The sequence below is a fragment of the Dendrobates tinctorius genome, unplaced genomic scaffold, assembly GCF_039654945.1.
Source record: "Dendrobates tinctorius isolate UK_male_01 unplaced genomic scaffold, ASM3965494v1 ptg000130l, whole genome shotgun sequence".
In the NCBI taxonomy this organism is placed as follows: domain Eukaryota; kingdom Metazoa; phylum Chordata; class Amphibia; order Anura; family Dendrobatidae; genus Dendrobates; species Dendrobates tinctorius.
In genome coordinates, this window is record NW_027361798.1 from 3388364 (window position 1) to 3460042 (window position 71679).

At 51.9% G+C, this 71679-nt stretch overlaps 4 protein-coding genes across 4 annotated transcripts; 1 reads left to right on the forward strand and 3 right to left on the reverse strand.

The window, feature by feature from the left end:
* Nucleotides 1-3824: 3824 nt before the first annotated feature.
* LOC141047924 (histone H1.5-like) lies at nt 3825-4563 on the reverse strand. Its single transcript, XM_073543256.1, has one exon. It carries the CDS (start codon nt 4507-4509, stop codon nt 3874-3876), a length of 636 nt encoding a protein of 211 aa, XP_073399357.1. The 5' UTR covers nt 4510-4563; the 3' UTR covers nt 3825-3873.
* Nucleotides 4564-20870: 16307 nt separating this feature from the next.
* Nucleotides 20871-21344, reverse strand: LOC141047953 (histone H2A.J-like). Its single transcript, XM_073543329.1, has one exon. It carries the CDS (start codon nt 21312-21314, stop codon nt 21069-21071), a length of 246 nt encoding a protein of 81 aa, XP_073399430.1. The 5' UTR covers nt 21315-21344; the 3' UTR covers nt 20871-21068.
* Nucleotides 21345-21594: 250 nt separating this feature from the next.
* On the forward strand, nt 21595-22069 carry LOC141047926 (histone H2B 1.1-like). The gene has a single exon (XM_073543258.1). The coding sequence runs from the start codon at nt 21646-21648 to the stop codon at nt 22024-22026; it is 381 nt and encodes a 126-aa protein (XP_073399359.1). The 5' UTR covers nt 21595-21645; the 3' UTR covers nt 22027-22069.
* Nucleotides 22070-23165: 1096 nt separating this feature from the next.
* On the reverse strand, nt 23166-23641 carry LOC141047925 (histone H3-like). Its single transcript, XM_073543257.1, has one exon. It carries the CDS (start codon nt 23625-23627, stop codon nt 23217-23219), a length of 411 nt encoding a protein of 136 aa, XP_073399358.1. The 5' UTR covers nt 23628-23641; the 3' UTR covers nt 23166-23216.
* Nucleotides 23642-71679: the final 48038 nt, after the last annotated feature.

A 71679-nucleotide genomic window follows, 5' to 3' on the forward strand; every position in this document is an offset into this window, starting at 1 on the left:
GGAAACACGCCCCCTGCTCGCCATTGGTGCTTACATTAAATAGAAGCCAATAAAAACCTGATTTGTTTGACCAATTATCGTGAAGCAAACCGCGGCCTCCCGCCCTGTAACCCCGCCTCCTCCATGATGCGGCTCTCAGCAGATCGCTCTCATCTCCCGCTGTACAGAATAGAGAAATCCGGTGACGTCATCTCCAGCGCAGGAGGAGACCTGGAGCAGCCGCCACCGCACTGCCATGACCCCGTGTACACAGCGCTGTACAGTGCAGCTCCCCATTATCACCAGATCACACCCATCCTGACACTGCGCCCGGATTATCAGCAGCTCATAAACTGCAGAGGAGGCACTGATCATACAGCTCTGCAGTGAGGAGGTGGCACTGATCATACAGCTCTGCAGGGAGGAGGTGGTGGCACTGATCATACAGCTCTGCAGGGAGGAGGTGGTGGCACTGATCATACAGCTCTGCAGGGAGGAGGTGGCACTGATCATACAGCTCTGCAGGGAGGAGGTGGCACTGATCATACAGCTCTGCAGGGAGGAGGTGGCACTGATCATACAGCTCTGCAGTGAGGAGGTGGTACTGATCATACAGCTCTGCAGGGAGGAGGTGGCACTGATCATACAGCTCTGCAGGGAGGAGGTGGTGGCACTGATCATACAGCTCTGCAGGGAGGAGGTGGTGGCACTGATCATACAGCTCTGCAGGGAGGAGGTGGCAGTGATCATACAGCTCTGCAGGGAGGAGGTGGTAGTGATCATACAGCTCTGCAGGGAGGAGGTGGCACTGATCATTCAGCTCTGCAGGGAGGAGGTGGAGGAACTGATCATACAGCTCTGCAGCAAGGAGATGATGGCACTGATCATACAACTCTGCAGGGAGGAGGTGGTGGCACTTATCATTCAGCTCTGCAGGGAGGAGGTGGTGGCACTGATCATACAGCTCTGCAGCGAGGAGGTGATGGCACTGATCATACAGCCCTGCAGCAAGGAGATGATGGCACTGATCATATAGCCCTGCAGCAAGGAGATGATGGCACTGATCATACAGCCCTGCAGCGAGGAGATGATGGCACTGATCATACAGCCCTGCAGCGAGGAGGTGATGGCACTGATCATACAGCCCTGCACCGAGGAGGTGGCAGTGATTATACAGCTCTGCAGGGAGGAGGTGGTGGCACTTATCATACAGCTCTGCAGGGAGGAGGTGGTAGTGATCATACAGCTCTGCAGGGAGGAGGTGGCACTGATCATTCAGCTCTGCAGGGAGGAGGTGGAGGAACTGATCATACAGCTCTGCAGCAAGGATATGATGGCACTGATCATACAACTCTGCAGGGAGGAGGTGGTGGCACTTATCATTCAGCTCTGCAGGGAGGAGGTGGTGGCACTGATCATACAGCTCTGCAGCGAGGAGGTGATGGCACTGATCATACAGCCCTGCAGCAAGGAGATGATGGCACTGATCATATAGCCCTGCAGCAAGGAGATGATGGCACTGATCATACAGCCCTGCAGCAAGGAGATGATGGCACTGATCATACAGCCCTGCAGCGAGGAGGTGATGGCACTGATCATACAGCCCTGCACCGAGGAGGTGGCAGTGATTATACAGCTCTGCAGGGAGGAGGTGGTGGCACTTATCATACAGCTCTGCAGGGAGGAGGTGGTAGTGATCATACAGCTCTGCAGGGAGGAGGTGGCACTGATCATTCAGCTCTGCAGGGAGGAGGTGGTGGCACTGATCATACAGCTCTGCAGGGAGGAGGAGGAGGCACTGATCATACAGCTCTGCAGGGAGGAGGTGGTGGCACTTATCATTCAGCTCTGCAGGGAGGAGGTGGTGGCACTGATCATACAGCTCTGCAGGGAGGAGGTGGTGGCACTTATCATTCAGCTCTGCAGGGAGGAGGAGGAGGCACTGATCATACAGCCCTGTAGGGAGGAGGTGGAGGCACTGATCATACAGCTCTGCAGGGAGGAGGTGGTGGCACTGATCATACAGCTCTGCAGGGAGGAGGAGGAGGCACTGATCATACAGCTCTGCAGGGAGGAGGTGGTGGCACTTATCATTCAGCTCTGCAGGGAGGAGGTGGTGGCACTGATCATACAGCTCTGCAGGGAGGAGGAGGAGGCACTGATCATACAGCCCTGCAGGGAGGAGGTGGAGGCACTGATCATACAGCCCTGCAGCGAGGAGGTGATGGCACTGATCATACAGCTCTGCAGCGAGGAGGTGGCAGTGATTATACAGCTCTGCAGGGAGGTGATGGCACTGATCATACAGCTCTGCAGGGAGGAGGTGGTGACACTGATCATACAGCTCTGCAGGGAGGAGGTGGTGGCACTGATCATACAGCTCTGCAGGGAGGAGGTGGTGGCACTGATCATACAGCTCTGCAGGGAGGAGGTGGTGGCACTGATCATACAGCTCTGCAGGGAGGAGGTGGTGGCACTGATCATACAGCTCTGCAGGGAGGAGGAGGAGGCACTGATCATACAGCTCTGCAGGGAGGAGGTGGTGGCACTTATCATTCAGCTCTGCAGGGAGGAGGTGGTGGCACTGATCATACAGCTCTGCAGGGAGGAGGAGGAGGCACTGATCATACAGCCCTGTAGGGAGGAGGTGGAGGCACTGATCATACAGCCCTGCAGGGAGGAGGTGGAGGCACTGATCATACAGCCCTGCAGCGAGGAGGTGATGGCACTGATCATACAGCCCTGCAGCGAGGAGGTGATGGCACTGATCATACAGCTCTGCAGCGAGGAGGTGGCAGTGATTATACAGCTCTGCAGGGAGGTGATGGCACTGATCATACAGCTCTGCAGCGAGGAGGTGATGGCACTGATCATACAGCCCTGCAGCGAGGAGATGATGGCACTGATCATACAGCCCTGCAGCGAGGAGGTGGAGGCACTGATCATACAGCCCTGCAGCGAGGAGGTGGAGGCACTGATCATACAGCCCTGCAGCGAGGAGGTGGCAGTGATTATACAGCTCTGCAGGGAGGAGGTGGTGGCACTTATCATTCAGCTCTGCAGGGAGGAGGTGGTGGCACTGATCATACAGCCCTGCAGGGAGGAGGTGGAGGCACTGATCATACAGCTCTGCAGGGAGGAGGTGGTGGCACTGATCATACAGCTCTGCAGCGAGGAGGTGATGGCACTGATCATACAGCTCTGCAGGGAGGAGGTGGAGGCACTGATCATACAGCTCTGCAGGGAGGAGGTGGTGGCACTGATCATACAGCTCTGCAGCGAGGAGGTGATGGCACTGATCATACAGCCCTGCAGCGAGGAGGAGATGACACTGATCATACAGCTCTGCAGCGAGGAGGTGGCAGTGATTATACAGCTCTGCAGGGAGGTGGCACTGATCATACAGCCCTGCAGGGAGGAGGTGGAGGCACTGATCATACAGCTCTGCAGCGAGGAGGTGGCAGTGATCATACAGCTCTGCAGGGAGGTGATGGCACTGATCATACAGCTCTGCAGGGAGGAGGTGGTGGCACTGATCATACAGCTCTGCAGGGAGGAGGTGATGGCACGGATCATACAGCTCTGCAGGGAGGAGGTGGTGGCTCTGATCATACAGCTCTGCAGGGAGGAGGTGGTGGCACTGATCATACAGCTCTGCAGGGAGGAGGTGGTGGCAGTGATCATACAGCTCTGCAGCGAGGAGGTGATGGCACTGATCATACAGCCCTGCAGCGAGGAGGTGGCAGTGATTATACAGCTCTGCAGGGAGGAGGTGGTGGCACTGATCATACAGCTCTGCAGGGAGGAGGTGGTGGCAGTGATCATACAGCTCTGCAGTGAGGAGGTGGTGGCTCTGATAAGAGCCTTTGTGGGATGAGGACAGGGCGGCTCCGCTTATTTCTTGGCCGCGGGCTTCTTGGATTTAGCCACCTTCTTAGCCGGAGTCCTGGCAGGTTTGGGTTTCGCCGCCTTCTTAGCGGGGCTCTTTGTCACCTTCTTGGGCTTCGGAGCGGCCTTCGGCTTCTTAGGGCTCTTGGCTGCTTTTTTGGCTGCAGCGGGCTTCTTGGCCTTTTTCGGGCTCTTCTTGGCCGCGGTCGGAGCCTTCTTGGGCTTCTTCGGGGATTTGGCCGCTTTCTTGGCTGCGGGTTTCTTGGCCGCAGCCGCCGGCTTTTTCTTGTCCTTCGTCTCCTGCTTCTTGTTCAGCTTGAATGACCCGGAGGCGCCGCTGCCCTTCACCTGGAGCAGGGCGCCCTTGGTGACCAGACTCCTGACGGCCAGCTTCAGGCGGCTGTTATTCTTCTCCACATCGTACCCTCCGGCAGCCAGAGCCTTCTTCAGGGCGGCTAGAGACACCCCGCTGCGCTCCTTGGAGGCGGACACGGCTTTGACGATCAGCTCGGACACGCTGGGGCCGGAGGGCTTCTTGCTCTTCTTGGCGCTCCCTGCAGCGGATTTCTTTGGCTGCTTCTTGGACTTGGCGGCCGGTTCGGCGGGAGGAGGAGGCGCGGCGGCTGGTGCGGTCTCTGCCATTGTGTAACGAAAAACTGACAGAATAATCTCCTGCAAGGAAAACACTGAGGACTGAGCGGGAGCAGCCTCATATATACAGTCACACTGCGCACTGATTGGCTGCCGAGCTGCGTCCTCCTAAGCTTCTATTGGCTGACACTGGACACAGGCCCCGCCCCCTGTCTGAGACGGGTGAAGCTCCGCTCTCCCCTTGTGCTTCCTTGCCCGGGATAAGCGCCCATTACCGGCCAGGACCGGGCAGCAGAGCCGCTGTCTCCGTGTCCTCCTCCTGCCTGACATCTCCCCCACATGTCTATAGAGGTCACTGGCGGAGGAGGCAGGAAGGAGCCGGGAGGAGCCCCGGGATCTGCCCGTAGTCCTGGAGCTGCTGAGAGGCCAGAAGGACACACAGGCGCCCATCAATCCCAGTGTGTCCAGATCTCTGTATCCAGCGCCATCGGGAGCATTGCAGAGTGATCAGCGCTATATGGCAGAAGACCGCACTATATGGAGGTCGGGTTTGCTGCAAGATCCGGAGTGTATTCCGCCTTGTTCGATGCTAACAGCACCATCTGGACGGAGACAGCACTGTATGGGGGTATATGCAGCAGTCTATCCAGGAATAGAGACTTATGGAGGGCTATTAGCGCTATATGGAGGTATACAGTACTTCTTGAAGGGTATATACCAAAACATGTGTATGGATCGGTAATTGGCTGTATACAGCACGGTGTTACAGAAGTATATGGAGATCTCCAGCATTTACAGCCAGATAGGGCGGTATACTGCATGATATTGATTTTACAGCACTATATGGAGGTATGCAGTCCCGTATGGTGATATATAGCAGTGTATGATGTGTAAACAGCAGTATATACAGCCCTATATGGAGGTGTCAGCACTATGTTGGATTCTTCACTATTCGGGGCTGTATAGCAGTATAGAGGGCGCTTACGGCACTTTATGGAGATATACATGACTATATGGAGGTAAACGGCATTATAGTGAGGGTATTCAACCTTATCTATAGATTAGACAGATTTTTCCGGAATCCTTGCTGCAGTATATGAGTATTCAGCACTAGATGGCAGTATACAGCATATGTGGCCTCTGTAGTGCTGTATACCGCCCAGTATGGAGTCAGCTGAGGATAAACGGGAATTCCACACTCCCTGGTGCTGCGGCCACTGGAGACAATCGGCGCTGGGATCTCCCAATATGTACGCCGCCTGGAGTCACTGAGAATACATCCAGTAACACCGACCATGAACCTGCACTAATAGAGGATTATACCCACTGTGCCAAGCACTAATACCAGAGGATTTTACCCACTGTGCCAACCACTAACCCCGGCACAACGCGCATAATGCTTCAGGTAACCAAGCAAGGCTGGGATTATCGGCTCTGTGGTGGGATCGGCGCCCACACAGAGGATCCGGCCCGGTGATTGTACAGAGACTAATGTTGAGCATTCCGATACCGCAAGTATCGGGTATCGGCCGATATTCGCGGTATCGTAATTCCGATACTGAGTACAGATACTTTTAGCATATCGAATACCGGAATCGGAAGTTCCCATAATGCTATCAGCCCGCTCGCTTTGATTCAGCCAATGGGAATCCTCAGAAGTGTGGGCACATCCTGTTAGGCATGTAGGCATGTTAACTATTGGCATGGCTGTGATTGGCTGCTGAAATGATGTCATGATGCACTATAAAAGCCGCTGCAGCCGCCATTTCTGGTCACTCTGCTGTGAATTCAGTTAGGGACAGGCTGCTGTTGAAGACTGTGAGGGACAGTTAGAGATAGCGATTTGCTATATTGTGCTTTACCCAGGCTACTTTTGCAATCAGTGTAGCTTTCTTTTGCCTTGCAGCGCTGTTCACAGCTGTATGCAAGGTCTGTGTGAGTGAAGCTCACGGTGTAGTGTGTTCTGCAGCCACCTCTGGTTGTAGGCCGCTCAGCGTGCGTCACTGCCTCATACTGTACATGTTTTTTTTTTTTATTGCTGCTCATTTTTCCTGATTTCTCCTATTAGTGTGGATCCATCCGTATCCATCTACATTGGTTGCAAACACTATAGGAGTAGACAGCGGAGCCTTTCTGCAGCCTGTCAGTGCTAGTGCCCAGTTCTCTGCACTGTTCACGGCTGTCTGTGAGGTCTCTGTGTGAGTGCAGCTCACGTTGTAGTGTGTTCTGCAGCCACCTCTGGTTGTAGTCCGCTCAGCGTGCGTCACTGCCTCATACATTGTCCTTTCATTGTTTTATTGCAGATCATTTTTCCTGATTTTTTTCTCCTATTAGTGTGCTTCCATCCGTATCCATCTACATTGGTTGGTTGCAAACACTATATAGGAGTAGATAGAGGAGCCTTTCTGCTGGCTTGTGCCCTGCAGCCGCAGCCAGATTAGTATTAGCCTATTTTTTGGAGCCTCATCTTTTGCATTGTAGGTTACCTTCCTGCATTGTAATAGCTCCAAAAAGTTAGAGATACTATCACTTTTTTAAATCTTTGGTCACATTCTTTTTGTTTTTTTAAAAAAAACAAAACACGTAAATAAAGTTCACCAAACACTCCATTTGACAGTTGTGAAGGCCACATTAGCTCATATTAAAGTGTAGTCCACACACTTCATAAAATTAGTGTTTCTTATACCTGTTAGCAGCTGTTCAGGAATAAGCACACTAAGCCCCCCCTTTGTACTTTTCTGCCTATCTTTATCAGTCTACCAAGATGAAGAAGGCAGGGAGTAAGGCACGTGGTCGTGGAGTTTCAGCAGGGAGAGGACGGGGGGATTCGGTGTCTGCTGCGGCCACCAGTGACCCGGCATCCCCCAGTTTTAGCAGGCAACAGTCCTTTATGCGCAGCTTTTTAGGACCTCGCCATACCCCACTGCTGCGGGACGAACAAACTGAAGCAGTTGTCGGATGGATGGCAGCTAATGCATTGAATTCAATGACTTCCACGTCCTCTCAGGGCCAGAGCACCGAAGAGCAACTATCTGTCTCTTCACCACCTGCCAAATTGCCCAGGCAGTCAGAGAGCCCTGGACAGGAGCCATCTCAATCTTTACTTCTGTTCTCAGAATCTGTTGGCTTGGAAAGAGGTGGCCAGCCAAGCAGCATTCTAGAGCGTGAAGAAGAGGGAGTATGCAGTGATGCGCAACTGCTTTGTCCCTCTGAATCTGAAGAGGCGGGTGGGCCAGTGCCTATGGTCAGCACACCTCAGTACGCATCAGATGATGATAAGACTCAGGTGACACTTTCTGGTGCGTACGGTGCTGGCGAGACAACCCAGGACCAGCCGGTGCTTGAAGAGGGGAGTGGAGATGATGAGGTCCTTGACCCATCATGGCGTGAGGAACAGGAAGGTGGTGGGAGCAGCTCTGAGGAAGAGATTCCCTGAACGGCCAAGACAGGAGGGAGAGGGAGGGGGCAGACTTGGTTGCCTGTAGCCTCCACTTCGGCACCCGTTAGGAGCATTCCTCTTCCAAAACCCAAAACGGGCGCTCCCAAGACTTGCAGTGCGTGGTCCTTTTTTGACACAGTTGTAGATGACATTTGCTTTGTCAAATGCAAGCTGTGTCATCAGAAAGTCAAAAGAGGGAAAAGTGTCAGCAACCTCAATACCACAAAAATGTGGAAACATGTGCGGACCAAGCACGAGCTGGAGTTACACAGACACACTGAAGACGTAGGCCAACCTACAGCACCACCTACCACCTCTTCAGCTCATGTTGGGGCCTCTTCCTCCAGCTCACACACAGCTGGTTCGGCTTCCTCACAGGATCGCCAAGGAAGAACCTCTGGCACTGTTGTCCGGACACCCTGTGACATTCCACCCACAGCACCACGTTCCCTGTCATCCTCACTCCCAGGCCACTCTACAGCCATCGGTCGCACAGGCATGGGAGAAAAGGCGGCCATACTCCGCAAACCATCCCCGAGCACAGGCTCTGAATGCTGGCATTGCCAAACTACTGGCCCTTGAAATGCTCTCATTCAGGCTGGTGGAGACTGACACCTTCCGGAACTTCATGGCATTGGCAGTCCCACAATACACTGTGCCCAGCCGCTTTGATTTCAGCAGGCGAGCCGTCACTGCCCTGCAAAAACATGTGGAGGGAAAAATAAAACATGCTCTACTAAACGCCGTCAGTAGCAAGGTCCACCTGACCACCGATGCGTGGACCAGTAACCATGGACAGGGACGATACCTTTCCCTCACTGCCCATTGGGTCAATGTTGTGGAGCCGGGTACAGATCTGGAGAGTGGCGCTGTACGTGTTCTGCCAACTCCACGGATTGCAGGAATCCAGTCTGTACACATAGACTCCTCATCCTACTCAAGTTCCTCTGAAACAGCGCAGCAGGAGCCTGTTACGACCGATATGAGCACAGCCGTGGCCAAACATCAACAGGCCGTACTGAAATTAATTTCTTTGGGGAATCGAAGCCACACAGCGCAGGAGCTCTGGAATGCCATCAAGCAGGAGAGCGATGTGTGGTTTGTGCCAGCGAATCTCCAGCCAGCAGGCTGGGTAGTGTGTGACAATGGCCGAAATCTGGTGGCAGCTCTGGGCCTAGGCAACCTCACTCACATCCCATGTCTGGCACATGTGCTCAGCTTGGTCGTGCAGAGTTTTCTGAGGGACTATCCGGATCTTGATGCACTGCTGCACAAGGTCCGCATAGAGTGCGCTCACTTGCGTCGTTCCAGCACGGCAAGATCGCGCCTTGCTGCTCTGCAGCGCCAATTACGCCTTCCGGAACATCACATCATATGTGACCTACCCACCAGGTGGAATTCAACGTTACATATGTTGGAGCGGTTGTGTGAGCAGCAGGCAGCAGTCATGGAGTACCAGCTGCATCAGGCGCAAACAAGTCGCACTGTGCGCCGGTCACACTTCACCACCACTGAGTGGACCTCTATGAAGGACATCTGCTTCGTTTTGCGTGCCTTCGATGATTCCACGCGGATGGCGAGTGCAGACGATGCACTAGTCAGCATGACTGTCCCCCTTATCTGCATGCTTCAAAAAACACTGCAAGCACAAAGGGAGGAGGTTCTGGAAGAGGTGGAGGATGAGGAGTCCCAAATGCCATCTGCTTCTGGACAGTCTGCGCTACGTGGTTCCTCACAAAGGCCTAGGCAGGGGACACTTTGTGAGGAGGATGAGGAGGAGTCGATGGAGGAGGAAGACATCTCTCCACAGGAGGGAGGTACACAAAGCTCTAATCAGTATGTACAGCGAGGGTGGGGTGATGCAGAGCAGGCAGAGATGACGACTCAAGCAGGGGACAGCGGTTCTTGGGCAGTTGGGAGTCTGCAGCACATGGTTGACTTCATGCTGCAGTACCTGAGAAACGACCGCCGCATCGCCCATATTCTCAACACAGCTGATTATTGGGTGTACACCCTCCTAGATCCTCGCTACTGGGACAACTTACAAAGCCTCACCGTTGAACTGGGAGCGTAAAATGTACCAAGACACACTGGTGCAGTCCATCATGTTCTCCATTCCAACCGACAGCACTGCTGCTAGTGCTTTACAAAGCAGCTCTGTGCATCGAGGCAGTGGAGGAAGCTCTGCACAGAGGGAGCAGAGGCAGCGCCTCAGCATAAGGCAAGACCACTATGGCCCAAATGAGTCAAAGTTTTGAGTGCCCGCCACAAATGTCTACACCATCACAGATGGCTCCAGTCAGTAGGAGGCAACGTTTCCGTCAGATGGTGACAGACTACTTGTCTTGCCCTCTCAGTGTACTCCCAGACGGCTCTTCCCCTGTCAATTTTTGGATCTCTAAGCTGGATACATGGCCAGAGCTTAGCCAGTATGCATTGGAGGTGCTGGCTTGCCCTGCTGCCAGTGTATTATCGAAACGCGTCTTTAGTGCAGCAGGTGGTGTACTAACAGACCGTCGCACGCGACTATCCTTCGATAACGTTGACCGGCTTACTTTTCTGAAAATGAACAAGGCCTGGATCTCACCGGAATTTGCCAGTCCTCTTCCAGAATAAATAATTAGTTGGCAACAGTATCCAGGTCTCCTGTTGTGTTCATGTTTCTACCACCTGAACTGTAATCCCTGGGCTCCATCACCGCCAGTTGTTGCTCAGAAGTGCCGTCTGCACAGAGAAAAACACTCGCTCCTGTGTTAGTGGGGTTCAGCAACGCCAGCTGTCCCCTGCTTTGTGTCCAGCAATATCTCCTGCTCCCTCCGCATTCAAACTACATCAGATTTTACACTTGCTCCAAGTAGGCCTCAGCCTACTCCATGATTGACCCTGGGCTCCAACACTGCCAGTTGTTGCTCAGAAGTGCCGTCTGCACAGAGAAAAACACATGCTCCAGTGTTAGTGGGGTTCAATAACGCCAGCTGCTCCCCTGCTGTGTGTCCGGCAATATCTCCTGCTCCCTCCACATTCAAACTACATCAGATTTTACACTTGCTCCAAGTAGGCCTCAGCCTACTCCATGATTGACCCTAGGCTCCAACACTGCCAGTTGCTGCTCAGAAGTGCCATCTGCACAGAGAAAAACACATGCTCCAGTGTTAGTGGGGTTCAGTAACGCCAGCTGCTCCCCTGCTGTGTGTCCGGCAATATCTCCTGCTCCCTCCACATTCAAACTACATCAGATTTTACACTTGCTCCAAGTAGGCCTCAGCCTACTCCATGATTGACCCTGGGCTCCAACACTGCCATCTGCACAGAGAAAAACACTAGTTCCTTTGTTAGTGGGGTTCAGTAACGCCAGCTGCTCCACCGGTGTGTCCGGCAAAGTCTCCTGCTGCCTCCACATTCAAACTACATCAGATAAAAAACTTGCTCCAAGTAGGCTTCAGTTTAAACCCTGATTGAACCTGTGCTCCAACACCGCCAGTTGTTGCTCAGAAGTGCCATCTGCACAGAGAAAAACACTAGCTCCTGTGTTAGTGGGGTTCAGTAACGCCAGCTGCTCCCTTGCTGTGTGTGTGTGTCCGGCAATATCTCCTGCTCTGTTGTGAGCTCGTTTTCTCGTTCACCTTTGATGTCCGATGAACTCCCTCTGCTGGTGAAAGGAGGTGGTGAAACTGATTTGGATGGGAGAAACCTGTCACCTGAGCAGGTGGATTGCGATTGGACATCCGGAATCTATGAGTGGATATAAGGCAGCCGACACCCTGTAGGGTTGCTGGTGATTTCTCTGCTCTGAGCTCGGGCCTCCAGTTCAGTTCCTGTCTTCTAAAGCTAAGTTTTGCTCTGTTATTGTTCCATGAGATTTTGTCTGATTTGCTTAGTTTTGTGTTCTGGCAGCCCCGGCTGGGGCTCTGCTGAATTTCCATTTTTGTCCCTGATCGGTTAAATCTCTTTTGCTCTGTCTTCAGAATATATCGGAGTGCTGATTTAGGGATTTTGAAGTCTAGTGACTTCAGGGCCGTTTTTCCTATCAGACGTGTTGGGGCATTTTTGGTAGGGTTTTTGCAGATTGCAGCCAGCATCTTTTCTCTCCTTTCCTATCTAGTTAGTTGGGCCCCATCGTTTGCTCTGTCTGTGTTTGTGTTTTCATCTGTTTTCACCGACAATACATGTTGGGGGCTGTCTATTGCTTTTGGGGTCTGCTCTGGGGCAGTTTAAATTTCCCCTTTCTTTCTTTAGGCTTATTTAGCTCTCCGGCTGTGACGAGGTGTCTAGGATCACCGTAGGAACCCCCACACGGCTACTGTTGTGTGAATAGGATCAGGGGTCTGCAATCCGTTAGCTACCAACCTCTCCGATTTTCTGGACTTGACTTCCATTTTTGTTTTTTCCTCCTCCGGTGACTCATTCATAACAGAATCACCAGCCATACCGCAGATTCTAGGCTACTCAATAGCAGGAAGGAATTGTAAAAAAAAAAAAAAAGTGTCAGAATCTTTTTTTCTTTTGTATATTTTTTCCTCTTTTTCTCTTGGGCCGTAGGAGGAATTTTTTCTTGATGGAGATTAAGCAATTGTCTGATTGTATGGAGCAGTTCGCTCCTGAAGTGCGGGGAATTTCCTCCAATCTAGCTCATTCACACGCTGCTGAACCAAAGATCCCTACTCCTGATGTGTTTTTTGGGGATCGGTCTAAATTTTTGAATTTTAAGAATAATTGTAAATTATTTCTTGCCTTGAAGCCTAACTCATCGGGGAGCTCTGCACAGCAGGTTAAAATTGTCATCTCTTTGCTGCTTGGCGATCCCCAGGATTGGGCGTTTTCTTTGACACCTGATGATTCTATTCTAACTAATGTGGACGCATTTTTTCAAGCCTTGGGGTTGTTGTATGATGAACCTAATGCTATTGATCAAGCTGAAAAAGCCCTGTTGGCATTGAGCCAGGGTCAGGATTCTGCAGAGTTGTACTGTCAAAAATTCCGAAAGTGGGCAGTCCTTACTACCTGGAATGATAGTGCATTGGCAGCTCTCTTTCAGAAGGGTTTGTCAGAAACCGTAAAAGATACTATGGTGGGATTTCCTGTTCCCTCTGGTCTTGACGATTCTATGTCATTAGCCATTCAGGTGGATCGGCGTTTATGTGAACGTAAAATTACACGAGAAATGTTGCCACTAGTGTTGAGCATTCCGATACCGCAAGTATCGGGTATCGGCCGATACTTGCTGTATCGGAATTCCGATACCGACTTCCGATATTTTTTCAATATCGGAATTCGGCATCGGAATCGGAAGTTCAAAGTTGATTGACAGACTGACGTCATCATGATGCGCGGTGTGTGCGCATCATGATGCGCCGTCATTTCGGGCCTTCTGGGGGTCTCTGCCGGCCTGCCGGGGGGCTGTGCCGGCCTGCCGGGGGGCTGTGTGGACTGCCCGGGGTCTCTGCCGGCCTGCCGGGGGGCTGTGCCGGCCTGCCGGTGGTCTGTGCACCCTGTGGGGGTCTGTACCGGCCTGCCGGGGGGCTGTGCCGGCCTGCCGGGGGGCTGTGCTGATGTCCGGGGGTCTGTGCAAGCATCGTCCGATGGGACTACAAGTCCCATCGGGCGATGCCTGCTACCATGACAGTGATTGACACATTAGCCAATGATGGGACAGTAGTAGTCCCATCATCCGGCTAATGTGTTAAATGTTAAAAAAAAAAAAAATACTACATACATACTACATGCATGCTACATACATACTACATGCTACATACATACTACATATATACTACATACATGCTACATACATACTACATGCTACATACATACTACATGCATACTACATACATACTACATGCATACTACATACATACTACATGCATGCTACATACATACTACATATGTGTGGGAATTTCCCACACAGCAATGGCATAAAGTGAGACTAGGGACTTTTTTTTTTTTTAAGTGGCGGAGGAATACAGTGCGGAAGGATACCTACCTTCCGTCATTGGATTCCTGCAGCCCGTAGAGAACGGCAGCATCATCTGATGCTGCCGTTCTCTACCCAAGATCGTCGTGGGACACACTCGTGGACTGCTTCGGATCGTGGGTGAGTATTTTTGTGGTTTGTTATGTTAATATTTATTCCGGAAAGACAATGGCTTCGGGGAACAATGTGACAAGTATTGGTAAGTATGTTACTCTATGTTATATGTACTGTATGTCTATGTATGTATTGTATGAATGTATTGTATGTATGTAGTATATATGTGGTATGTATGTAGCATGTAGTATGTATGTAGCATGTAGTATGTAGCATGCATGTAGTATATATGTAGTATGTATGTAGCATGTAGTATGTATGTAGTATGTATGTAGTATGTATGTAGTATGTATGTAGTATGCATGTAGTATATATGTAGTATGTATGTAGCATGTAGTATGTATGTAGCATGCATGTAGTATGTATATGGTATGTATGTAGCATGTAGTATGTATGTAGCATGCAGTATGTATGTAGTATATATGTAGTATGTATGTAGCATGCAGTATGTATGTAGTATATATGTAGTATGTATGTAGCATGTAGTATGTATGTAGTATGTATGTAGCATGCATGTAGCATGCAGTATGTATGTAGCATGCATGTAGTATATATGTAGTATGTATGTAGCATGTAGTATGTAGCATGCATGTAGTATATATGTAGTATGTAGCATGTAGTATGTATGTAGCATGCATGTAGTATATATGTGTTATGTATGTAGCATGTAGTATGTATGTAGCATGCATGTAGTATATATGTGGTATGTATGTAGCATGCAGTATGTATGTAGCATGCATGTAGTATATATGTAGTATGTATGTTGCATGTAGTATGAATGTAGCATGTATGTAGTATGCATGTTGTATGTATGTAGCATGTAATTTTTTTTTTTTTTTTTTTACATTTAACACATTAGCCGGATGATGGGACTACTACTGTCCCATCATTGGCTAATGTGTCAATCACTGTCATGGTAGCAGGCATCGCCCGATGGGACTTGTAGTCCCATCGGACGATGCCTGCACAGACCCCCGGAGCCTGCACAGCCCCCCGGCAGGCCGGCACAGCCCCCCGGCAGGCCGGCACAGCCCCCCGGAGCCTGCACAGCCCCCCGGCAGGCCGGCACAGCCCCCCGGCAGGCCGGCACAGCCCCCCGGAGCCTGCACAGACCACCGGCAGGCCGGCACAGACCACCGGAGCCTGCACAGACCCCCTGGCAGGCCGGCACAGCCCCCCGAAAGGCCCGTACAGACCCCAGAGAGGCTGTACAAGGGCAGGAAAGGGTTTTTCTTATTCCGATACCGGAAGTCCCATAGACTTGAATGGGACTTCCGGTATCGGAATCGGCGATACCGATACTTTTTTTAAAGATCGGCCGATACCATCCGATACGATACTTTGAAGTATCGGACGGTATCGCTCAACTCTAGTTGCCACCTGTTGAACAAATGTCTGAACCTATGCAATGTGATAGAGTTTTGCCTGGGGCGCAGCGTCAGGAGTTCAGAAGGCGTAATAAGCTGTGTTTTTTCTGTGGAGACGCCTCTCATAATATTTCTGTCTGCCCTAAACGAGAGAAACACTTTGCACACACATTTTGTTATGGTCGGCGGAACGCAACAGATATAAAATAATAAGAGGTGCGTTCGCCGCCCGGGGTCCACCGTGCGGTAGTTGATAAGACCGCTGCTGGGCAATGGCAGATGCACCAGAAGGTGAAGTAGTGCGCACGGGTTAATGTCACCCGAACGCTAGGAGCGGCTCTGTTCAGACACAGAGTCGCTTGCCAGAAATAAATACAAAGGTGCTGGCCCTGTTATCGTCACAGGAGTCAGCGTGTGGCGTCGCAGCCGCGAACACCAATAGCTGCTGTTAATGCAGCGCAGCGGCAACTATAGCCGCAAGCGTCGGCGCCGAGGACCGGGCACCGACGGACGCTAGTGTAGGCGAAGGAGCATTGTGGCGTAGCTTGCCTCTACCTGGTGCTGACCTAAGAACACTCTCTGTCACCAATCGTATTATCCGAGGGAAGGGGTTTCATAATGAGTCAGCCAACAGTCCATGCATCCGTCACCATTCACACACATAGCAAGATAAGTCTACACTAGCGCATCGCCGAGCCGCCCTGCAGGCTTTTTATAGCGATGCGCTTCCGGAACCTTCCATTAGCTTGGGAAGGACCAATCAGATCCGACGCAGGACCTGAGCATGTGACCCCTGCTCTCCAGTGAGAGGTCAAGTTGTGGGCATGCCCAGTAGCACGGCATGAGGACTTAGCCTCAGGAGCGGTTCCCTGCAAATCAGGTTGCGCTGCCATTGCTGCACCAGAGGTGGCAGCAACATCCAGGCTGCCAGAGCGAGTCTGAGCAGCAGGCCTGGCTCACAATGTTTGCTGAGCAATACCCGGAGCGGTTGAGGAAGAATGGGAGACCGCAGGATGTCTGGCTCTGGATTCCTGCTGTGCAGTGCCAGGAATCCGACGATTAACACATTTGCTGTGGGTGGTGTACAACTTAAATTTCTTCTGGCAATTACTCTGATCTGCTCCCTGTCCACATTTTCCGCTAAGGCTTTTGTGGATTCAGGAGCGGCTCTGAACCTGATGGACTTGGATTTTGCTAAACGTTGTGGGTTTCCTATGACACCTCTGCGGACGCCTATCCCTTTGAGGGGGATTGATGCTACTCCTTTGGCGAAGAATAAACCTCAGTTTTGGACCCAGGTGGTAATGCGGGTCGCCCCAGACCATCAAGAAAATTGCAGATTTTTGGTGTTGCATAATTTGCATGATACCATTGTTCTGGGATTTCCCTGGTTGCAAATCCGTAATCCAGTTTTGGATTGGAAATCTGTGTCTGTGGTGAGTTGGGGTTGTCGGTGTGCTCTTGGTGACGCTCCTGTTTTCTCCACCTCTCCCCAGTTGCATGATGTTCCTGACTATTTGGCTGATTATTATGATGTATTTAGTGAGAATGAGTCTGCGTCTTTGCCTCCTCATGGGAGTTATGACTGTGCAATTTAGCTGAGCCCTGGGTGTAAATTTCCCAAGGGTCGACTTTTCATTTTATCCGTACCCGAGCACGAGGCTATGCGATCTTATATTAAGGAGTCGTTGGGGAAGGGTCATATTAGACCATCCTCTTCACCCTTGGGTGCTGGATTATTTTCGTGGCCAAGAAAGATGGTTCATTAAGGCCTTGTATTGATTATCGTGCCCTCAACAAAATTACTATTAAATATCAGTATCCGTTACCCCTGATTTCTGATCTATTCTCCAAAGTTAAAGGTGCTTGCTGGTTTACCAAGCTTGACCTCAGGGGGGCGTATAATCTTATTCGCATTAAGCAGGGGGATGAATGGAAGACGGCGTTTAATACTCCGGAGGGACATTTTGAGTACCTGGTGATGCCTTTTGGGCTCACTAATGCCCCTTCTGTCTTCCAGTGCTTCATGAACGATATATTCCGAGACTTTGTGGATAAATTTTTGATCATCTATCTGGATGATATTTTGATCTTTTCCAGGGATTGGGATTCTCATGTGGAACATGTTCAGACTATGTTCCAGATTTTGAGGGAGAATTCCCTGTATGTTAAGGGATCGAAATGCCTTTTTGGTGTACAGAGGATTTCATTTTTGGGATTTATTTTGTCTCTGTCAACTATTGAAATGGACCCAGCCAAGGTACAGGCCATTTATGATTGGGTTCAGCCCACTTCTTTGAAGGCCCTCCAGAAGTTTTTGGGTTTTGCTAATTTTTATCTTAAATTCATAGCTAATTTTTCTGGTATTGCCAAACCATTGACTGATTTGACTAAGAAGGGTGCTGAATTGGTCTCCAGAGGCTGTTTCTGTTAGGCGTCGGATTTCCGGCGCTGCATAGCGGGAATCCCGAGCCTTGCCTCCGAGGATCTCCCATTCCTCCCCAGCCGCAGAGGAGCTTGCTCAGCAAACTCCTCGGTCCCGGCGCCCTGTCCAGACCAGCTCCGTGGGTTTGCTTGCTGCTGCCACCCCTGGTTCAGCTTTGGTAATGCATGCTGCTCAGCAGCAAGATCCTCCAGGGACTAAGTCCTCATGTCGGGCCACTGAGCATGCCTGTGGAGTGATCTCCCATTGGAGATCAAAGGTCATGTGCTCAGGTCCTGCTCGTGTTCGGATTGTCCCATCCGAGAAGCAAGGAGGATCACGGACGCCTGCGGCTATAAAAGGTTCGCATGGCCGCTCGGCCATGCGCTAAGATAGACTCAAATAGTTTGGTGTGTATGATGATGGATGCATGCATGGTGTCTGACTCATTACGAAACCCCTACCATTTGATATGTCTGTTGTTAGGGTTTAGAGTCTGAGTCAGCGCCTGCTAGTGGCTAGCCTGTAGGCCACAGTGCATACCGGCCGTCTGCACACTTGCACACGCCATTTATTTGATCCCTGTTGGTATCGCAGTCGCGGTGCCGGGCGCTAGCGGTCTAGAGGGACTTCAGTCCTGCTGTCTAAGGGCTGAGTCCTGTGACGTTACGCTAGCGCTTACTCTGCCGAGCTCTGTGAGCGAAAACAGGCTACGGCATCTATTATTTGCGGTGGTGCGGCTCTAAGTCATAAGAGTTCGCCTCGGTACACCTTGGGTGAGGTTAACCCCGTGTGTGCCGTTATTGCACCAGCAGTTAACACCTCTGCACGGTGGACCTTGGGCTGCGAACGCACCTAAACATCATCTTATTATTTGGTGTGTTCCGCCAGCCCTTAACAGTTTCTTCCTTTCAGGAGCTGAAGCGAAGGTTCACTTCTGCTCCGGTTTTACGGCAACCTGATGTCTCACTCCCGTTTCAGGTAGAGGTGGACGCTTCTGAGATTGGTGCAGGAGCTGTGTTGTCCCAAAAAGATCCGGTAACATCTAAAATGTGCTTTCTTTTCCCGAAAGTTCTCCCCATCTGAACGCAACTATGATGTGCGGAATCGGGAACGGTTAGCCATGAAATGGGCATTTGAGGAGTGGAGACATTGGTTGGAGGGAGCTAAACATCAAGTCGTGGTCCTCACTGACCACAAGAATTTGATTTACCTTGAGTCGGCCAAACGCTTGAATCCTAGACAGGCTAGGTGGGCCTTGTTTTTCACACGTTTTGATTTTGTGGTCTCTTTTCTTCCGGGCACTAAGAATGTCAAGGCAGACGCCCTCTCTAGGAGTTTCTTTGCTGATTCTCCTATTGTGACCAAGCCTGTTACCATCTTAGGTGAGGGGGTAGTTCTTTCTGCCATCTCGCCCGATTTGAGACGTGCTCTGGAAGAGTTTCAGGAGGACAAACCTGAGGGTTGTCCCATTGGAAAATTGTATGTTTCTGACCAGTGCAGGAAGAGAGTGATGTCTGAAGTTCAATGCTCCGCATTGGCTGGTCATCCAGGTATTTTTGGTCCACCTTATCTCGTGATGTCAGGAATTTTGTGCAGTCCTGTGGGACTTGCTCTCGGTCTAAACCTTGTTCTCGCTCTAGTGGGTTGTTGATGCCTTTGCCGATGCCCAGGAGGCCATGGACCCATATTTCAATGGATTTTATCTCGGATATGCCTGTCTGTCAGAGAATGACTGTTATTTGGGTGATTTGTGATAGATTCTCTAAGATGGTCCATCTTGTACCACTCCCTAAGTTGCCATCTTCCTCAGAGTTGGTGCCCTTTTTTTTGCAACAGGTGGTTCGCTTGCATGGGATTCCCGAGAACATTGTATCTGACAGGAGTTCAGTTTGTCTCTAGATTTTGGAGGACTTTTTGTTCCAAGCTGGGAATTCAGTTGTCCTTCTCCTCTGCGTTTCACCTTCAGACCAATGGGTAGACAGAGAGAACAAACCAGACTTTGGAGTCGTATTTGAGATGTTTTATTTCTGCTGATCAGGATGATTGGGTCTCATTTTTGCCCTTGGCCGAATTTGCTTTAAATAATAGAGCTAGTTCTGCCACTTTGATGTCACCTTTTTTTTTGTAACTTTGGGTTTCATCCTCGATTCTCTTCAGGGCAGGTGGAGCCTTCTGCCTGCCCAGGTGATGACACTGTGGTGGAGAGAATGCACCAGATCTGGGACCAAGTGGTGGATAAGTTGTCTCTCTCCCAGGAAAAGGCCCAGCGGTTTTCCAACCGGCATAGGACCATTAGTCCCCGGTTTAAGGTGGGTGATATGGTTTGGTTGTCATCAAAGAATATCTCTATGAAGGTGGCTTCTCCAGTTTAAACCTAGATAACCCGATATGAGCACAGCCGTGGCCAAACGTCAACAGGCCGTACTCAAACTAATTTCTTTATAATAATTTGTAATAATTTACTAATAGAGGATTATACCCACTGTGACGAACAATAATAGAGGATTATACCCATTGTGCCAAGCACTAATAGCAGAGGATTTTTACCCACTGTGCCAGGCACTAAGAGGATTATATTAACTGTGCGTCGCGGTCATTGGCGGTCTGTGAGAAGCGCGATCTTCCTGTCGGATTCACCACAGATCCATCAGGACGTGTCGCCCTTCCTGGGACTGTCAGGACAGAGCTCGTCAGTAGCCGCAGTGTTTTATGGTGAAGCGGCTTACCACTGATGCGGGGGACAGCTCGGCGCCTCCTCCTCTCCCGGGAGAAAGTTTCCCGTCACCTCCTGTATTCGCTGCACACTCTGCGGCCCATACAGACACTGCGACAAGAGCCGCTGCGGTATCATCAGGAGCAGACTGCAGTCTCTGGTGCCCGCAGCACAAGAGCCAAGATCGTGGGTACAGAGCTCTCTATACCGCCCCCGGCGCAGACACCAGTGGGGACCACCGGCCGAGATCAGCTCTGATGAGAAGATGTGGGGGATCTTAGAAGAGCCTGGATCCTACAGAATGATCTCTATATACCGCCCGGTGCAGACCCCAGTGTGACCCATCCTCCGAGATCAGCGGCGTCAGCTCTGGTGGTGAAAGGGTGGGTGGCTCTCAGAAGAGCCTTTGGTTGTGTAGATGGGATGGGCGGTAGCGCTCACTTGCTCTTGCCGGACTTACTGCTCTCGGTCTTCTTGGGCAGCAGCACGGCCTGGATGTTGGGCAGGACGCCCCCCTGGGCGATGGTCACCCCACCCAGCAGCCTGTTCAGCTCCTCGTCATTGCGCACCGCCAGCTGCAGGTGTCAAGGGATGATGCGGGTCTTCTTGTTGTCCCGGGCCGCATTACCGGCCAACTCCAGGATCTCAGCGGTCAGATACTCCAGCACAGCGGCCAGATAGACCGGAGCGCCGGCGCCAACCCTCGCGGCGTAGTTACCCTTGCGGAGAAGCCTGTGCACACGGCCGACCGGGAACTGCAGTCCTGCCCGGGATGAGCGGGTCTTGGCTTTAGCGCGGACCTTCCCTCCTTGTTTGCCGCGTCCAGACATGATGGTGACCGCTGATAACAAGCAGAAACCGAGAAGAATCTGGGTGATATGAGTCAATAGCTGCGCAGCTGTCGCTTTTATCATCATCTGCCCCGCCCTCCTCTCCTGTCATTGGATGGATCTTAAGTTACCAATGTAAATCAGACTTGTGGAGCCACCAATGAGCTGCAGTGGGCGGAGCGACTTACGGGTCCGTTGGTCACATGACTTTGTCTCCCAATAGACCGCAGTCTGACAGCAGAGCTCATTTGCATGGCCGGGCTATAAACGCCTCTGGGAGGAGCAGATCGTTATTCTTCTCTCTTGTGCTGAGACGTTTCTCTGTCCCATCATGCCTGATCCCGCCAAGTCTGCTCCAGCTCCCAAGAAGGGCTCCAAGAAAGCCGTGACCAAGACTCAGAAGAAGGACGGCAAGAAGCGGAGGAAGAGCAGGAAGGAGAGCTACGCCATCTACGTGTACAAGGTGCTGAAGCAGGTCCACCCCGACACCGGCATCTCCTCCAAGGCCATGGGCATCATGAACTCCTTCGTCACTGACATCTTCGAGCGCATCGCAGGGGAAGCCTCCCGCCTGGCTCACTACAACAAGCGCTCCACCATCACCTCCCGGGAGATCCAGACCGCTGTGCGCCTGCTGCTGCCCGGAGAGCTGGCCAAGCACGCCGTGTCCGAGGGCACCAAGGCCGTCACCAAGTACACCAGCGCCAAGTGAGATCTGCTCCGCCATCACCACAAAGGCTCTTCTAAGAGCCGCCCACCCACTCACTATAGAGCTGCTCCTCCGTGTAGGGCCGTGTCCTCCTCACAGCTGCTCCTGTGTCCTCTCCTTCCTGAGGTGTCCAGCACCGCCCGGGTCTCTGGTCACAGGATGAATAGATGCTGAGGAGGGCGATGGGCAGAGATTCGGGGCTGGTTTCTGATCTCATTTCTGAGGTTGTTGCTTTGTGTTCCGTGAATGACAATTGTGACTCCATAATAATCCGACGCCATTAGCCTAAAGCAGAGGGCGATGAGATCAGTGGGGAAGCGCCGAGCGCTGCGGTCACATCTGCCGGAGACAGGGAGAGATTCGCGGCTGCGATCAGTCAGGGACACAGAGTGTCGGCGCCTCCAACAGAGACCAGGAGGAGGTCGCTGCTCTCTATGGAGCTGCCCCGGGCTCAGTGGGTCCCTGTGATCTCGGGACTCGATGTCGCAGCCCGGGCGGCTCTCTTCCTCCGGACACACTGCGGTCCCGGCTGCGGCCTCCTCTCTCGGTGCTGCCCCTGTCTTCAGCCCCTGGAGCTCGCACCGCTGTTTGCACTTTCCGATCTATTCTGGGGTTGAGCCTTGTAACAGGGTGTATGGGCGCTATATCCGGACACAGACCCCTCTGTGCACAGTACAGAGCTCGGAGTGCTGCTGTGAGATGAAGGGAAGGTAACGGCGGCGGCCGATCAGGGGAGCGATCAGCAGCTCCGGGGAGCAGGACTCTGCTCTGCGGGTGCAGCTGCCCCAGACCGGACGGCTCACGTTACAGCGATCTCCGCTACTAAGCAGAGGGGCATAATCCGAAGGACAGGAATGGGATTGAGCGGGGAATTCAAAACCATCAACGGGTCTGTGATCAGCCAATGAGAAGTCCGCAGGCGCGACCAATCCCAGAGCCAGGTATTGAATCCTCTGGTTAACTCCTTAGTGACTGTGAGCTGCTCATTTCCCCCTTCTGTATATGAGGCTGCATGGAAGCAGGAACAGAACCGCTGGATCTACCGATAACGGAACCGGCCAGAATAACGGCCCTCAGACAACTGTGGACAAAGCAGCCCAGATATTACCGAACCAGGAGGAAGGAGCTCATCTGTGGGAGGATTTGGTGGCTCTGAGAAGAGCCTTTGTGTTGTGGTTGGTGCTCGGGAAGATCTAAGCTCTCTCCCCCCGGATCCTGCGGGCCAGCTGGATGTCTTTGGGCATGATGGTGACCCTCTTGGCGTGGATGGCGCAGAGGTTGGTGTCCTCGAACAGCCCCACCAGATAAGCCTCGCTGGCCTCCTGCAGGGCCATCACCGCCGAGCTCTGGAAGCGCAGATCGGTCTTGAAGTCCTGGGCGATCTCCCTCACCAGGCGCTGGAAGGGAAGCTTACGGATCAGCAGCTCGGTGGACTTCTGGTAGCGGCGGATCTCACGGAGAGCGACTGTTCCTGGGCGGTAACGATGCGGCTTCTTCACTCCGCCAGTAGCAGGAGCGCTCTTCCTGGCTGCCTTAGTGGCCAGCTGCTTGCGGGGAGCTTTCCCTCCGGTGGATTTACGGGCGGTCTGCTCGGTTCTGGCCATAGCTCTGAAAAGATGTACACAGATGTGATGTGAGGAGCGGCGGGAGCAGGGTATTTACCCCCTAGTGCGCGTCCTCATTGGTCTATAGGAAACACGCCCCCTGCACGCCATTGGTGCTTACATTAAATAGAAGCCAATAAAAACCTGATATGTTTGATCAATTATCGTGAAGCAAACCGCGGCCTCCCGCCCTGTAACCCCGCCTCCTCCATGATGCGGCTCTCAGCAGATCGCTCTCATCTCCCGCTGTACAGAATAGAGAAATCCGGTGACGTCATCTCCAGCGCAGGAGGAGACCTGGAGCAGCCGCCACCGCACTGCCATGACCCCGTGTACACAGCGCTGTACAGTGCAGCTCCCCATTATCACCAGATCACACCCATCCTGACACTGCGCCCGGATTATCAGCAGCTCATAAACTGCAGAGGAGGCACTGATCATACAGCTCTGCAGGAAGGAGGTGGCACTGATCATACAGCTCTGCAGTGAGGAGGTGGCACTGATCATACAGCTATGCAGGGAGGAGGTGGTGGCACTGATCATACAGCTCTGCAGGGAGGAGGTGGTGGCACTGATCATACAGCTATGCAGGGAGGAGGTGGTGGCACTGATCATACAGCTATGCAGGGAGGAGGTGGTGGCACTGATCATACAGCTATGCAGGGAGGAGGTGATGGCACTGATCATACAGCTCTGCAGGGAGGAGGTGACACTGATCATTCAGCTCGGCAGAGAGGAGTTGGTGGCGCTGATCACACAGCTCTGCAGGGAGTAGGTGGCACTGATCATACAGCTCGGCAGGGAGGAGGTGATGGCATTGGTCATACAGCTCTGCAGGGAGTAGGTGGTGGCACTGATCATACAGCTCGGCAGAGAGGAGTTGGTGGCGCTGATCACACAGCTCTGCAGGGAGAAGGTGACACTGATCATACAGCTCTGCAGGGAGTAGGTGGCACTGATCATACAGCTCGGCAGGGAGGAGGTGGTGGCACTGATCATACAGCTCGGCAGGGAGGAGGTGGTGGCACTGATCATACAGCTCTGCAGGGAGGAGGTGTCACTGATCATTCAGCTCGGCAGAGAGGAGTTGGTGGCGCTGATCACACAGCTCTGCAGGGAGGAGGTGTCACTGATCATACAGCTCTGCAGGGAGTAGGTGGCACTGATCATACAGCTCGGCAGGGAGGAGGTGATGGCATTGGTCATACAGCTCTGCAGGGAGTAGGTGGTGGCACTGATCATACAGCTCGGCAGAGAGGAGTTGGTGGCGCTGATCACACAGCTCTGCAGGGAGGAGGTGTCACTGATCATACAGCTATGCAGGGAGGAGGTGGCACTGATCATACAGCTATGCAGGGAGGAGGTGGTGGCACTGATCATACAGCTCTGCAGGGAGGAGGAGGAGGCACTGATCATACAGCTCTGCAGGGAGGAGGTGACACTGATCACACAGCTCTGCAGGGAGGAGGTGTCACTGATCATACAGCTATGCAGGGAGGAGGTGGCACTGATCATACAGCTCTGCAGGGAGGAGGTGACACTGATCATACAGCTCTGCAGGGAGGAGGTGACACTGATCATTCAGCTCGGCAGAGAGGAGTTGGTGGCGCTGATCACACAGCTCTGCAGGGAGGAGGTGTCACTGATCATACAGCTCTGCAGGGAGTAGGTGGCACTGATCATACAGCTCGGCAGGGAGGAGGTGATGGCATTGGTCATACAGCTCTGCAGGGAGTAGGTGGTGGCACTGATCATACAGCTCGGCAGAGAGGAGTTGGTGGCGCTGATCACACAGCTCTGCAGGGAGGAGGTGTCACTGATCATACAGCTCTGCAGGGAGTAGGTGGCACTGATCATACAGCTCGGCAGGGAGGAGGTGATGGCATTGGTCATACAGCTCTGCAGGGAGGAGGTGATGGCATTGGTCATACAGCTCTGCAGGGAGTAGGTGGCACTGATCATACAGCTCTGCAGGGAGGAGGTGGTGACACTGATCATAAAGCTCTGCAGGGAGAAGGTGGTGACACTAATAATACAGCTCTGAAGGGAGGAGGCAATGGCACTGATCATACAGCTCTGCAGGGAGGAGGTGGTGGCACTGATCATACAACTCTGCAGGGAAGAAGTGGTAGTGATCATACAGCTCTATAGGGAGGAGGAGGTGGCAGTGATCAAACAGCTCTGCAGTGAGGAGGTGGTGGCACTGATCATACAACTCTGCAGGGAGGAGGTGGCACTGATCAAACAGCTCTGAAGGGAGGAGGCAATGGCACTGATAATACAGCTCTGCAGGGATGAAGTAGCAGTGATCATACAGCACTGCAGGGAGGAGGTGGTGGCACTGATCATACAGCTTTGCAGGGAGGAGGTGGTGGCACTGATCATACAGCTCTGCAGGGAGGAGGTGGTTGCACTGATCATACATCTCTGCAGGGAGGAGGTGATGGCATTGATCATACAGCTCTGCAGGGAGGAGGTAGTGGCACTGATCATACATCTCTGCAGGGAGGAGGTGATGGCATTGATCATACAGCTCTGCAGGGAGGAGGTGGTGGCACTGATCATACAGCTCTGCCTAGGAAGAGGTGATGGCACTGATCATACAGCTCTGCAGGGAGGAGGTGGTGACACTGATCATACAGCTCTGCCTAGGAAGAGGTGATGGCACTGATCATACAGCTCTGCAGGGAGGAGGTGGAGGCACTGATCATACAGCTCTGCAGGGAGGAGTTGGTGGCACTGATCATACAGCTCTGCCTAGGAAGAGGTGATGGCACTGATCATACAGCTCTGCAGGGAGGAGGTGGTGACACTGATCATACAGCTCTGCAGGGAAGAGGTGGCACTGATCATTCAGCTCTGCAGGGAGTAGGTGGTGGCACTGATCATACAGCTCGGCAGGGAGGAGGTGATGGCACTGATCATACAGCTCGGCAGGGAGGAGGTGATGGCATTGGTCATACAGCTCTGCAGGGAGGAGGTGGTGGCACTGTCGGGATCCCTCAGATTACTCTTTCATCTGAAGGACCGATGTTCTTGGGTGTGAAGCATCATATGTCTCTAATTAAATCAGCTCCGTGGAGAAGAACTACACAGACACCAGCTGTATGGTACAACTCAGGATGCCTCCAAGACGCCTCTGGCTTATCAGTTAGGCTTCCGTCTTTTATAGTAAAGAATTTAAACATTTTACAGACATGCGCAGTACAAATGATTTTACAACTTGTTTTAGACAAAGAAAGTCATTTAGGCGAAAAAGCAGAGGTATTTGACCTTGGTTCACAAGGGAGATGTCTGAGACATCTCCTCGAAGAAAAGATAAGGTTTTAAACAAGAGAATGCAACATAGACAGAACTCAATTTAACTCCTTCAGTTCCTATCATTCCCCCCTTTGACATCTTCATTTTTCATCAATCTGGAACACTGGGTCCTGCAACGACAGCTGATAGTGCCCTATTCACCAGGTACTATCCCTGGCCGACGGGTTGCCCGAGGGAGACAGGCATCTTCTTTTACCTTCTCCGTCCCCTGGTTACTAAGGCCACGTCTGTCATCACAAGAGTACGCTCCTTCATGCCAGAAATGAGATGTCAACCTGAAACCTAAAGAAAACAGTTATCAATTTTGGCATATGTTCTGTCATTAATTTATCTATTTCATCTATACCTGTACTTTTTCTTACATACAGAAAAACACCAAAAAACAAGTTTAAAAAATACATATATTACGAAGATACAAACAACAATACGTAATAGACTTAGTATAATCCCAGCTATCCAGCCTCCAATACCCTTAAACCAATTAGCTGGATTAAGAAAGGAGAATGTATCTGACCACCAACTATCCTTAGTACGATCATTGTCTTTATCGTACTGATCTCTAAGTCTTTGAACATCCTCTATTTTTTATCTTAACTTTAAACTACTGTTGGGATCTATATAATGACAGCAAGCGGGTCCGATGACTTGACACATACCTCCTTGCGCTGCAGTTAAATAATCTAATACTATGGTATGCTGATTAGGGACTATGATGAGCTGATTTTGGACAGCAACGGTGGTGTTCAATATATCCAATATATCCCATATTTGGTCATCTAAGTAATCTGTAGCCCTGACTAATTTATCCCACATTTGAGTGATCATAGGATAAATAAAAATAGAGCTGACAATTTTATTAGCCACACTCATCTGCACTATATGTGGTCTCCCAGAGAGGCGAGGTGTATTGTCAGCAGCTCTTTTGTACAACGTGTGTTTGGGTATTGCCTTCATATCTAATTGTTGGTTTGGAACGATAAAGGTAGCCGGAGTCAAACGTCCCAGAGTACAAGTACCTCTTACCCCTACTGGCAACCATTTATATGCATTGTCTCCACATACCCAGTACATGTCACTAGGTAGGTCCCATAGGGCTGAATGTTGTAATACCAGTCTATGGACTAAATCTATGAACGCAGATACATTCTGAAGCATACACCAATTTGGAAGTTGTCCTAAAGGGCTACAATACCCTACATCGGGATTTCCACAGGTGGGAGTTCCTTTCTCATATCCAGATAACTCGTTACAAGGTATATTACCTGAAATATTAATACAAGTTTCGTTAGTGCCCTGGGGAAATAAATTGGAATACTCCCAGGACGTATTATGCAACCTTCTTTCTAGCAGTATTGGCTTAAAGGCGTCAGTAGAGTGGGAAGTTACATTAAAACTAACTTGTAGGCTATACATTGGAATTTGCCCCAGGTAGGTTAATCGAGTTCTATTCCTGGGTACCCAAGCCCCCCCCCTTTATATGCCAGATATTGAAGGTGTGTATTACTTCCTGAAAGGTTACCCTGCCACCAAGGGTATCCTACCCATCCCACAATAGGTATACCAACAGTTGTTTTCCATAACTTCACATTATTTGTGGCATTATTAGCGAGTGTATCAGAACAACTGGTCCAGGCAAATAATTCCTCGGGTGGCACAGGAATAACAAGGAACGGAATACTAGTGGCTGATACTGGTGAATGTGTGCAGATCCAGCAGTCTGCTGGAGACTGAGTGTCTTTTGACCAATCATTTAGTATTTTTTCATGATGTTGTATAAACTTATTATTCAAGGACATTGGAGAATTTAGATTGTCCCACGCAGCTACCATTATTACAGAAAATGCAACAAAACCAAACCAAAACATTATGCACTCTTATGCTTTGTTAATTCCTGTGGCTAGTTTGCAATGTGATGCGTGGATCCAGGTTGGTCGTCCCTCCAACTTAACAGAAGTAGGCGTTGTCAGGAGTACTTGGTAAGGTCCTTGATATCGGGGTTCAAGGGTCTTTCTGGAGTGTTTCTTGACATATACGTAATCACCAGGTTGTAGACAGTGAGTTCCTTCCACACTATCTGGATCTGGAATGGAAGAGAAAACTAGAGAATGCATTTGAGTTAAATGCTTTTGAAACTGGATTACATAACTTGTCAAATTATCCACATTAAGTGTTAAGACCTGTGGGTAGTACAACCCTGTGTTTGGTGGTCTTCCAAACAGTATCTCGAAGGGTGACAGTTTAGTTTTCCCCATGGGTGTGTACCTTACTGAGAATAATGCTAATGGGAGACACTCTGGCCATGGTCTATGGGTCTGCTCCATGGTTTTCTGTATTTTCAATTTCAGTGTCCCGTTCATTCTTTCTACCTTCCCTGAACTCTGTGGGTGGTAGGGTGTATGAAATGCTTGTTCTACACCTATCATTTGCATTACATTTTGCATTACCTCAGCAGTGAAATGTGTGCCTCTGTCTGATTCAATTGTCTCAGGGACACCGAATCGTGGTACTAGTTCCATCACCAGTTTCTTTGCAGTAGCTCGAGCTGTAGCCGTTTTCACCGGGTAGGCCTCTGGCCATCCAGAGAACATGTCAACACACACCAGAACATATTCATATGGTCCACTTCTGGGGAGTTGAATGTAGTCGATCTGTAGTCTCTGGAAGGGATATAACGGCCTAGGACTGTGTTTCAGTGGAGTTTTCACCACCTGTCCAGGATTGTGTGCTAGGCATATGGGACAGGTGGTACAGTGTAGCTGCGTCACCTTCCCAAACCCAGGAGCAATCCAAACCTTCGTGACTAGGCGCGTCATTCCATTGGCGGACATGTGAGTTGGAAGGTGAACTGCTTCTGCCATCCTTGGGTACAAAACCCTAGGCAGGCAGTACTTCTGATCTTTCTTCCACATTCCGTTCGTCTTCTTAGCTCCCATCTTTTCCCAAGTTTCCTTGTCCGTCTGAGCGGAGTCTTCTTGGAACCTTTGTAAGTCTGTAAACAATTCTGATGCATCCTTGTGCACTATGTTTACTTTTTCTGGAGTCCCCAAGGCAGCTTGCTTCGCCGCCTGGTCTGCTTTGTCGTTGCCTTTCGCTTCCATGTTGTCTTTTCTGGTGTGTGCTGGCACCCTCATAACGGCCACCCCCTGTGTCTGGGCCACATTCTCGAGGATTTCTCTGATCAGTGTGGCATGTTTTATGGGTGTTCCTGCTGCTGTCATGAAACCCCTTGTGCGCCACAAGACCCCAAAATCATGTACTATCCCAAAGGCATATCTTGAGTCAGTGTAGATATTTGCTGTTTTTCCTTTGGAAAGTTTTAATGCCTCATTCAGAGCTGTCAGCTCAGCCTCTTGTGCGGACATATGGGGTGGAAGTGCCTTTGCTACAATAGTCTCATGTGGTGACACTACCGCATATCCTGTGTGGAATTTTCCACTTTCATCGGCATATCTGCTGCCATCCACAAAAAATATAAAGTCTGGATTTGACAATGGTGTGTCTGTGACATTGGGCAAGCCAACAACTTCTTGCTGCATCAGTTCTATGCAATCATGTTCAACCTCGTGTGGGGGCTCAAAAGAAAGCGATAATGTGTTCTCATCTATATCCCCCCCTTCAGAATCTGCAATTGGCAACAATGTAGCCAGATTCAGATTCTGAGTTTTGGTAAACGTAACATTAGGAGGCATAAGCAAGGCACATTGCAATCTGAGTTGTCTGGCCATAGAAATATGTTTAGCAGAAACCTGATTCAGGATACCGTATATGTCATGTGTGGTACAGACAGTTAGTGGGTTATCCAGTACAATATCAGAAACTTTGTCAAGTAGCAATGCGATTGCAGAGACTGCTCTAACACAGGATGGTGTTCCCTGTGCTACTGAGTCTAGTTTGGCAGAATAGTATGCAAGGGGTCTATTCTTTTTGTCATGTTTCTGTGTCAAAATGCCAGTAGCATGCCCTCTGATTTCAGCGGCCATCAGTTGAAAGGGTATATCATAGTTAGGTATACCTAATGCTGGGGCTGACACTATGGCCTTCTTCAGATACTGAAATGAGTCTCGTGCAATGTCAGTCAGTTGGAAAGGTGTTGTGTTGATGCAATCATACAGTGGCTGCATGTGTTCACTAGCATGTATGACCCATTGGCGGCAAGACGAAACTAAACCCAAAAATGCTCTCAACTGCTTATGGGTTGTTGGTTCCTTCATTTGTTGTACAATTGTGATTCTGTCATTGGTTAAGTGTCGGGTACCGTGTGATAGACAATGTCCTAAGAATATGACTTTTGGTTGGCAAAACTGTAATTTTTCTCTGTTGACCTTACATCCATTGTCTGATAAAAACATCAGTAGTGAAAGTGTATGGATTCTACAGTTAGCCTCATCAGGTGCACAAAGCAACAGGTCATCCACATATTGTAAGAGCACAACATCAGGTGGATGTGGCCAGCCGGCCAACACAGACTGTAATGCCTGCGTGTACAGTGTGGGTGAATGCTGCATGCCCTGTGGCAGTCTGGTCCAGGCATATTGTTTGCCCTTAAATGTAAAAGCGAACAGATGCCAACAGCTTTTGTGGAGGGGCACTGAGAAAAATGCGTTTGACAAATCAATCACTGAAAAACATTTCGATTGACTAGGGATTTTCGCCAATAGCGTGTGTGGGTTAGGTACTACTGGTGTCAAAGGAACAAGAACCTTATTTATCTCTCTCAGATCATGTACCATGCGATATTTCGGGGCATCACCTGGTCCTCCTTTCTTTTTGACAGGAAACAATGGCGTATTAGCTTGTGATTTAATTGACACCAATGCTCCATTGTTTACAAGATCAGTGACTTGTGCCTCAATAGCAGCCTCTTGTTGGGCACTGATAGGGTACTGCCGCAGCTGTGGCAACCTTGTGTCTGCGGGCACCTCCACCGCAACTGGGGACACGGGAAGTAAGCCAATATCCGCATTCCCTTTTGCCCATAAGGTATCAGGTAATTTGTCTAGGGCTGGGTCCCATGGTTGTGATGTGGTGTCATCAGGATTTTGTGACTCGAGAGCTTGAATTATCATGCAAGCCTCAAGAGCATCCTCATCCTCATCTGGGATAGTAAGATGTACTGTACCATCTTCAGCAAATTTGATATCTGCATGTAGTTTCTTTAGTACATCCACTCCCAATAGGCAAATTGGTGCTCTTTTGACAAACAAAAATTTATTCAGGAACATTTTAGGTCCTATCTTAACTGGTAAAGGTTTGCTAAAAGGAATTAGGCTAGATTGTCCACTGAATCCTGAGACAAAAGTCGAATACTCTGAAAGGAGGTCTGGAGTTATTACTTTGTCATTGACCACCGAAGAGGTTGCTCCGGTATCTAATAGAAAGGGTACCTTTTTACCATTTACCTGAATTTTAACTACTGGTTCCCTAGAGTCGAGTTTCATTCTAATTGCATTTAGTCAGTCAGTAGGTTCTTCCCTTCTAGGCTGAGCTTCTCTATCCGCTTTCCTCTTACGGCAATCTCTTTGGAAATGACCTGGCTTCTTACAATAGTGACATGTAAAAGTTCTCCTCCTAGCCCCACTTATTGGATTTCCCTGATTATCAAACTGAGTCACCGCTACTCTTATTTTTGCTGGCGGTGCATTCTTCCTTTCCTGTACATCTAGCTCAATTCCCATAGCTTTTTGTCTTAATCCATGGGCATCAGGTACTGATCTCCAATCGGGGGTGCTTATTTTCAGGGGATCTCGTATTTCTTTGAGTAACCCTTCCATGAAGGCTTTTGCCAATAGTCTCGATACTCCCTCATTATTGGTGTCAAGACCCTCATCTTGGAAAGCTGTTTCCAATATCCGGAAGAAATCGGTTACTGATTGTCCCGGTTTCTGCGGTATGGCTGTCATGTTACCTCTCTGTCTCTGTTTTGTCTGCATAAAATTATCAAGGGCGGTTAAGAAAGGCTCTCTTGAAGCCTGAGTTCGAAGGTTACCCTCTTGGTCATCGTCAGGCGGTCTGTTTGGTCCGATAATGTGTGAGAACTCCCCTTGGGTAGTTAATGGTAATTTCAGTCTACATAGGTCTTCCCCATCCAACCAAGTCCCTCTGTGTACAGTCAGTACCTGTCTTATATATCGGGCAAACGCCATAGGAAAGGTAGTTGGATCTGGAGCATTGGACAATAATGCCATACATTCTGGGGCAGACCATGGAGTGTAATGAAGGGTCTGAATATGTCTGGTGCGGGTAACACCTTGGTCATCCACTTCTCTAAAAGGGGTATTTTGAGTCCTAACAGGGGCTAACCTGCTAGGGTGATGGTAACGGGGTGCTCCACAGGCTAGGCAAGTATTTCTCCAGTCTGGATTTTGTTGACCACAATTACTACAAATCCATCCTGGATTGCCATTATCAGGTGATGGTGATTGTACATTAGGGTACAGTCCAGTGGACGGTGGTGGGGGTGAACTGGGAATTGCGGCAGGAGCCATAGGTACTGGTGGTGGCACTGACAAAGGGGTTGGATAGGGTGGAGGCTCACGCATTTCCTCCACTGGGTCATCTGTCTTTCTGACCTTCTTTGAACGTATCCATTTCCCTGTCTTCTCATTATATGCCCACTTTTCCCTCTGAGCAACTTGTGAACATTTTAAACATGCTTCAACCTGTTCCCCCCATCCCGCATCTGCAATTTTTCCTGACTTTGTGTCTTTTATTTCTTTCCATTTATCCTCATTTAAAGCCTCTTTCCCTTTTACCTTGAATTTTTTTAATACCTTCTCTAGGTCTCTTGCTGCACGTCTTCCATATCTATCCTCAATTATATCACATAACCAATCTCCTTCTTCAGGTATCTTTCCCTGACTGTTCCCCATCTTATCTTTTATTCTTATCCTGTCTCTCTTGTTGTCTTCCTGTTAGTCCCCTGCCTTAGGTGGTGTATTGGGTAAGCTCAAGACTAGGCTCTACTATACCTCGTTACCTTCTTCCTAAGGTGCTAACAGGCTAAATGGAGTGTCTGTTCCTCGGTGTACTACGTGTTTCGTGTACTTATATGCTATGTAGCATCCGAACAGAAATACTCCCACAACACACAGGATTGTAAACAAAGTATCCATCTACTGGGGTTCTTCAGTCATATCCTGTCACAGGCTCATTTCACAGTCCTGTGCTCATTCAATCACACTCTTATCTGTCACAAGGTTTATCCGTAAAGGGTGTTGATTTAAGCTTAGGCGGTGACCTCCCCGGAAGGACGCAGTCACATGACCCAGTTAGGCAATATCACCACTCTTTGAACGAATACCTACTGTGCAGCTTATTTGTCTACTTTCCACAGTCCTTCAAATCAAGGCAGTCACTCAACAACCTCCTCTATTCCTAGTGCGGAATCGTCTATTGTGAAAAACTTGTCCGTCCGGGCTGCGCAGTATGAACTGTTCACCCAGCCTTATCTTCCGTAATGTCAGACCTCTCAGCGTGTCACTCAATGGGACATGTGTATTCAATGCTAACAATACCCACCACTGTTCTCCCTTCTTGAAGTGGTGAAACTTTTTTATGTTTGTGTCTGGGGTTGTCCCTGCAAATGTCCAATCACCATACCCATTATGATTTGCATCAGTTCTTCTTCTAAAAATAGCTGTGCACAGGCAGAATCTGCAACAGCCTCTCATTCGGACAGGGATACAGGAATTACATATGTGTGTCACACCCGATTTCCTCAGAGTTCTTATATGGACCTGATTTTACGGCCCCCTCCTCTACTAGATTCCCCTTTATACGGACCTCAGTTATAATGATAGATTATGAAGAGCAGAGAAGAGAAAAATTGATCTCTTACCTGGCCAGGTGTTTAGGTCTGCTGTTCACAATTTCATCAGTAACAGGAGTGGTCCGTAAGCCGGGTGGTCTTGGAGAGGTGCCTATATCAGGTCCCTGTTCCGGGCGCCAGGAAACTGTCGGGATCCCTCAGATTACTCTTTCATCTGAAGGACCGATGTTCTTGGGTGTGAAGCATCATATGTCTCTAATTAAATCAGCTCCATGGAGAAGAACTACACAGACACGAGCTGTATGGTACAACTCAGGATGCCTCCAAGACGCCTCTGGCTTATCAGTTAGGCTTCCGTCTTTTATAGTAAAGAATTTAAACATTTTACAGACATGCGCAGTACAAATGATTTTACAACTTGTTTTAGACAAAGAAAGTCATTTAGGCGAAAAAGCAGAGGTATTTGACCTTGGTTCACAAGGGAGATGTCTGAGACATCTCCTCGAAGAAAAGATAAGGTTTTAAACAAGAGAATGCAACATAGACAGAACTCAATTTAACTCCTTCAGTTCCTATCAGCACTGATCATACAACTCGGCATGGAGGAGGTGATGGCATTGGTCATACAGCTCTGCAGGGAGGAGGTGGTGGCACTGATCATACAGCTATGCAGGGAGGAGGTGGTGGCACTGATCATACAGCTCTGCAGGGAGGAGGTGGCACTGATCATACAGCTCTGCAGGGAGAATGTGGTGGCACTAATCATACAGCTCTGCAGGGAGAAGGTGGTGGCACTAATAATACAGCTCTGAAGGGAGGAGGCAATGGCACTGATCATACAGCTCTGCAGGGAGGAGGTGATTGCACTGATCATAAGGCTCTGCAGGGAGGAGGTGGTGGAACTAATCATACAGCTCTGCAGGGAGGACGTGGTGGCACTGATCATATATCTCTGCAGGGAGGAGGTGGTGCCACTGATCATACAGCTCTGGAGGGAGGAGGTGATGGCACTGATCATACAGCTCTGCAGGAAAGAGGTGGTGGCACTGATCATACAGCTCTGCAGGGAGGAGGTGGCACTGATCATACAGCTCTGCAGGGAGGAGTTGATGGCTCTGATCATACAGATCTGCAGGGGGAAGGTGGTGGCACTGATAATACAGCTCTGCAGGGTGGAGGTGGTGGCACTGATCATACAGCTCTGGAGGGAGGAGGTGATGGCACTGATCATACAGCTGTGCAGGAAAGAGGTGGTGGCACTGATCATACAGCTCTGCAGGGAGGAGGTGGCACTGATCATACAGCTCTGCAGGGAGGAGGTGATGGCTCTGATCTTACAGATCTGCAGGGAGAAGGTGGTGGCACTGATAATACAGCTCTGCAGGGTGGAGGTGGTGGCACTGATCATACAGCTCTGCAGGGAGGAGGTGGTGGCACTGATCATACAGCTCTGCAGGGAGGAGGTGGTGGCACTGATCATACAGCTCTGCAGGGAGGAGGTGGTGCCACTGATCATACAGCTCTGGAGGGAGGAGGTGATGGCACTGATCATACAGCTGTGCAGGAAAGAGGTGGTGGCACTGATCATACAGCTCTGCAGGGAGGAGGTGGCACTGATCATACAGCTCTGCAGGGAGGAGGTGATGGCTCTGATCATAAAGATCTGCAGGGAGAAGGTGGTGGCACTGATAATACAGCTCTGCAGTGTGGGGGTGGTGGCACTGATCATACAGCTCTGCAGGGAGGAGGTGGTGGCACTGATCATACAGCTCTGCAGGGAGGAGGTGGTGGCACTGATCATACAGCTCTGCAGGAAGGAGGTAGGGGCACTGATCATAAAGCTCTGCAGGGAGGAGGTGGTGGCACTGATCATACAGCTCTGCAAGGAGCAGGTAGCAGTGATCATACAGCTTTGCAGGGAGGAGGTGGGGGAACTGATCATACAACTCTGCAGGGAGGAGGTGGTGGCTCTGATCATACAGCTCTGCAGTGAGGAGTTGGTGGCACTGATCATACAGCTCTGCAGGGATGAGGTTATGACACTGATCATACAGCTCTGCATGAAGGAGGTGGTGGGACTGATCATGCAACTCTGCAGGGAGGAGGCAATGGCACTGATCATACAGCTCTGCAGGGAGGAAGTAGTGGCAGTGATCATATATCTCTGCAGGGAGGAAGTGGTGACACTGACCATACAGCTCTGCTGGGAGGAGGTGGTGGCACTGATCATACAGCTCTGCAGGGAGGAGGTGGTGGAACTAATCATACAGCTCTGCAGGGAGGTGATGGTAGTGATCATACAGCTCTGCAAGGAGGAGGTGGTGACACTGATCAAACAGCTCTGCAGGGAGGAGGTGGTGGCACTGATCATACAGCTCTGCAAGGAGGAGGTGGTGGCACTGATCAAACAGCTCTGCAGGGAGGAGGTGGTGGCACTGATCATACAGCTCTGCAGGGAGGAGGTGGTGCCACTGATCATACAACTCTGCAGGGAGGTGATGGTAGAGATCATACAGCTCTGCAGGGAGGAGTTGGTGCACTGATCATACAACTCTGCAAGGAGGAGGTGGTGACACTGATCAAACAGCTCTGCAGGGAGGAGGTGGTGGCACTGATCATACAGCTCTGCAAGGAGGAGGTGGTGACACTGATCAAACAGCTCTGCAGGGAGGAGGTGGTGGCACTGATCATACAGCTCTGCAGGGAGGAGGTGGTGGCACTGATCATACAGCTCTGCAGGGAGGAGGTGGCACTGATCATACAGCTCTGCAGGGAGGAGGTGATGGCTCTGATCATAAAGATCTGCAGGGAGAAGGTGGTGGCACTGATAATACAGCTCTGCAGTGTGGGGGTGGTGGCACTGATCATACAGCTCTGCAGGGAGGAGGTGGTGGCACTGATCATACAGCTCTGCAGGGAGGAGGTGGTGGCACTGATCATACAGCTCTGCAGGAAGGAGGTAGGGGCACTGATCATAAAGCTCTGCAGGGAGGAGGTGGTGGCACTGATCATACAGCTCTGCAAGGAGCAGGTAGCAGTGATCATACAGCTTTGCAGGGAGGAGGTGGGGGAACTGATCATACAGCTCTGCAGGGAGGAGGTGGTGGCACTGATCATACAACTCTGCAGGGAGAAGGTGGTGGCACTGATCATACAGCTGTGAAGGAAGGAGGCAATGGCACTGATCATACTGCTCTGCAGGGAGGAGGTGGTGGCACTGATCATACTGCTCTGCAGGGAGGAGGTGGTGGCACTGATCATACAGCTTTGCAGGGAGGAGGTGGTGGCAGTGGTCATACAACTCTGCAGGTAGGAGGTGTTGGCACTGATCATACAGCTCTGCAGGGAGTAGGTGGTGGCACTAATCATACAGCTCTGCATGAAGGAGGTGGTGGGACTCATCATACAGCTCTGCAGGGAGGAGGTGATGGCACTGATCATACAGCTCTGCAGGGAGGAGGTGGTGGCTCTGATCATACAGCTCTGCAGTGAGGAGTTGGTGGCACTGATCATACAGCTCTGCAGGGATGAGGTTATGACACTGATCATACAGCTCTGCATGAAGGAGGTGGTGGGACTGATCATGCAACTCTGCAGGGAGGAGGCAATGGCACTGATCATACAGCTCTGCAGGGAGGAAGTAGTGGCAGTGATCATATATCTCTGCAGGGAGGAAGTGGTGACACTGACCATACAGCTCTGCTGGGAGGAGGTGGTGGCACTGATCATACAGCTCTGCAGGGAGGTGATGGTAGTGATCATACAGCTCTGCAAGGAGGAGGTGGTGACACTGATCAAACAGCTCTGCAGGGAGGAGGTGGTGGCACTGATCATACAGCTCTGCAAGGAGGAGGTGGTGGCACTGATCAAACAGCTCTGCAGGGAGGAGGTGGTGGCACTGATCATACAGCTCTGCAGGGAGGAGGTGGTGCCACTGATCATACAACTCTGCAGGGAGGTGATGGTAGAGATCATACAGCTCTGCAGGGAGGAGTTGGTGCACTGATCATACAACTCTGCAAGGAGGAGGTGGTGACACTGATCAAACAGCTCTGCAGGGAGGAGGTGGTGGCACTGATCATACAGCTCTGCAAGGAGGAGGTGGTGACACTGATCAAACAGCTCTGCAGGGAGGAGGTGGTGGCACTGATCATACAGCTCTGCAGGGAGGAGGTGGTGCCACTGATCATACAACTCTGCAGGGAGGTGATGGTAGAGATCATACAGCTCTGCAGGGAGGAGTTGGTGGCACTGATCATACAACTCTGCAGGGAGGAGGTGTTGGCACTGATCATAGAGCTCTGCAGGGAGTAGGTGGTGGCAGTGATCATACAGCTCTGCAGGGAGGAGGCAATGGCACTGATCATATATCTCTGCAGGGAGGAGGTGGTGCCACTGATCATACAGCTCTGGAGGGAGGAGGTGATGGCACTGATCATACAGCTCTGCAGGGAGGAGGTGATGGCTCTGATTATACAGTTCTGCAGGGAGAAGGTGGTGGCTCTGATAATACAGCTCTGCAGGGAGGAGGTGGTGGCACTGACCATACAGCTCTGCAGGGAGGAGTTGGTGGCACTGATCTTACAGCTCTACCTGGGAAGAGGTGATGGCACTGATCAAACAGCTCTGCAGGGAGGAGGTGGTGGCACTGGTCATACAGCTCTGCCTGGGAAGAGGTGATGGCACTGATCAAACAGCTCTGCAGGGAGGAGGTGGTGACACTGATCATACAGCTCTGCAGGGAGGAGGTGGCACTGATCTTTCATCTCTGCAGGGAGGAGGTGATGGTAGTGATCATACAGCTCTGCAGGAAGGAGGTGGTGGCACTGATCATACAGCTCTGCAAGGAGGAGGTGGTGACACTGATCATACAGCTCTGCAGTGAGGAGGTGGTGGCACTGATCATACACCTCTGCAGGGAGGAGGTGGAGGCACTGATCATACAGCTCTGCAGGGAGGAGGTAATGGCATTGGTCACACAGCTCTGCAGGGAGGAGGTGGTGGCAGTGATCATACACCTCTGCAGGGAGAAGGTGGTGGCTCTGAACATACAGCTCTGCAGGGAGGAGGTGGCAGTGATCATACAGCTCTGCAGGCAGGAGTTGATGGCACTGATAATACAGCTCTGCAGGGAGGAGGTGGTGGCACTGATCATACAGCTCTGCAGGGAGGAGGTGGTGACACTGATCATACAGCTCTGCAGGGAGGAGTTGGTGACACTGATCATACAGCTCTGCAGGGAGGAGGTGGCACTGATCATTCAGCTCTGCAAGGAGTAGGTGGTGGCACTGATCATACAGCTCGGCAGGGAGGAGTTGGTGGCAGTGATCATACAGCTCTGCAGGGAGGAGGTGGTGGAACTGATCATACAGCTCTGCAGGGAGGAGGTAGAGGCACTGATCATACACCTCTGCAGGGAGGAGGTAATGGCATTGGTCACACAGCTCTGCAGGGAGGAGGTGGTGGCAGTGATCATACACCTCTGCAGGGAGGAGGTGGTGGCAGTGATCATACAGCTATGCAGGGAGGAGTGGGTGGCACCGATAATACAGCTCTGCAGGGAGGAGGTGATGGCAGTGATCATACAGCTCAGCAGGGAGGAGGTGGTGGCACTGATCATACAGCTCTACAGGGAGGAGGTGGTGGCAGTGATCATACAGCTCTGCAGGGAGGAGGTGATGGCACTGATCATACAGCTCTACAGGGAGGAGGTGGTGGCAGTGATCATACAGCTCTGCATGGAGGAGGTGGTGGGACTGATCATACAGCTCAGCAGGGAGGAGGTGGTGGCACTGATCATACAGCTCTGCACGGAGGAGGTGGTGGCACTGATCATACAACTCTAGAGGGAGGAGGTGGCAATGATCATTCAGCTCTGCAGGGAGTAGGTGGTGGCACTGATCATGCAGCTCTGCAGGGAGGAGGTGGTGGCAGTGATCATACAGCTCTGCAGGGAGGAGGTGATTGCACTGATCATGCAGCTCTGCAGGGAGGAGGTGGTGGCAGTGATCATGCAGCTCAGCAGGAAGGAGGTGGTGGCACTGATCATTCAACTCTACAGGGAGGAGGTGGCAATGATCATTCAGCTCTGCAGGGAGTAGGTGGTGGCACTGATCATACAGCTCTGCAGGGAGGAGGTGGTGGAACTAATCATACAGTTCTGCAGGGAGGAATTGGTGGCACTGATCATACAGCTCTGGAGGGAGGAGGTGAGGGCACTGATCATACAGCTCTGCAGGAAGGAGGTGGTGGCACTGATCATACAGCTCTGCAGGGAGGAGGTGGTGGCACTGATCATACAGCTCTGCAGGGAGCAGGTGGTGGCACTGACCATACAGCTCTGCCTGGGAAGAGGTGATGGCACTGATCATACAGCTCTGCAGGGAGGAGGTGGCACTGATCATACAGCTCTGCAGGGAGTAGGTGGTGGCACTGATCATACAGCTCGGCAGGGAGGAGGTGGTGGCAGTGATCATACAGCTCTGCAGGGAGGAGGTGGTGGCACTGATCATACAGCTCTGCCTGGGAAGAGGTGATGGCACTGATCATACACCTCTGCAGGGACGAGGTGGTGGGACTGATCTTACAGCTCTACCTGGGAAGAGGTGATGGCACTGATCATACAGCTCTGCAGGGAGGAGTTGGTGGCACTGATCATACAGCTCTGCCTGGGAAGAGGTGATGGCACTGATCATACAGCTCTGCAGGGAGGAGGTGGTGACACTGATCATACAGCTCTGCAGGGATTAGGTGGTGGCACTGATCATACAGCTCGGCAGGGAGTAGGTGGTGGCAGTGATCATACAGCTCTGTAGGGAGGAGGTGGTGGCACTGATCATACAGCTTTGCAGTGAGGAGGTGGAGGCACTGATCATACACCTCTGCAGGGAGGAGGCAATGGCACTGATAATACAACTCTGCAGGGATGAAGTAGCAGTGATCATACAGCACTGCAGGGAGGAGGTGGTGGCACTGATCATACAGCTTTGCAGTGAGGAGGTGGTGGCACTGATCATACAACTCTGCAGGGAGGAGGCAATGGCACTGATAATACAACTCTGCAGGGATGAAGTAGCAGTGATCATACAGCACTGCAGGGAGGAGGTGGTGGCACTGATCATACAGCTTTGCAGGGAGGAGGTGGTGGCACTGATCATACAGCTCTGCAGGGAGGAGGTGGTTGCACTGATCATACATCTCTGCAGGAAGGAGGTGATGGCATTGATCATACAGCTCTGCAGGGAGGAGGTGTTGGCACTGATCATATATCTCTGCAGGGAATAGGTGGAGGCTCTGACCATACAGCTCTGCAGTGAGGAGGTGGTGGCAGTGATCATACAGCTCTGCAGGGAGGAGGTGGTTGCACTGATCATACATCTCTGCAGGGAGGAGGTGATGGCATTGATCATACAGCTCTGCAGGGAGGAGGTGTTGGCACTGATCATATATCTCTGCAGGGAATAGGTGGAGGCTCTGACCATACAGCTCTGCAGGGAGGAGTTGGTGGCACTGATCTTACAGCTCTGCCTGGGAAGAGGTGATGGCACTGATCATACAGCTCTGCAGGGAGGAGTTGGTGGCACTGATCATACAGCTCTGCCTAGGAAGAGGTGATGGCACTGATCATACAGCTCTGCAGGGAGGAGGTGGTGACACTGATCATACAGCTCTGCAGGGAGGAGGTGGCACTGATCATTCAGCTCTGCAGGGAGTAGGTGGTGGCACTGATCATACAGCTCGGCAGGGAGGAGGTGATGGCATTGGTCATACAGCTCTGCAGGGAGGAGGTGGTGGCACTGATCATACAGCTCTGCAGGGAGGAGGTGGTGGCACTGATCATACAGCTCTGCAGGGAGGAGGTGGAACTGATCATACAGCTCTGCAGGGAGAATGTGGTGGCACTAATCATACAGCTCTGCAGGGAGAAGGTGGTGGCACTAATAATACAGCTCTGAAGGGAGGAGGCAATGGCACTGATCATACAGCTCTGCAGGGAGGAGGTGATTGCACTGATCATAAGACTCTGCAGGGAGGAGGTGGTGGAAGTAATCATACAGCTCTGCAGGTAGGACGTGGTGGCACTGATCATATATCTCTGAAGGGAGGAGGTGGTGCCACTGATCATACAGCTCTGGAGGGAGGAGGTGATGGCACTGATCATACAGCTCTGCAGGAAAGAGGTGGTGGCACTGATCATACAGCTCTGCAGGGAGGAGGTGGTGCCACTGATCATACAGCTCTGGAGGGAGGAGGTGATGGCACTGATCATACAGCTGTGCAGGAAAGAGGTGGTGGCACTGATCATACAGCTCTGCAGGGTGGAGGTGGCACTGATCATACAGCTCTGCAGGGAGGAGGTGATGGCTCTGATCATACAGATCTGCAGGGAGAAGGTGGTGGCACTGATAATACAGCTCTGCAGGGTGGAGGTGGTGGCACTGATCATACAGCTCTGCAGGGAGGAGGTGGTGGCACTGATCATACAGCTCTGCAGGGAGGAGGTGGTGGCACTGATCATACAGCTCTGCAGGGAGGAGGTGGTGCCACTGATCATACAGCTCTGGAGTGAGGAGGTGATGGCACTGATCATACAGCTCTGCAGGAAGGAGGTGGGGGCACTGATCATAAAGCTCTGCAGGGAGGAGGTGGTGGCACTGATCATACAGCTCTGCAAGGAGCAGGTAGCAGTGATCATACAGCTTTGCAGGGAGGAGGTGAGGGCACTGATCATACAGCTCTGCAGGGAGGAGGTGGTGGCACTGATCATACAACTCTGCAGGGAGAAGGTGGTGGCACTGATCATACAGCTGTGAAGGAAGGAGGCAATGGCACTGATCATACTGCTCTGCAGGGAGGAGGTGGTGGCAATGATCATACTGCTCTGCAGGGAGGAGGTGGTGGCACTGATCATACAGCTTTGCAGGGAGGAGGTGGTGGCAGTGGTCATACAACTCTGCAGGGAGGAGGTGTTGGCACTGATCATACAGCTCTGCAGGGAGTAGGTGGTGGCACTAATCATACAGCTCTGCATGAAGGAGGTGGTGGGACTCATCATACAGCTCTGCAGGGAGGAGGTGATGGCACTGTTCATACAGCTCTGCAGGGAGCAGGTGGTGGCACTGATCATACAGCTCTGCAGGGAGGAGGTGGTGGCTCTGATCATACAGCTCTGCAGTGAGGAGTTGGTGGCACTGATCATACAACTCTGGAGTGAGGAGGTGATGGCACTGATCATACAGCTCTGCAGGGAGTAGGTGGTGGCACTGATCATACAACTCTGCAGGGAAGAAGTGGTAGTGATCATACAGCTCTGTAGGGAGGAGGAGGTGGCAGTGATCAAACAGCTCTGCAGTGAGGAGGTGGTGGCACTGATCATACAACTCTGCAGGGAGGAGGTGGTAGTGATCATACAGCTCTGCAGGAAGGAGGTGGCACTGACCAAACAGCTCTGAAGGGAGGAGGCAATGGCACTGATAATACAACTCTGCAGGGATGAAGTAGCAGTGATCATACAGCACTGCAGGGAGGAGGTGGTGGCACTGATCATACAGCTTTGCAGGGAGGAGGTGGTGGCACTGATCATACAGCTCTGCAGGGAGGAGGTGGTTGCACTGATCATACATCTCTGCAGGGAGTAGGTGATGGCATTGATCATACAGCTCTGCAGGGAGGAGGTGGTTGCACTGATCATACATCTCTGCAGGGAGTAGGTGATGGCATTGATCATACAGCTCTGCTGGGAGGAGGTGGTGGCACTGATCATACAGCTCTGCAGGGAGGAGGTGGTGGGACTAATCCTGCAGCTCTGCAGGGAGGAGGAAATAGCACTGATCATACAGCTCTGCAGGGAGGAGGTGGTGGAACTAATCATACAGCTCTGCAGGGAGGTGATGGTAGTGATCATACAGCTCTGCAAGGAGGAGGTGGTGACACTGATCAAACAGCTCTGCAGGGAGGAGGTGGTGGCACTGATCATACAGCTCTGCAAGGAGGAGGTGGTGGCACTGATCATACAGCTCTGCAGGGAGGAGGTGGTGGCACTGATCATACAGCTCTGCAGGGAGGAGGTGGTGCCACTGATCATACAACTCTGCAGGGAGGTGATGGTAGTGATCATACAGCTCTGCAGGGAGGAGGTGGTGGCACTGATCATACAGTTCTGCAGGGAGGAGTTGGTGGCACTGATCATACAGCTCTGCCTGGGAAGAGGTGATGGCACTGATCAAACAGCTCTGCAGGGGGGAGGTGGTGACACTGATCATACAGCTCTGCAGGGAGGAGGTGGCACTGATCTTTCATCTCTGCAGGGAGGAGGTGATGGTAGTGATCATACAGCTCTGCAGGAAGGAGGTGGTGGCACTGATCATACAGCTCTGCAGGGAGGAGGTGGTGACACTGATCATACAGCTCTGCAGGGAGGAGGTGGCACTGATCATACAGCTCTGCAGGAAGGAGGTGGTGGCACTGATCAAACAGCTCTGCAGGGGGGAGGTGGTGACACTGATCATACAGCTCTGCAGGGAGGAGGTGGCACTGATCATACAGCTCTGCAGGGAGGAGGTGATGGTAGTGATCATACAGCTCTGCAGGAAGGAGGTGGTGGCACTGATCATACAGCTCTGCAGGGAGGAGGTGGTGACACTGATCATACAGCTCTGCAGGGAGGAGGTGGTGACACTGATCATACTGCTCTGCAGGGAGGAGGTGGCACTGATCAATCAGCTCTGCAGGGAGTAGGTGGTGGCACTGATCATACAGCTCTGCAGGGAGGAGGTGATGGTAGTGATCATACAGCTCTGCAGGAAGGAGGTGGTGGCACTGATCATACAGCTCTGCAGGGATGAGGTGGTGACACTGATCATACAGCTCTGCAGGGAGGAGGTGGTGGCACTGATCATACAGCTCTGCAGGGAGGAGGTGGTGGCACTGATCATACAGCTCTGCAGGGAGGAGGTGATGGCACTGAACATACAGCTCTGCAGGAAGGAGGTGGTGGCACTGATCATACAGCTCTGCAGGGAGGAGGTGGTGGCACTGATAATACAGCTCTGCAGGGAGGAGATGGTGGCAGTGATCATACAGCTCTGCAGGGAGGAGGTGGTGGCACTGATCATACAACTCTGCAGGGAGGAGGTGTTGGCACTGATCATACAGCTCTGCAGGGAGGAGGTGGAGGCACTGATCATACAGCTCTGCAGGGAGGAGGTGGTGGCAGTGATCATACAGCTCTGCAGGGAGGAGGCAATGGCACTGATCATACAGCTCTGCAGGGAGGAGGTGGTGGAACTAATCATACAGCTCTGCATGGAGAAAGTGGTGGCACTGATCATATATCTCTGCAGGGAGGAGGTGGTGCCACTGATCATACAGCTCTGGAGGGAGGAGGTGATGGCATTGATCATACAGCTCTGCAGGAAGGAGGTGGTGGCACTGATCATACAGCTCTGCAGGGAGGAGTTGGTGGCACTGATCATACAGCTCTGCCTGGGAAGAGGTGATGGCACTGATCAAACAGCTCTGCAGGGAGGAGGTGGTGACACTGATCATACAGCTCTGCAGGGAGGAGGTGGCACTGATCTTTCATCTCTGCAGGGAGTAGGTGGTGGCACTGATCATACAGCTCTGCAGGGAGGAGGTGATGGTAGTGATCATACAGCTCTGCAGGAAGGAGGTGGTGACACTGATCATACAGCTCTGCAGGGAGGAGGTGGCACGTGGCAGTGATCATACAGCTCTGCAGGGAGTAGGTGGTGGCACTGATCATACAACTCTGCAGGGAGGAGGTGGCACGTGGCAGTGATCATACAGCTCTGCAGGGAGGAGGTGGTGGCACTGATCATAAAACTCTGCAGGGAAGAAGTGGTAGTGATCATACAGCTCTGTAGGGAGGAGGAGGTGGCAGTGATCAAACAGCTCTGCAGTGAGGAGGTGGTGGCACTGATCATACAACTCTGCAGGGAGGAGGTGGTAGTGATCATACAGCTCTGCAGGAAGGAGGTGGCACTGATCAAACAGCTCTGAAGGGAGGAGGCAATGGCACTGATAATACAGCTCTGCAGGGATGAAGTAGCAGTGATCATACAGCACTGCAGGGAGGAGGTGGTGGCACTGATCATACAGCTTTGCAGGGAGGAGGTGGTGGCACTGATCATACAGCTCTGCAGGGAGGAGGTGGTTGCACTGATCATACATCTCTGCAGGGAGTAGGTGATGGCATTGATCATACAGCTCTGCAGGGAGGAGGTGTTGGCACTGATCATATATCTCTGCAGGGAATAGGTGGAGGCTCTGACCATACAGCTCTGCAGTGAGGAGGTGGTGGCACTGATCATACAGCTCGGCAGGGAGGAGGTGATGGCATTGGTCATACAGCTCTGCAGGGAGGAGGTGGTGGCACTGATCATACAGCTCTGCAGGGAGGAGGTGGTGGCACTGATCGTACAGCTCTGCAGGGAGGAGGTGGCACTGATCATACAGCTCTGCAGGGAGAATGTGGTGGCACTAATCATACAGCTCTGCAGGGAGAAGGTGATGGCACTAATAATACAGCTCTTAAGGGAGGAGACAATGGCACTGATCATACAGCTCTGCAGGGAGGAGGTGATTGCACTGATCACAAGGCTCTGCAGGGAGGAGGTGGTGGAAGTAATCATACAGCTCTGCAGGTAGGACGTGGTGGCACTGATCATATATCTCTGCAGGGAGGAGGTGGTGCCACTGATCATACAGCTCTGGAGGGAGGAGGTGATGGCACTGATCATACAGCTCTGCAGGAAAGAGGTGGTGGCACTGATCATACAGCTCTGCAGGGAGGAGGTGGCACTGATCATACAGCTCTGCAGGGAGGAGTTGATGGCTCTGATCATACAGATCTGCAGGGGGAAGGTGGTGGCACTGATAATACAGCTCTTCAGGGTGGAGGTGGTGGCACTGATCATACAGCTCTGGAGGGAGGAGGTGATGGCACTGATCATACAGCTGTGCAGGAAAGAGGTGGTGGCTCTGATCATACAGCTCTGCAGGGAGGAGGTGGTGCCACTGATCATACAGCTCTGGAGGGAGGAGGTGATGGCACTGATCATACAGCTGTGCAGGAAAGAGGTGGTGGCACTGATCATACAGCTCTGCAGGGTGGAGGTGGCACTGATCATACAGCTCTGCAGGGAGGAGGTGATGGCTCTGATCATACAGATCTGCAGGGAGAAGGTGGTGGCACTGATAATACAGCTCTGCAGGGTGGAGGTGGTGGCACTGATCATACAGCTCTGCAGGGAGGAGGTGGTGGCACTGATCATACAGCTCTGCAGGGAGGAGGTGGTGGCACTGATCATACAGCTCTGCAGGGAGGAGGTGGTGCCACTGATCATACAGCTCTGGAGTGAGGAGGTGATGGCACTGATCATACAGCTCTGCAGGAAGGAGGTGGGGGCACTGATCATACAGCTCTGGAGGGAGGAGGTGATGGCACTGATCATACAGCTCTGCAGGGATGAAGTAGCAGTGATCATACAGCACTGCAGGGAGGAGGTGGTGGCACTGATCATACAGCTTTGCAGGGAGGAGGTGGTGGCACTGATCATACAGCTCTGCAGGGAGGAGGTGGTTGCACTGATCATACATCTCTGCAGGGAGTAGGTGATGGCATTGATCATACAGCTCTGCAGGGAGGAGGTGTTGGCACTGATCATATATCTCTGCAGGGAATAGGTGGAGGCTCTGACCATACAGCTCTGCAGTGAGGAGGTGGTGGCACTGATCATACAGCTGGGCAGGGAGGAGGTGATGGCATTGGTCATACAGCTCTGCAGGGAGGAGGTGGTGGCACTGATCATACAGCTCTGCAGGGAGGAGGTGGTGCCACTGATCATACAGCTCTGGAGTGAGGAGGTGATGGCACTGATCATACAGCTCTGCAGGAAGGAGGTGGGGGCACTGATCATACAGCTCTGGAGGGAGGAGGTGATGGCACTGATAATACAGCTCTGCAGGGATGAAGTAGCAGTGATCATACAGCACTGCAGGGAGGAGGTGGTGGCACTGATCATACAGCTTTGCAGGGAGGAGGTGGTGGCACTGATCATACAGCTCTGCAGGGAGGAGGTGGTTGCACTGATCATACATCTCTGCAGGGAGTAGGTGATGGCATTGATCATACAGCTCTGCAGGGAGGAGGTGTTGGCACTGATCATATATCTCTGCAGGGAATAGGTGGAGGCTCTGACCATACAGCTCTGCAGTGAGGAGGTGGTGGCACTGATCATACAGCTCGGCAGGGAGGAGGTGATGGCATTGGTCATACAGCTCTGCAGGGAGGAGGTGGTGGCACTGATCATACAGCTCTGCAGGGAGGAGGTGGTGGCACTGGTCATACAGCTCTGCAGGGAGGAGGTGGCACTGATCATACAGCTCTGCAGGGAGAATGTGGTGGCACTAATCATACAGCTCTGCAGGGAGAAGGTGATGGCACTAATAATACAGCTCTGAAGGGAGGAGACAATGGCACTGATCATACAGCTCTGCAGGGAGGAGGTGATTGCACTGATCACAAGGCTCTGCAGGGAGGAGGTGGTGGAAGTAATCATACAGCTCTGCAGGTAGGACGTGGTGGCACTGATCATATATCTCTGCAGGGAGGAGGTGGTGCCACTGATCATACAGCTCTGGAGGGAGGAGGTGATGGCACTGATCATACAGCTCTGCAGGAAAGAGGTGGTGGCACTGATCATACAGCTCTGCAGGGAGGAGGTGGCACTGATCATACAGCTCTGCAGGGAGGAGTTGATGGCTCTGATCATACAGATCTGCAGGGGGAAGGTGGTGGCACTGATAATACAGCTCTTCAGGGTGGAGGTGGTGGCACTGATCATACAGCTCTGGAGGGAGGAGGTGATGGCACTGATCATACAGCTGTGCAGGAAAGAGGTGGTGGCTCTGATCATACAGCTCTGCAGGGAGGAGGTGGTGCCACTGATCATACAGCTCTGGAGGGAGGAGGTGATGGCACTGATCATACAGCTGTGCAGGAAAGAGGTGGTGGCACTGATCATACAGCTCTGCAGGGTGGAGGTGGCACTGATCATACAGCTCTGCAGGGAGGAGGTGATGGCTCTGATCATACAGATCTGCAGGGAGAAGGTGGTGGCACTGATAATACAGCTCTGCAGGGTGGAGGTGGTGGCACTGATCATACAGCTCTGCAGGGAGGAGGTGGTGGCACTGATCATACAGCTCTGCAGGGAGGAGGTGGTGGCACTGATCATACAGCTCTGCAGGGAGGAGGTGGTGCCACTGATCATACAGCTCTGGAGTGAGGAGGTGATGGCACTGATCATACAGCTCTGCAGGGAGGAGGTGGTGGCACTGATCATACAGCTCTGCAAGGAGCAGGTAGCAGTGATCATACAGCTTTGCAGGGAGGAGGTGAGGGCACTGATCATACAGCTCTGCAGGGAGGAGGTGGTGGCACTGATCATACAACTCTGCAGGGAGAAGGTGGTGGCACTGATCATACAGCTGTGAAGGAAGGAGGCAATGGCACTGATCATACTGCTCTGCAGGGAGGAGGTGGTGGCAATGATCATACTGCTCTGCAGGGAGGAGGTGGTGGCACTGATCATACAGCTCTGCAGGGAGTAGGTGGTGGCACTAATCATACAGCTCTGCATGAAGGAGGTGGTGGGACTCATCATACAGCTCTGCAGGGAGGAGGTGGTGGCAGTGGTCATACAACTCTGCAGGGAGGAGGTGTTGGCACTGATCATACAGCTCTGCAGGGAGTAGGTGGTGGCACTAATCATACAGCTCTGCATGAAGGAGGTGGTGGGACTCATCATACAGCTCTGCAGGGAGGAGGTGATGGCACTGTTCATACAGCTCTGCAGGGAGCAGGTGGTGGCACTGATCATACAGCTCTGCAGGGAGGAGGTGGTGGCTCTGATCATACAGCTCTGCAGTGAGGAGTTGGTGGCACTGATCATACAACTCTGGAGTGAGGAGGTGATGGCACTGATCATACAGCTCTGCAGGGAGTAGGTGGTGGCACTGATCATACAACTCTGCAGGGAAGAAGTGGTAGTGATCATACAGCTCTGTAGGGAGGAGGAGGTGGCAGTGATCAAACAGCTCTGCAGTGAGGAGGTGGTGGCACTGATCATACAACTCTGCAGGGAGGAGGTGGTAGTGATCATACAGCTCTGCAGGAAGGAGGCAATGGCACTGATAATACAACTCTGCAGGGATGAAGTAGCAGTGATCATACAGCACTGCAGGGAGGAGGTGGTGGCACTGATCATACAGCTTTGCAGGGAGGAGGTGGTGGCACTGATCATACAGCTCTGCAGGGAGGAGGTGGTGGCAGTGATCATACATCTCTGCAGGGAGGAGGTGATGGCATTGATCATACAGCTCTGCAGGGAGGAGGTGTTGGCACTGATCATATATCTCTGCAGGGAATAGGTGGAGGCTCTGACCATACAGCTCTGCAGGGAGGAGTTGGTGGCACTGATCTTACAGCTCTGCCTGGGAGGAGTTGGTGGCACTGATCATACAGCTCTGCCTAGGAAGAGGTGATGGCATTGATCATACAGCTCTGCAGTGAGGAGGTGGTGACACTGATCATACAGCTCTGCAGGGAGGAGGTGGCACTGATCATTCAGCTCTGCAGGGAGTAGGTGGTGGCACTGATAATACAGCTCGGCAGGGAGGAGGTGATGGCATTGGTCATACAGCTCTGCAGGGAGGAGGTGGTGGCACTGATCATACAGCTCTGCAGGGAGGAGGTGGTGGCACTGATCATACAGCTCTGCAGGGAGAAGGTGGCACTGATCATACAGCTCTGCAGGGAGAATGTGGTGGCACTAATCATACAGCTCTGCAGGGAGAAGGTGGTGGCACTAATAATACAGCTCTGAAGGGAGGAGGCAATGGCACTGATCATACAGCTCTGCAGGGAGGAGGTGATTGCACTGATCATAAGGCTCTGCAGGGAGGAGGTGGTGGAAGTAATCATACAGCTCTGCAGGTAGGACGTGGTGGCACTGATCATATATCTCTGCAGGGAGGAGGTGGTGCCACTGATCATACAGCTCTGCAGGAAAGAGGTGGTGGCACTGATCATACAGCTCTGCAGGGAGGAGGTGGCACTGATCATACAGCTCTGCAGGGAGGAGTTGATGGCTCTGATCATACAGATCTGCAGGGGGAAGGTGGTGGCACTGATAATACAGCTCTGCAGGGTGGAGGTGGTGGCACTGATCATACAGCTCTGGAGGGAGGAGGTGATGGCACTGATCATACAGCTGTGCAGGAAAGAGGTGGTGGCTCTGATCATACAGCTCTGCAGGGAGGAGGTGGTGCCACTGATCATACAGCTCTGGAGGGAGGAGGTGATGGCACTGATCATACAGCTGTGCAGGAAAGAGGTGGTGGCACTGATCATACAGCTTTGCAGGGAGGAGGTGGCACTGATCATACAGCTCTGCAGGGAGGAGGTGATGGCTCTGATCATACAGATCTGCAGGGAGAAGGTGGTGGCACTGATAATACAGCTCTGCAGGGTGGAGGTGGTGGCACTGATCATACAGCTCTGCAGGGAGGAGGTGGTGGCACTGATCATACAGCTCTGCAGGGAGGAGGTGGTGGCACTGATCATACAGCTCTGCAGGGAGGAGGTGGTGCCACTGATCATACAGCTCTGGAGTGAGGAGGTGATGGCACTGATCATACAGCTCTGCAGGAAGGAGGTGGGGGCACTGATCATAAAGCTCTGCAGGGAGGAGGTGGTGGCACTGATCATACAGCTCTGCAAGGAGCAGGTAGCAGTGATCATACAGCTTTGCAGGGAGGAGGTGGGGGCACTGATCATACAGCTCTGCAGGGAGGAGGTGGTGGCACTGATCATACAACTCTGCAGGGAGAAGGTGGTGGCACTGATCATACAGCTGTGAAGGAAGGAGGCAATGGCACTGATCATACTGCTCTGCAGGGAGGAGGTGGTGGCAATGATCATACTGCTCTGCAGGGAGGAGGTGGTGGCACTGATCATACAGCTTTGCAGTGAGGAGGTGGTGGCAGTGGTCATACAACTCTACAGGGAGGAGGTGTTGGCACTGATCATACAGCTCTGCAGGGAGTAGGTGGTGGCACTAATCATACAGCTCTGCATGAAGGAGGTGGTGGGACTCATCATACAGCTCTGCAGGGAGGAGGTGATGGCACTGTTCATACAGCTCTGCAGGGAGCAGGTGGTGGCACTGATCATACAGCTCTGCAGGGAGGAGGTGGTGGCTCTGATCATACAGCTCTGCAGTGAGGAGTTGATGGCACTGATCATACAGCTCTGCAGGGATGAGGTTATGGCACTGATCATACAGCTCTGCATGAAGGAGGTGGTGGCACTGATCATGCAACTCTGCAGGGAGGAAGTAGTGGCAGTGATCATATATCTCTGCAGGGAGGAAGTGGTGACACTGACCATACAGCTCTGCTGGGAGGAGGTGGTGGCACTGATCATACAGCTCTGCAGGGAGGAGGTGGTGGGACTAATCCTGCAGCTCTGCAGGGAGGAGGAAATAGCACTGATCATACAGCTCTGCAGGGAGGAGGTGGTGGAACTAATCATACAGCTCTGCAGGGAGGTGATGGTAGTGATCATACAGCTCTGCAAGGAGGAGGTGGTGACACTGATCAAACAGCTCTGCAGGGAGGAGGTGGTGGCACTGATCATACAGCTCTGCAAGGAGGAGGTGGTGGCACTGATCATACAGCTCTGCAGGGAGGAGGTGGTGGCACTGATCATAGAGCTCTGCAGGGAGGAGGTGGTGGCACTGATCATACAGTTCTGCAGGGAGGAGTTGGTGGTACTCATCATACAGCTCTGCCTGGGAAGAGGTGATGGCACTGATCAAACAGCTCTGCAGGGGGGAGGTGGTGACACTGATCATACAGCTCTGCAGGGAGGAGGTGGCACTGATCTTTCATCTCTGCAGGGAGTAGGTGGTGGCACTGATCATACAGCTCTGCAGGGAGGAGGTGATGGTAGTGATCATACAGCTCTGCAGGAAGGAGGTGGTGGCACTGATCATACAGCTCTGCAGGGAGGAGGTGGTGACACTGATCATACAGCTCTGCAGGGAGGAGGTGGTGACACTGATCATACTGCTCTGCAGGGAGGAGGTGGCACTGATCAATCAGCTCTGCAGGGAGTAGGTGGTGGCACTGATCATACAGCTCTGCAGGGAGGAGGTGATGGTAGTGATCATACAGCTCTGCAGGAAGGAGGTGGTGGCACTGATCATACAGCTCTGCAGGGATGAGGTGTTGACACTGATCATACAGCTCTGCAGGGAGGAGGTGGTGGCACTGATCATACAGCTCTGCAGGGAGGAGGTGGTGGCACTGATCATACAGCTCTGCAGGGAGGAGGTGATGGCACTGATCATACAGCTCTGCAGGGAGGAGGTGGTGGCACTGATAATACAGCTCTGCAGGGAGGAGGTGGTGGCACTGATCATACAGCTCTGCAGGGAGGAGGTGGTGGCACTGATAATACAGCTCTGCAGGGAGGAGGTGAAGGCACTGATCATACAGCTCTGCAGGGAGGAGGTGGTGGAAGTGATCATACAGCTCTGCAGGGAGGAGGCAATGGCACTGATCATACAGCTCTGCAGGGAGAAAGTGGTGGCACTGATCATATATCTCTGCAGGGAGGAGGTGGTGCCACTGATCAAACAGCTCTGGAGGGAGGAGGTGATGGCATTGATCATACAGCTCTGCAGGAAGGAGGTGGTGGCACTGATCATACAGCTCTGCAGGGAGGAGTTGGTGGCACTGATCATACAGCTCTGCAGGGAGGAGGTGGCACTGATCTTTCATCTCTGCAGGGAGTAGGTGGTGGCACTGATCATACAGCTCTGCAGGGAGGAGGTGGCACTGATCTTTCATCTCTTCAGGGAGTAGGTGGTGGCACTGATCATACAGCTCTGCAGGGAGGAGGTGGCACTGATCTTTCATCTCTGCAGGAAGGAGGTGGTGACACTGATCATACAGCTCTGCAGTGAGGAGGTGGTGGCACTGATCATACAACTCTGCAGGGAGGAGGTGGCACGTGGCACTGATCATAAAACTCTGCAGGGAAGAAGTGGTAGTGATCATACAGCTCTGTAGGGAGGAGGAGGTGGCAGTGATCAAACAGCTCTGCAGTGAGGAGGTTGTGGCACTGATCATACAACTCTGCAGGGAGGAGGTGGTAGTGATCATACAGCTCTGCAGGAAGGAGGTGGCACTGATCAAACAGCTCTGAAGGGAGGAGGCAATGGCACTGATAATACAGCTCTGCAGGGATGAAGTAGCAGTGATCATACAGCACTGCAGGGAGGAGGTGGTGGCACTGATCATACAGCTTTGCAGGGAGGAGGTGGTGGCACTGATCATACAGCTCTGCAGGGAGGAGGTGGTTGCACTGATCATACATCTCTGCAGGGAGTAGGTGATGGCATTGATCATACAGCTCTGCAGGGAGGAGGTGTTGGCACTGATCATATATCTCTGCAGGGAATAGGTGGAGGCTCTGACCATACAGCTCTGCAGTGAGGAGGTGGTGGCAGTGATCATACAGCTCTGCAGGGAGGAGGTGGTTGCACTGATCATACATCTCTGCAGGGAGGAGGTGATGGCATTGATCATACAGCTCTGCAGGGAGGAGGTGTTGGCACTGATCATATATCTCTGCAGGGAATAGGTGGAGGCTCTGACCATACAGCTCTGCAGGGAGGAGTTGGTGGCACTTATCATACAGCTCTGCCTAGGAAGAGGTGATGGCACTGATCATACAGCTCTGCAGGGAGGAGGTGGTGACACTGATCATACAGCTGTGCAGGGAGGAGGTGGCACTGATCATTCAGCTCTGCAGGGAGTAGGTGGTGGCACTGATCATACAGCTCGGCAGGGAGGAGGTGATGGCATTGGTCATACAGCTCTGCAGGGAGGAGGTGGTGGCACTGATCATACAGCTCTGAAGGGAGGAGGTGGCACTGATCATACAGCTCTGCAGGGAGAATGTGGTGGCACTAATCATACAGCTCTGCAGGGAGAAGGTGGTGGCACTAATAATACAGCTCTGAAGGGAGGAGGCAATGGCACTGATCATACAGCTCTGCAGGGAGGAGGTGATTGCACTGATCATAAGGCTCTGCAGGGAGGAGGTGGTGGAAGTAATCATACAGCTCTGCAGGTAGGACGTGGTGGCACTGATCATATATCTCTGCAGGGAGGAGGTGGTGCCACTGATCATACAGCTCTGGAGGGAGGAGGTGATGGCACTGATCATACAGCTCTGCAGGAAAGAGGTGGTGGCACTGATCATACAGCTCTGCAGGGAGGAGGTGGCACTGATCATACAGCTCTGCAGGGAGGAGTTGATGGCTCTGATCATACAGATCTGCAGGGGGAAGGTGGTGGCACTGATAATACAGCTCTGCAGGGTGGAGGTGGTGGCACTGATCATACAGCTCTGGAGGGAGGAGGTGATGGCACTGATCATACAGCTGTGCAGGATAGAGGTGGTGGCACTGATCATACAGCTCTGCAGGGAGGAGGTGGCACTGATCATACAGCTCTGCAGGGAGGAGGTGATGGCTCTGATCTTACAGATCTGCAGGGAGAAGGTGGTGGCACTGATAATACAGCTCTGCAGGGTGGAGGTGGTGGCACTGATCATACAGCTCTGCAGGGAGGAGGTGGTGGGACTGATCATACAGCTCTGCAGGGAGGAGGTGGTGGCACTGATCATACAGCTCTGCAGGGAGGAGGTGGTGCCACTGATCATACAGCTCTGGAGGGAGGAGGTGATGGCACTGATCATACAGCTGTGCAGGAAAGAGGTGGTGGCACTGATCATACAGCTCTGCAGGGAGGAGGTGGCACTGATCATACAGCTCTGCAGGGAGGAGGTGATGGCTCTGATCATACAGATCTGCAGGGAGAAGGTGGTGGCACTGATAATACAGCTCTGCAGGGTGGAGGTGGTGGCACTGATCATACAGCTCTGCAGGGAGGAGATGGTGGCACTGATCATACAGCTCTGCAGGGAGGAGGTGGTGGCACTGATCATACAGCTCTGCAGGGAGGAGGTGGTGCCACTGATCATACAGCTCTGGAGTGAGGAGGTGATGGCACTGATCATACAGCTCTGCAGGAAGGAGGTGGGGGCACTGATCATAAAGCTCTGCAGGGAGGAGGTGGTGGCACTGATCATACAGCTCTGCAAGGAGCAGGTAGCAGTGATCATACAGCTTTGCAGGGAGGAGGTGGGGGCACTGATCATACAGCTCTGCAGGGAGGAGGTGGTGGCACTGATCATACAGCTCTGCAGGGAGGAGGTGGTGGCACTGATCATACTGCTCTGCAGGGAGGAGGTGGTGGCACTGATCATACAGCTTTGCAGGGAGGAGGTGGTGGCAGTGGTCATACAACTCTGCAAGGAGGAGGTGTTGGCACTGATCATACAGCTCTGCAGGGAGTAGGTGGTGGCACTAATCATACAGCTCTGCATGAAGGAGGTGGTGGGACTCATCATACAGCTCTGCAGGGAGGAGGTGATGGCACTGTTCATACAGCTCTGCAGGGAGCAGGTGGTGGCACTGATCATACAGCTCTGCAGGGAGGAGGTGGTGGCTCTGATCATACAGCTCTGCAGTGAGGAGTTGGTGTCACTGATCATACAGCTCTGCAGGGAGGAGGTGGTGGCACTGATCATACAGCTCTGCATGAAGGAGGTGGTGGCACTGATCATGCAACTCTGCAGGGAGGAAGTAGTGGCAGTGATCATATATCTCTGCAGGGAGGAAGTGGTGACACTGACCATACAGCTCTGCTGGGAGGAGGTGGTGGCACTGATCATACAGCTCTGCAGGGAGGAGGTGGTGGGACTAATCCTGCAGCTCTGCAGGGAGGAGGAAATAGCACTGATCATACAGCTCTGCAGGGAGGAGGTGGTGGAACTAATCATACAGCTCTGCAGGGAGGTGATGGTAGTGATCATACAGCTCTGCAAGGAGGAGGTGGTGACACTGATCATACAGCTCTGCAAGGAGGAGGTGGTGGCACTGATCATACAGCTCTGCAGGGAGGAGGTGGTGGCACTGATCATACAGCTCTGCAGGGAGGAGGTGGTGCCACTGATCATACAACTCTGCAGGGAGGTGATGGTAGTGATCATACAGCTCTGCAGGGAGGAGTAGGTGGCACTGATCATACAAATCTGCAGGGAGGAGGTGGTGGCACTGATCATACAGCTCTGCAGGGAGGAGGTGGTGGCACTGATCATACAGTTCTGCAGGGAGGAGGTGGTGCCACTGATCATACAACTCTGCAGGGAGGAGGTGGCACTGATCTTTCATCTCTGCAGAGAGTAGGTGGTGGCACTGATCATACAGCTCTGCAGGGAGGAGGTGATGGTAGTGATCATACAGCTCTGCAGGAAGGAGGTGGTGGCACTGATCATACAGCTCTGCAGGGAGGAGGTGGTGACACTGATCATACAGCTCTGCAGGGAGGAGGTGGTGACACTGATCATACAGCTCTGCAGGGAGGAGGTGGCACTGATCAATCAGCTCTGCAGGGAGTAGGTGGTGGCACTGATCATACAGGTCTGCAGGGAGGAGGTGGTGGCACTGATCATACAGCTCTCCAGGGAGGAGGTGGTGGCACTGATAATACAGCTCTGCAGGGAGGAGGTGGTGGCAGTGATCATACAGCTCTGCAGGGAGGAGGCAATGGCACTGATCATACAGCTCTGCAGGGAGGAGGTGGAGGAACTAATCATACAGCTCTGCAGGGAGAAAGTGGTGGCACTGATCATATATCTCTGCAGGGAGGAGGTGGTGCCACTGATCATACAGCTCTGGAGGGAGGAGGTGATGGCACTGATCATACAGCTCTGCAGGAAGAAGGTGGTGGCACTGATCATACAGCTCTGCAGGGAGGAGTTGGTGGCACTGATCATACAGCTCTGCCTGGGAAGAGGTGATGGCACTGATCAAACAGCTCTGCAGGGAGGAGGTGGTGACACTGATCATACAGCTCTGCAGGGAGGAGGTGGCACTGATCTTTCATCTCTGCAGGGAGTAGGTGGTGGCACTGATCATACAGCTCTGCAGGGAGGAAGTGATGGTAGTGATCATACAGCTCTGCAGGAAGGAGGTGGTGACACTGATCATACAGCTCTGCAGGGAGGAGGTGGTGACACTGATCATACTGCTCTGCAGGGAGGAGGTGGCACTGATCATTCAGCTCTGCAGGGAGTAGGTGTTGGCACTGATCATACAGCTCGGCAGGGAGGAGGTGGTGGCAGTGATCATACAGCTCTGCAGGGAGGAGGTGGTGGCACTGATCATACACCTTTGCAGGGAGGAGGTGGAGGCACTGATCATACAGCTCTGCAGGGAGGAGGTAATGGCATTGGTCACACAGCTCTGCAGGGAGGAGGTGGTGGCAGTGATCATACACCTCTGCAGGGAGGAGGTGGTGGCTCTGAACATACAGCTCTGCAGGGAGGAGGTGGCAGTGATCATACAGCTCTGCAGGGAGGAGGTGATGGCACTGATAATACAGCTCTGCAGGGAGGAGTTGGTGGCACAGATCATACAGCTCTGCAGGGAGGAGGTGATGGCACTGATAATACAGCTCTGCAGGGAGGAGGTGGTGGCACTGATCATACAGCTCTGCAGGGAGGATGTGGTGACACTGATCATACAGCTCTGCAGGGAGGAGGTGGTGACACTGATCATACAGCTCTGCAGGGAGGAGGTGGTGGCTCTGAACATACAGCTCTGCAGGGAGGAGGTGGCAGTTATCATGCAGCTATGCAGGGAGGAGGTGGTGGCGCTGATAATACAGCTCTGCAGGGAGGAGGTGATGGCAGTGATCTTACAGCTCAGCAGGGAGGAGGTGGTGGCACTGATCATACAGCTCTACAGGGAGGAGGTGGTGTCAGTGATCATACAGCTCTGCAGGGAGGAGGTGATGGCACTGATCATACAGCTCTGCAGGGAGGAGGTGGTGGCACTGATCATACAACTCTACAGGGAGGAGGTGGCAATGATCATTCAGCTCTGCAGGGAGTAGGTGGTGGCACTGATCATGCAGCTCTGCAGGGAGGAGGTGGTGCCACTGATCATTCAGCTCGGGAGGGAGGAGGTGATGGCACTGATCATACAGCTCTGCAGCAAGGAGGTGGTGGCAATGATCATACAGCTCTGCAGGGAGTAGGTGGCACTGATCATACAGCTCTGCAGGGAGGAGGTGATGGCACTGATCATACTGCTCTGCAGGGAGGAGGTGGTGGCATTGATCATGCAGCTCTGCAGGGAGGAGGTGGTGGCACTGATCATACAGCTTTGCAGGGAGGAGGAGGTGGCACTGATCATACAACTCTGCAGGGAGGAGGTGGTAGCACTGATCATACAACTCTGGAGTGAGGAGGTGATGGCTCTGATCATACAGCTCTGCAGGGAGTCGGTGGTGGCACTGATCATACAGCTCTGCAGGGAGGAGGACGTGGCACTGATCATACAACTCTGCAGGGAGGAGGTGGTGGCACTGATCATACAACTCTGCAGGGAAGAGGTAGTAGTGATCATACAGCTTTGCAGGGAAGATGTGGCACTGATCATTCAGCTCTGAAGGGAGGAGGTGATGGCACTGATCATACAGCTCTGCAAGGAGGAGGTGATGGCACTGATCATACAGCTCTGTAGGGAGGAGGAGGTGGCACTGATCATACAGCTCTGCAGTGAGGAGGTGGTGGCACTGATCATACAACTCTGCAGGGAGGAGGTGGCACGTGGCAGTGATCATACAGCTCTGCAGGGAGGAAGTGGTGGCACTGATCATACAACTCTGCAGGGAAGAAGTGGTAGTGATCATACAGCTCTGCAGGAAGGAGGTGGCACTGATCATACAGCTCTGAAGGGAGGAGGCAATGGCACTGATAATATAGCTCTGCAGGGATGAAGTAGCAGTGATCATACAGCACTGCAGGGAGTACAAGAATACAAGACTAGAAGGATACAACTTATTTGCAAGAAACAGACTTGATAAACGAGGAGGAGGTGTCGCATTGTATGTTAGAAATGCGTATATCTGCACAGAGGTTGAAGCTTCAGAGACTGGGAGTTCTGTGGAAACTGTTTCGGTAAGAATACAAGGACAGAACAATGGAAAGGACACCATTGTAGGCATTTACTACAGGCCGCCTGTGCAAGCTGAAGATATGGATGAACTCTTTATGCATCAAATGGCCAAGTTCTCCAAAAAATATGACATAGTTGTCATGGGAGATTTCAACTACCCAGACATTTGTTGGGAATCTCTCTCAGGCAAAACTAACAGGTCAAGGAAATTCTTATCCTCTCTTGCTGACAACTTTATCTTCCAAAAGGTAAAGGAGAAAACAAGGGGAACTGCTACCTTTGATCTAATCCTTATAAACAGGGGGGAAATGGTTGAGGAGGTAAAAGTGGCTGGGACCCTAGGAGGTAGCGACCATGCTATTTTAGAATTTTGGATAACTAGAGGCGGAAGACCTGTGAAGACTCAGACGTCAAGGTTAGATTTCAGAAAGGCAGATTTTAAGGGATTCAGAAAGAGAATTGGAGGGATCCAATGGCTGGATATCCTTAAAGACAAAAATGTCCAGGAAGGATGGGAAATCTTGAAAAATGAAATTCTCAAAGGACAGTTGTTAACAATTCCGAAAAGAGGGAAGAATAGGAAGCATTTAAGGAAACCAGGATGGATGAACACAGAACTTAAGCACATGCTAAAAAGGAAAAAAAAAATCTTTATAAAATGGAAAGATGGAGGCATATCTAAAGAAGAATATAATGCTGTCTGCAGAACCTGCAGGGCACAAATCAGATTAGCTAAAGCTGAAAATGAATTGAGGCTTGCAAGAGATGTCAAAAGCAATAATAAAGGATTTTGGGGATATGTCAAAAGTAAAAGAAAAGTCAAAGATGCTATAGGATTTTTACAGGATGAAAATGATGAAATGGTAAGACAGGATGTTGAGAAGGCTGAACTTTTAAATTCCTATTTTGCATCTGTTTTCTCTCAGAAAGGAAATGTAACATCAACTGTTATTCACTGTCCTATTAAGGGAATAGAAGAATCCAGGATATCTATAAACAGAAAGATAGTGAGGAAACACTTAGCTAGCCTAAATAAATTCAAGTCTCCAGGTCCAGATGAATTACACCCCAGAGTACTGAAGGAGATAGCAGAAGAAATTTTTGAACCCCTCTCCATAATCTTTGAAAATTCTTGGAGAACAGTAGATGTGCCAGAAGACTGGAGAAGAGCAAATGTTGTTCCTATCTTCAAAAAGGGGAAGAAGGTGGACCCAGGCAACTATAGGCCGGTGAGTCTGACTTCTATACCAGGAAAGATCTTTGAACAAAATATTAAACAACATGTATGTCAATACCTGGATAAGAATGAAGTGATTAAACAGAGTCAGCATGGGTTTGTAACTAATAAGTCATGTCAGACTAATTTAATTTCCTTCTATGACGGTATTACTGATTGGGTGGATCAAGGAAATGCTGTAGATATAGTATATCTTGACTTCAGCAAAGCATTTGACAAAGTCTCTCATACAATCCTTATTGAAAAAATGACTAAGTATGGAATGGACAAGGCAACTGTTAGGTGGATTCATAACTGGCTTAGTGATCGGACCCAAAGAGTGGTCGTAAATGGCTGCACATCCAGTTGGAAGAATGTCTCAAGTGGGGTACCACAGGGCTCTGTCCTGGGCCCTGTATTGTTCAACATCTTTATCAACGATTTAGATGAAGGAATTGAGGGTAAACTGATTAAATTTGCTGATGACACAAAGCTAGGAGGGATAGCTAATACTAGAGAAGAGAGAGAGAGGATTCAAAAAGATTTAAATAAACTGGAGAAGTGGGCAGCAACTAACAGAATGGTTTTTAACAGGGAGAAATGCAAAGTACTACATCTGGGCAATAAAAATGAAAAAAGCATATATAGAATGGGAGGAATAGGGCTAAGTGACAGCACATGTGAAAAAGACTTGGGTATACTAATAGATCACAGACTGAATATGAGTCAACAGTGTGATGCAGCAGCAAAAAAGGCAAATGCAATTCTAGGATGTATTAACAGAAGCATACAGTCTAGATCACGTGAAGTAATTATTTCCCTCTACTCCTCTTTGGTCAGACCTCATCTGGAATACTGTGTCCAATTTTGGGCACCACATTTTAAAAAAGACATCAACAAACTGGAGCAAGTTCAGAAAAGAGCGACCAGAATGGTGACCGGTCTGCAAACCCTGTCTTATGAGGAAAGGTTGCAGGATTTGGGAATGTTTAGTTTGCAAAAGAGAAGACTGAGAGGAGACTTAATAGCTGTCTACAAATATCTAAAGGGCTGTCACATTGTAGAAGGATCAACTTTATTCTCATTTGCACAAGGAAAGACTAGAAGCAATGGGATGAAGCTGAATGGGAGGAGACACAGATTAGATATTAGAAAAAACTTTTTGACAGTTAGAGTGATCAATGAGTGGAACAGGCTGCCACGAGAAGTGGTGAGTTCTCCTTCCATGGAAGTCTTCAAACAGAGGCTGGACAGACATCTAACTGGGATGATTTAGCGAATCCTGCTTTGAGCAGGGGGTTGGACCAGATGGCCCAGGAGGTCCCTTCCAACTCTACGATTCTATGATTCTATGATTCTATGAGGAGGTGGTGGCACTGATCATACAGCTCTGCAGGGAGGAGGTGGTGGCACTGATCATACAGCTCTGCAGGGAGGAGGTGGTTGCACTGATCATACATCTCTGCAGGGAGGAGGTGATGGCATTGATCATACAGCTCTGCAGGGCGTAGGTGGAGGCTCTGACCATACAGCTCTGCAGTGAGGAGGTGGTGGCAGTGATCATACAGCTCTGCAGGGAGGAGTTGGTGGCACTGATCTTACAGCTCTGCCTGGGAAGAGGTGATGGCACTGATCATACAGCTCTGCAGGGAGGAGGTGGCACTGATCATTCAGCTCTGCAGGGAGTAGGTGGTGGCACTGATCATACAGCTCGGCAGGGAGGAGGTGATGGCATTGGTCATACAGCTCTGCAGGGAGGAGGTGGTGGCACTGATCATACAGCTCTGCAGGGAGGAGGTGGTGGCACTGATCATACAGCTCTGCAGGGAGGAGGTGGTGACACTGATCATAAAGCTCTGCAGGGAGAAGGTGGTGGCACTAATCATACAGCTCTGCAGGGAGAAGGTGGTGGCACTAATAATACAGCTCTGAAGGGAGGAGGCAATGGCACTGATCATACAGCTCTGCAGGGAGGAGGTGATTGCACTGATCATATATCTCTGCAGGGAGGAGGTGGTGCCACTGATCATACAGCTCTGGAGGGAGGAGGTGATGGCACTGATCATACAGCTGTGCAGGAAAGAGGTGGTGGCACTGATCATACAGCTCTGCAGGGAGGAGGTGGCACTGATTATACAGCTTTGCAGGGAGGAGGTGATGGCTCTGATCATACAGATCTGCAGGGAGAAGGTGGTGGCACTGATAATACAGCTCTGCAGGGTGGAGGTGGTGGCACTGATCATACAGCTCTGCAGGGAGGAGGTGGTGGCACTGATCATACAGCTCTGCAGGGAGGAGGTGGAGGCACTGATCATACAGCTCTGGAGTGAGGAGGTGATGGCACTGATCATACAGCTCTGCAGGAAGGAGGTGGTGGCACTGATCATACAGCTCTGCAGGGAGGAGGAGGTGGCACTGATCATACAGCTCTGCAGGGAGGAGGTGGTGGCACTGATCATACAGCTCTGCAGGAAGGAGGTGGTGGCACTGATCATACATCTCTGGAGTGAGGAGGTGATGGCACTGATCATACAGCTCTGCAGGGAGGAGGTGGTGGCACTGATCATACAGCTCTGCAGGGAGGAGGTGGTGACACTGATCATACAGCTCTGCAGGGAGGAGGTGGCACTGATCATTCAGCTCTGCAGGGAGTAGGTGGTGGCACTGATCATACAGCTCGGCAGGGAGGAGGTGATGGCATTGGTCATACAGCTCTGCAGGGAGGAGGTGGTGGCACTGATCATACAGCTCTGCAGGGAGGAGGTGGTGGCACTGATCATACAGCTCTGCAGGGAGGAGGTGGTGACACTGATCATAAAGCTCTGCAGGGAGAAGGTGGTGGCACTAATAATACAGCTCTGAAGGGAGGAGGCAATGGCACTGATCATACAGCTCTGCAGGGAGGAGGTGATTGCACTGATCATATATCCCTGCAGGGAGGAGGTGGTGCCACTGATCATACAGCTCTGGAGGGAGGAGGTGATGGCACTGATCATACAGCTGTGCAGGAAAGAGGTGGTGGCACTGATCATACAGCTCTGCAGGGAGGAGGTGGCACTGATTATACAGCTTTGCAGGGAGGAGGTGATGGCTCTGATCATACAGATCTGCAGGGAGAAGGTGGTGGCACTGATAATACAGCTCTGCAGGGTGGAGGTGGTGGCACTGATCATACAGCTCTGCAGGGAGGAGGTGGTGGCACTGATCATACAGCTCTGCAGGGAGGAGGTGGAGGCACTGATCATACAGCTCTGGAGTGAGGAGGTGATGGCACTGATCATACAGCTCTGCAGGAAGGAGGTGGTGGCACTGATCATACAGCTCTGCAGGGAGGAGGAGGTGGCACTGATCATACAGCTCTGCAGGGAGGAGGTGGTGGCACTGATCATACAGCTCTGCAGGAAGGAGGTGGTGGCACTGATCATACATCTCTGGAGTGAGGAGGTGATGGCACTGATCATACAGCTCTGCAGGGAGGAGGTGGTGGCACTGATCATACAGCTCTGCAGGGAGGAGGAGGTGGCACTGATCATACAGCTCTGCAGGAAGGAGGTGGTGGCACTGATCATACAGCTCTGCAGGGAGGAGGAGGTGGCACTGATCATACAGCTCTGCAGGGAGGAGGTGGTGGCACTGATCATACAGCTCTGCAGGGAGGTGATGGTAGTGATCATACAGCTCTGCAGGGAGGAGGTGGTGGCACTGATCATACAACTCTGCAGGGAGGAGGTGGTGGCACTGATCATACAACTCTGCAGGGAGGAGGAGGTGGCACTGATCATACAGCTCTGCAGGGAGGAGGTGGTGGCACTGATCATACAGCTCTGCAGCGAGGAGGTGATGGCACTGATCATACAGCTCTGCAGGGAAAAGGTGGTGGCACTGATCATACAGCTCTGCAGGGAGGAGGTGGTGGCACTGATCATACAGCTCTGCAGGGAGGAGGTGGTGGCACTGATCATACAGCTCTGCAGGGAGGAGGTGGTGGCACTGATCATACAGCTCTGCAGGGAGGAGGTGATGGCACTGATCATACAGCTGTGCAGGGAGGAGGTGGTGGCACTGATCATACAGCTCTGCAGGGAGGAGGTGATGGCACTGATCATACAGTTCTGCAGTGAGGAGTTGGTGGCACTGATCATACAGTTCTGCAGGGATGAGGTTGCTTTGATCATACAGCTCTGCAGGGAGGAGGCGGTGGCACTGATCATACAGCTCTGCAGGGAGGAGGTGGTGGCACTGATCATACAGCTCTGCAGGGAGGAGGTGGTGGCACTGATCATACAGCTCTGCAGGGAGGAGGTGATGGCACTGATCATACAGCTGTGCAGGGAGGAGGTGGTGGCACTGATCATACAGCTCTGCAGGGAGGAGGTGATGGCACTGATCATACAGCTCTGCAGTGAGGAGTTGGTGGCACTGATCATACAGTTCTGCAGGGATGAGGTTGCTTTGATCATACAGCTCTGCAGGGAGGAGGTGGTGGCACTGATCATACAGCTCTGCAGGGAGGAGGTGATGGCACTGATCATACAGCTGTGCAGGGAGGAGGCGGTGGCACTGATCATACAGCTCTGCAGGGAGGAGGTGATGGCACTGATCATACAGCTCTGCAGTGAGGAGTTGGTGGCACTGATCATACAGTTCTGCAGGGATGAGGTTGCTTTGATCATACAGCTCTGCAGGGAGGAGGTGGTGGGACTGATCATACAGCTCTGCATGGAGGAGGCAATGGCACTGATCATACAGCTCTGCAGGGAGGAAGTAGTGGCAGTGATCATATATCTCTGCAGGGAGGAAGTGGTGACACTGATCATACAGCTCTGCAGGGAGGAGGTGGTGGCACTGATCATACAGCTCTGCAGGGATGAGGTGGTGGCAGTGGTCATACAACTCTGCAGGGAGGTGGTGTTGGCACTGATCATACAGCTCTGCAGGGAGGAGGTGGAGGCACTGATCATACAGCTCTGGAGGGAGAAGGTGGTGGAACTAATCATACAGCTCTGAAGGGAGGAGGCAATGGCACTGATCATACAGCTCTGCAGGGAGGAGGTGGTGGTACTGATCATACAGCTTTGCAGGGAGGAGGTGGTGGCACTGATCATACAGCTATGCAGGGAGGAGGTGGTGGGACTGATCCTACAGCTCTGCAGGGAAGAGGCAATGGCACTGATCATACAGCTCTGCAGGGAGTAGGTGGTGGAACTAATCATACAGCTCTGCAGGGAGGTGATGGTAGTGATCATACAGCTCTGCAAGGAGGAGGTGGTGACACTGATCATACAGCTCTGCAGGGAGGAGGTGGTGGCACTGATCATACAGCTCTGCAGGGAGGAGGTGGTGGCACTGATCATACAGCTCTGCAGGGTGGAGGTGGTGGCACTGATCATACAGCTCTGCAGGGAGGTGATGGTAGTGATCATACAGCTCTGCAGGGAGGAGGTGGTGGCACTGATCATACAGCTCTGCAGGGAGGTGATGGCACTGATCATACAGCTCTGCAGGGAGGAGGTGGTGGCACTGATCATACAGCTCTGCAGGGAGGAGGTGGTTGCACTGATCATACATCTCTGCAGGGAGGAGGTGATGGCATTGATCATACAGCTCTGCAGGGAGTAGGTGGAGGCTCTGACCATACAACTCTGCAGTGAGGAGGTGGTGGCAGTGATCATACAGCTCTGCAGGGAGGAGTTGGTGGCACTGATCTTACAGCTCTGCCTGGGAAGAGGTGATGGCACTGATCATACAGCTCTGCAGGGAGGAGGTGGTGACACTGATCATAAAGCTCTGCCTAGGAAGAGGTGATGGCACTGATCATACAGCTCTGCAGGGAGGAGGTGGTGACACTGATCATACAGCTCTGCAGGGAGGAGGTGGCACTGATCATTCAGCTCTGCAGGGAGTAGGTGGTGGCACTGATCATACAGCTCGGCAGGGAGGAGGTGATGGCATTGGTCATACAGCTCTGCAGGGAGGAGGTGGTGGCACTGATCATACAGCTCTGCAGGGAGGAGGTGGTGGCACTGATCATACAGCTCTGCAGGGAGGAGGTGGTGACACTGATCATAAAGCTCTGCAGGGAGAAGGTGGTGGCACTAATCATACAGCTCTGCAGGGAGAAGGTGGTGGCACTAATAATACAGCTCTGAAGGGAGGAGGCAATGGCACTGATCATACAGCTCTGCAGGGAGGAGGTGATTGCACTGATCATATATCTCTGCAGGGAGGAGGTGGTGCCACTGATCATACAGCTCTGGAGGGAGGAGGTGATGGCACTGATCATACAGCTGTGCAGGAAAGAGGTGGTGGCACTGATCATACAGCTCTGCAGGGAGGAGGTGGCACTGATTATACAGCTTTGCAGGGAGGAGGTGATGGCTCTGATCATACAGATCTGCAGGGAGAAGGTGGTGGCACTGATAATACAGCTCTGCAGGGTGGAGGTGGTGGCACTGATCATACAGCTCTGCAGGGAGGAGGTGGTGGCACTGATCATACAGCTCTGCAGGGAGGAGGTGGAGGAACTGATCATACAGCTCTGGAGTGAGGAGGTGATGGCACTGATCATACAGCTCTGCAGGAAGGAGGTGGTGGCACTGATCATACAGCTCTGCAGGGAGGAGGAGGTGGCACTGATCATACAGCTCTGCAGGGAGGAGGTGGTGGCACTGATCATACAGCTCTGCAGGAAGGAGGTGGTGGCACTGATCATACATCTCTGGAGTGAGGAGGTGATGGCACTGATCATACAGCTCTGCAGGGAGGAGGTGGTGGCACTGATCATACAGCTCTGCAGGGAGGAGGAGGTGGCACTGATCATACAGCTCTGCAGGAAGGAGGTGGTGGCACTGATCATACAGCTCTGCAGGGAGGAGGAGGTGGCACTGATCATACAGCTCTGCAGGGAGGAGGTGGTGGCACTGATCATACAGCTCTGCAGGGAGGTGATGGTAGTGATCATACAGCTCTGCAGGGAGGTGATGGTAGTGATCATACAGCTCTGCAGGGAGGAGGTGGTGGCACTGATCATACAACTCTGCAGGGAGGAGGTGGTGGCACTGATCATACAACTCTGCAGGGAGGAGGAGGTGGCACTGATCATACAGCTCTGCAGGGAGGAGGTGGTGGCACTGATCATACAGCTCTGCAGCGAGGAGGTGATGGCACTGATCATACAGCTCTGCAGGGATGAGGTTGCTTTGATCATACAGCTCTGCAGGGAGGAGGCGGTGGCACTGATCATACAGCTCTGCATGAAGGAGGTGGTGGGACTGATCATACAGCTCTGCATGGAGGAGGCAATGGCACTGATCATACAGCTCTGCAGGGAGGAAGTAGTGGCAGTGATCATATATCTCTGCAGGGAGGAAGTGGTGACACTGATCATACAGCTCTGCAGGGAGGAGGTGGTGGCAGTGGTCATACAGCTCTGCAGGGATGAGGTGGTGGCAGTGGTCATACAACTCTGCAGGGAGGTGGTGATGGCACTGATCATACAACTCTGCAGGGAGGAGGTGATGGCACTGATCATACAGCTGTGCAGGGAGGAGGTGGTGGCACTGATCATACAGCTCTGCAGGGAGGAGGTGATGGCACTGATCATACAGCTCTGCAGTGAGGAGTTGGTGGCACTGATCATACAGCTCTGCAGGGAGGAGGTGATGGCATTGGTCATACAGCTCTGCAGGGAGGAGGTGGTGGCACTGATCATACAGCTCTGCAGGGAGGAGGTGGTGGCACTGATCATACAGCTCTGCAGGGAGGAGGTGGTGACACTGATCATAAAGCTCTGCAGGGAGAAGGTGGTGGCACTAATCATACAGCTCTGCAGGGAGAAGGTGGTGGCACTAATAATACAGCTCTGAAGGGAGGAGGCAATGGCACTGATCATACAGCTCTGCAGGGAGGAGGTGATTGCACTGATCATATATCTCTGCAGGGAGGAGGTGGTGCCACTGATCATACAGCTCTGGAGGGAGGAGGTGATGGCACTGATCATACAGCTGTGCAGGAAAGAGGTGGTGGCACTGATCATACAGCTCTGCAGGGAGGAGGTGGCACTGATTATACAGCTTTGCAGGGAGGAGGTGATGGCTCTGATCATACAGATCTGCAGGGAGAAGGTGGTGGCACTGATAATACAGCTCTGCAGGGTGGAGGTGGTGGCACTGATCATACAGCTCTGCAGGGAGGAGGTGGTGGCACTGATCATACAGCTCTGCAGGGAGGAGGTGGAGGAACTGATCATACAGCTCTGGAGTGAGGAGGTGATGGCACTGATCATACAGCTCTGCAGGAAGGAGGTGGTGGCACTGATCATACAGCTCTGCAGGGAGGAGGAGGTGGCACTGATCATACAGCTCTGCAGGGAGGAGGTGGTGGCACTGATCATACAGCTCTGCAGGAAGGAGGTGGTGGCACTGATCATACATCTCTGGAGTGAGGAGGTGATGGCACTGATCATACAGCTCTGCAGGGAGGAGGTGGTGGCACTGATCATACAGCTCTGCAGGGAGGAGGAGGTGGCACTGATCATACAGCTCTGCAGGAAGGAGGTGGTGGCACTGATCATACAGCTCTGCAGGGAGGAGGAGGTGGCACTGATCATACAGCTCTGCAGGGAGGAGGTGGTGGCACTGATCATACAGCTCTGCAGGGAGGTGATGGTAGTGATCATACAGCTCTGCAGGGAGGTGATGGTAGTGATCATACAGCTCTGCAGGGAGGAGGTGGTGGCACTGATCATACAACTCTGCAGGGAGGAGGTGGTGGCACTGATCATACAACTCTGCAGGGAGGAGGAGGTGGCACTGATCATACAGCTCTGCAGGGAGGAGGTGGTGGCACTGATCATACAGCTCTGCAGCGAGGAGGTGATGGCACTGATCATACAGCTCTGCAGTGAGGAGTTGGTGGCACTGATCATACAGTTCTGCAGGGATGAGGTTGCTTTGATCATACAGCTCTGCAGGGAGGAGGCGGTGGCACTGATCATACAGCTCTGCATGAAGGAGGTGGTGGGACTGATCATACAGCTCTGCATGGAGGAGGCAATGGCACTGATCATACAGCTCTGCAGGGAGGAAGTAGTGGCAGTGATCATATATCTCTGCAGGGAGGAAGTGGTGACACTGATCATACAGCTCTGCAGGGAGGAGGTGGTGGCAGTGGTCATACAGCTCTGCAGGGATGAGGTGGTGGCAGTGGTCATACAACTCTGCAGGGAGGTGGTGTTGGCACTGATCATACAACTCTGCAGGGAGGAGGTGATGGCACTGATCATACAGCTGTGCAGGGAGGAGGTGGTGGCACTGATCATACAGCTCTGCAGGGAGGAGGTGATGGCACTGATCATACAGCTCTGCAGTGAGGAGTTGGTGGCACTGATCATACAGTTCTGCAGGGATGAGGTTGCTTTGATCATACAGCTCTGCAGGGAGGAGGCGGTGGCACTGATCATACAGCTCTGCATGAAGGAGGTGGTGGGACTGATCATACAGCTCTGCATGGAGGAGGCAATGGCACTGATCATACAGCTCTGCAGGGAGGAAGTAGTGG

Bases quoted from the DNA above. Each gene is read 5' to 3' on its own strand.
- LOC141047924 (XM_073543256.1), bottom strand. From the start codon at position 4,509: ATGGCAGAGACCGCACCAGCCGCCGCGCCTCCTCCTCCCGCCGAACCG.
- LOC141047926 (XM_073543258.1), top strand. From the start codon at position 21,646: ATGCCTGATCCCGCCAAGTCTGCTCCAGCTCCCAAGAAGGGCTCCAAG.
- LOC141047925 (XM_073543257.1), bottom strand. From the start codon at position 23,627: ATGGCCAGAACCGAGCAGACCGCCCGTAAATCCACCGGAGGGAAAGCT.
- LOC141047953 (XM_073543329.1), bottom strand. From the start codon at position 21,314: ATGTCTGGACGCGGCAAACAAGGAGGGAAGGTCCGCGCTAAAGCCAAG.